This window comes from Monodelphis domestica, chromosome 1 (genome assembly GCF_027887165.1).
Source record: "Monodelphis domestica isolate mMonDom1 chromosome 1, mMonDom1.pri, whole genome shotgun sequence".
Lineage (NCBI taxonomy): Eukaryota > Metazoa > Chordata > Mammalia > Didelphimorphia > Didelphidae > Monodelphis > Monodelphis domestica.
The window spans coordinates 730,386,432-730,458,520 of NC_077227.1; positions in this window are offsets into that span (position 1 = coordinate 730,386,432).

A 72,089-nucleotide genomic window follows, 5' to 3' on the forward strand; every position below is an offset into this window, starting at 1 on the left:
ATCCCACTATGTCAAGATGAGTAGCCTTTTCAAGTATCAAAGTCCATAGGCCTCATTCAATATACAAACATCTCCCTTAACCCACAGGAGTACTTATCAGTGGAAAATCCTCCCATTCCCAAAGGCCTCCATCCCTTACCTGCCTTTGTAATCTTTTTCACCTCTTCCGTGGTAAGATCTTCTCTTTCTCAGATCACTGACATTTCCTTCTCCTCCTTTCTATTTCTTGATTTGAAACTATCATTTACTCTACTATATCTACTTGCTTGCCTTCACTAATTTCATATCCCAGATTGTAATATAATACAACCAAGGAAACATTTACTTGTATACCAGGTATTGCCAGTTTCTTTCCATAATGACCCTGTTTCCCTCTTCACTTTGACCTCTTACATATTTCCACCTTCAGGCCTGCCTCATTTTATATTAATTATAAAGGAAAGAAGTTCCTTACTTTTCTCTCCATTGACACCCAGTCAATGTTCCTGCTGTCAGCATTTATTTACTCCTTCTGTACCTCTATTGTTTGGGGGTGACAGAGAGGCAAATCACCTCCTCAGTTCTCATTTTCTTTCTAAGCATGTTTCATTTTTTAAAATCATTGAATGTTTTTGTCCATTTAAAGTTCTGATTGGCAGTATGTCACCCTGGGCTACATCTTGAACTCTTCAGGACACATTATTTGATTTCTTCCTCTGTCAAATAAGTAGTGTCTGGAGTGGGGTTCTGGAGGTTCTTAATGTGGCATGATGCACTGCCTTTAATTACTCAAATAGTCAGAGAAGTCAGAATAAAATGCAGACAGATGTGGCTTTATTGCTTATCCACAAAGGGCAGGGAAATTTTGCTTAAATCAGAAAACCCATGTCAATGTCCAAAGATAAACAAATGAATTTCCAATTTGTTGAAAATTAATACAATGCCTTCCACCAGTGCAAAAGAGTATGAATTAAAGATTTATATGAGAAATTGGCAGGGGGAAGAGGGAAGGGAAAGTGAATCAGTTTGCTAGAGAGAAAAGGGGGGTTTCAAAAAGGAGATGTTTTGACTTCTAATTACTAATTTGGCCCTTAAATTAGTAAACTACAGGTTTAAATATTTGATAGTACAAAATTACAAGGCATGTTCTAAAATATTATAGGAAAAACACAGACTATTTTTATCTCACTTATGGATAGGGATGGGGCAGACCTGTCTTTCAGAGGGATGCTATCCCTCACTGACTCTCACTGTAATCCTAAAATTATTGGGTTTACAAGCTAAATACCACTCTGAGAATTATATACTGATTTCATTCTACATAGTAGGGAATAATCTTACATTATTCCATTATTCTTCCCTTTGAATTTGAAGATTTTTCTATTGAATGCTTGCAGAAATTGCTTTTTTTTTAAATTGAATTGGTAAATGTAGGCAATTTGCATCTTGAAATTTAGAGTGGCTTTTTTTGTAGACCATCTGTGAATTATTTTGATTATATTTAAGTTTCTATGTTCAAAGGTTCTGAATAATTCTTTTTTTTATTTTCCTTCATTATAGTGTTATTTATTTATTTATTTATTGGTCTTGCAATGTTCTTATTGGAGGCCTATGACCTTTAAACTATTTTTGTATATACTACTGTCTTGAGTTTATTATGTTTTGATTGAAAAATGAGCACATTTTCCTTTGTTATTGTTTTTCCTTCTCTTTTTCCAAGTTTTCTATGACTATTTTTACATTTGTATTCACAATATTCTGTTCCCTTTTTTTGGTTTGTTTTTGTTTGTTCATATTGGTAAGGCTTGTCATTGTATATTCAAGCTGTTCTTTTTCTATTTTATTCATTATTTTACTGGAAAGATATTTTGGATTTATAACTTTCATTTCTTTTTTTAAAATACATAAGAGCAATGTGTTGTGTTTCCATGATCTCAAATTCCACAGAATCCTCTTTCTTATCAAGTTTTGGATTATTTCATTTTATTTTGTATCATTTATTTCTGAAATTGATTCCTGAAATAATTTACTAGAATATAGGCTATTTCTCTCCATATTACTATTTCCTCTGTTTCTGTTCAAGTTCCCTGATATTTCTTTTTTCCTGAAAACTTCCATGCTTTCTATCTTCTCCCTTATTTTCCTTATAAATCACTTCCCTTCACACAGACTTCTGATTCTGTTTTTCTTGGCAGCTACATATCAAAGGTTTAAGTTTCCTTTTACAGTGAGAGTATTCAGAGTTCGCCAATCTAGGTCTCTGCCATAAATAACTTTTGAATGTTCAGAACTAGCCCCACCTGGGTTCTATGTTCTTTCCCTTAATTTTGGTGGAGTTCTGCACAAACCATCACATGCAAAGTGTCTTGTCCTGTGACATATCTCACTCCCTCTATTCCTCCATTCTCTGGTCTAGCACTGGCAGTTCAGATTCTGATTTCCCAGTGGCAAGTAATTCTGGTTTGTGTTTTTAATTTTCTGTTGCTCCTAAAGGCCTCTGGCTAAGCTGGTTGTATAGCCATGAACAATTTTCTGTATCCTAATTTCAGAGTTTCTAAAGCACTAGGAAGAGAGAGGTGGAACTGGAGAGATACGTGCATTTTCAGGGAAGTCCATGTCATGTCTTTAGGGTTACTCATGCAGCTTCACTGTCCATGGAATGGTACACATGAGAGGAGAAGTCAGTAAGAACAAGTTCCTGAATTTTTTATCCTTATTTTGGAATTTGTGTGTCCTAAAACATGGAGAGCTAAAGTTGCTTTAACTTTAGTGGGTAATTTCTGTTTTGGAGACAGAGAAAAATTCTAGTTGGACATTTAAAATAACCTCCAGTTGGTTGACAGCATGTATGGACCAATTTACTGCTCCACAAACAATGTATTACTGGACCTGCCTTTTGTAACAGTCTAAACGTTTGTTGTCATCATTTCCAATTTTCATGTTTTTGTGTAAATTCCTAAAATGTTTTTTTTTCATGTATTTTGTCATTAGTGACAGTTTGCTATATCTAGGCATTCACAGACTCACCATAATGTCTACCAGATACATTGCTATTCAGTAGTACAGGAATGTCTGGCACTTTGTGATTCTGTGGATCCTTCTGTCCATGAGGTTTTCTTAGCAAAGATACTTGAATTGTTTGTTTGTTTTCTTTCTCCAGTGGATTAAGGAAGCAATCAGAGATGAAATGACTTTTCCAGAATCACCTACCTAGGGGAATTCTGAGGCTGGATTTGAACTCAGGAATTCCTTACTGCAAGGCCAATAATCCTTCCACTGAGGCATGTAACTGTTGGAAACATCTCTGATATGCAACTATTCTCTACTCTCTGTCATCAGTTGAACCCTCTAGTTCCCATATAGATACCCTGTGCTTCAGAACAATGAAAGTTTACTATATCTTGTTGCTACATCATGCTACATAATATAACCAATGAAGAGTTTAATTTGCATTTATTTCAGTTTATTTTTATATAATTTAATATGAAATCAATTCATCTCATATAATCCTTTAAGTAATATTATAACTAGAAAGTTAGACAGACTAGTCCTAGTTGCTATATTAATGTGATAGATAAGGAGAGAGTTAGCTTAAGTGCTCCTATTTTAAAACCTCTTGTGTTAAGTATACATCTTTACTATATCCTGATTCTGAATTTCTAAATAAAGATAAAAGAAGCAATCATAGAATCAGTCTTAAAAGTAGGACTAGCTTTTCTAGGCATGTATGTCAATAGTAAGGTCCTCCTATTTTATGACTCAAAGATATATATATATATATATATATTTATATATATATATATATATATGTGTGTGTGTGTGTGTGTGTGTGTGTGTGTGTGTGTGTACATATATAAAATCTTTAAGTTTCTTCTTGTGTGAGGGTTAAATCTAATGTTGGACATAAAATTATATGAAATAACATGGTATCCAAAATTATTATAACTCAAGTCAGAAGTTTATTTACCAAAATAGAGGGGAAAAATAAAGTCAAGAAAAGTGAAAAAGGTTGGAGAAAATACCTATACTAGTCCTCAGTCAAGAGGGCTGGTGGTAAGTAATCACCGCAGCTGCCCCCTCCAAGATGGAAACTAGTCTCTCTGGAAATTAGGAAAGGAGTCAGCCCTTTTCACTTATCCATGAAGCAGTCTAGGAGTTGAACCAGGACTACTAAGAGTGGTCAGGGAAGAAGTGTCATAATTGAGGAGAAAGGATGTAGTATGAAGCAGAAATTAGAAAGAGTGAAAGGAAAAAGAGGGTGGGAGTAAGATAACCTTTGAAGGAATGACTATAGAGTATCAGTGGCTGAAGAGTGGGCCATTGAATGAAGCAGTTTATTAGACTCTTCAAACCAATCCCTCAAGGATCAACTGTCTGGCAGTTAATTATACATTGTCCTGGGATGCCCAGGAGGCCAATTTCAAAACTAACAGTAGCAGATGTATATAAGGCATGGAGGATTCCAAAGAAATTATGACTCATTAATGTTATTCACACATAGTAGGTGTTTAATAAATGTTCATTGATAATTGATTCAACAATGGCCCGACACAGAATCAATATTTTAAAGCAATGCTATCAAACTTTCATAGAAACAAGAAGCTGGCCTTTGCAGGAACAAAATTACCATCATCTATATTATATTATATTGTTATTTATAAAAATATCCAATTATATTTTAATCTAGTTCTGGCAGCAAGTGTTGGGAGTTTGACACCTGCTTTTAAATATCAGCTTAATTCTCTCCACCCAGGAAGGGGAACAGGGCAAGAAATATCCTTTTTCCAAAGCCAGGAAATTCATTCCTGATTCATAACTCCAAATTGACAGGTTCCCAGTGATTTTCAAAACACTTGGCAAAGCCTCTCCTACAAACCCTACTGGAAGCCCAGACTGTGAATGCTCATCACCAGCACTCAGCTGACTTGCTGAGTTTAAAATGACAGGCTACATCTGAATCTTCTTCTCTCCACATGAATACACCTTCCTCTCCCTTCATACACTGCAACAAAGACTTGTATAATAAATGACTCTGTGATGTAGGGTAGCCACTGTGCATTAAATTATGCTTTTTATTTCTGAGCTTATCATTCATGGAACATATAATATTCATGATGTTCCTTCCAATGTGAGAGATTGCTCTATAGCACCGAACCAAATTTAAATCTCTCTAGACCAGCAATGAAATTGCTTGTTCACCTGATTGTTTTATTCTACTAATGATTTTGCAATATCACATTCAATTGAATAATTATGCCAGAAAAGATACAGAACGCCTATCTTCCCTGAAATAATTTATAAATTCATTTTTTCAATTCCATTAAGCAGTGCCACCTTTTTAATGAGCCCTAAGTGTAACAGGGAGTGTGCGTAATACACAGCAATGAGAGAAAAGAAATGGCATTTGGGTAGGTGGGGATTTGAGCACATTTATTAAAGCAGATGTGTATATAAGTTTAAATTTCTAGTCTTTGGCTGCTGTACTTGGAAAGGACCTAAGGGATCATCTGCTCTATATTTCTCCTTTTACAGATGAGAAAACTTGAGCCTAGAAACAGGAAGTAATTTGCCCCAGGTTACATGAAATGAAAACCCCTATCTAGAGTGTGGCAATTAGGGCTTTGTCCCATGGCACCATAATTTAGAAGCTAGCAAAACTTGTGGGCTTTCAGAAACACAGAAAAATGGACCTGAACACAAAGTTTTGAATACTAATAGCACTTCCTCTTTATGAAGAGCTATATGGTTTTCAATGTGCTTTGGGATATATTGCCTTCTTTGATCTTCACAACAATCTTTTTGAGGTAGGTGATATTCTTCTCTCCATGGAGGTAAGAAAATTAAGGATTATGTAGGTTAAAGGAATTTCTTGAACCCAGAGCAAATAAGTGTCTGGATCAGGATTCAAACTCATGTCTTCTTTACTGCATGTCCACTACTCATAACTAAACCACTTAGGTACCATAATACAGGAAGCATGAAGATCATTCTTTTTCTGGCTCATTTATTTTTTTTTCCAAATGAGATCCTTCAGAGCCAATTTGACTCCATTTCTATTTCAAACTCTGTGCCCCTTCTCCCATCATTTTCCTAGGCCTATAAGGTCTCTAAATCTCTACACATGAAGGATAGAGCTTAAGTGTTTCACCATTTGTTGCTCTTCTCTGAATTAAACTATGGGAAAACATACTATCATTAAAAAAAAAAAACAATACCTTCTGTCTTCGAATCAATATATGTATGGGTTCCAAAGGAGAAGAATGGGAAGGACTAAGCAGTAGGGGATAAATGACTTATGCAGAGTCACACAGATTAGAAAGGTCTGAGACCAGATTTAAGCATAGGATTTCTCATCTCTAGGACTGGCTCTTCATTGTACAGCTAACTTCAAAAGGCATTTTGTACTTTTTGCTTTTTATCCCACTCCTCCTTCTTTGGATACTGTTTCATGTTTGGCCTTGGGGGGGGGAGAGACAGAGAGAGAGACAGAGAGACAGAGAGAGAGAGAGAGAGAGAGAGAGAGAGAGAGAGAGAGAGAGAGAGAGAGAGAGAGAGAGAGAAAGGATAACTCTCATATCTAAGTGACAGCTAGATTTTGAATCTATCACCTTTAAACCTTAGACTAATGAATTTTCTATTATTGTACCACAATAATTATAACTACTTTCCAGAAATACAAACAAAATTAAGAAAGGCATTATTACTTAAAAATACATTAAAAATAAGGGAAGTTGGTGATAGATTTGAGAATTATTTTACATAATTTAAAGATGAGGAAAAGACCATAAAATAATTTAGTCAATTTAATACATTTCAATCCCAGTTAGGTTTCATTCCATTCTATTCCATTCTATACAACAATAGTATTTTTTATAAGTATTGTTATACATGCTATTATAATTGTCATTATAATAATAATACTATATACAAAGAAATCTGCTAGATATTTCAGTTCCAAAGGCAAAATGTAACATCCCTTCATGAAAGCTGGTGTATTTTACTAGGGACAAGTAAGAAATCTACAAATAAGGAAATAGAACATGAATATGATGTAAATGCAAAATATTGGGGTGGGCACCAACAAGTGGAGAGCACTCAGTTGAGAGATAAGAAAACTCTCTAACAAAAGAACTTGGATTTTTTTCAGGCTCATGAGTATAGTAAGCTGATTAGGTATTCAAATCTGCATCATTTGATTCCAAAATCATTTAAAAATTATGCAGATACATGAAAAAATGCAAAGGAAGGAAGACTTGCAATGCCAGATTTCAAACTATACTATAAAGTAGTGCTTATCAAAACAATTTGGTACTGGCTAAGAGGCAGAAAGGAGGATCAGTGGAATAGACTTGGAGTAAATTACCTCAGCAAGACAGTCTATGACAAACCCAAAGAGCCCAGTTTTTGGGACTAAAACTCATTATTGGATAAAAACTGCTTGGAAAATTGGAAGACAGTAAGGGAGAGATTAGGTTTGGATCAATACCTCACACCCTACACCAAGATAAACTCAGAATGGGTGAATGACATGAATATAAAGAAGGAAACTCTAAGCAGATTAGGTGAACACAAAATACTATACTTGTTATATCTATGGGAAAGGAAAGACTTTAAAACTAAGCAAGAGTTAGAAAAAAATTACAAAATGTAAAAATCAATAATTTTGATTACATCAAATTAAAACATTTTTGTTACAAACAAAATAAATGCATGCAAAATTAGAACAACAAGCAACAAATTGGGAAACAATCTTCATTACAAGAAAATCTGATAAAGGTCTAATTTCTCAAATCTATAAAGAGCTAAACCAATTGTACAAAAAATCAAGCCATTCTCCAATTGATAAATGGGCAAGGGACACGAATAGGCAATTTTCAGTTAAAGAAATCAAAACTATTACAAAGCACATGAAAAAGTGTTCTAAATCTTTTATAATCAGAGAAATGAAAATCAAAACACCAAGCAGATAGGCTAACATGACAGCAAAGAAAGTAATGAATGCCGGAGGGGATATGGCAAAATTGGGACATTAATGAATTGATGGTAGAGTTGTGAATTGATCCAACCATTCTGGAGGGCAATTTGAAACTATGCCCAAAGGGAGCTAAAACACTGTCTGCTCTTTGATCCAGCCATAGCACTGATTTGTTTGTACCCCAAAGGGATAATAAGGAAAACAATTTTTACAAGAATATTCATAGCTGTGCTCTTTGTGGTGGCAAAAAAATTGGAAAATGAGGGGATACCTTCAATTGGAGAATGGCTGAACAAATTGTGGTAAATGTTGGTGATGGAATACTATTGTGCTAAAAGGAATAATAAAGTGGAGGAATTCCATTGGACTGGAACAACCTCCAAGAATTGATGCAGAGTGAGAGGAGCAAAACCAGGAAAACATTATGCACAGGGACTGATACACTGTGGTACAATTCAATGTAATGGACTTCTCCATTAGTGGCAATGCAGTGATCCTGAACAACTTGGAGGGATCTATGAGAAAAACCACTATCAACATTCAGAGGAAACACTATGGGAGTAAAAACACCAAAGAAAAACAACTACTTGAATACATGGATCTAAGGGATATTGTTGGGGATATAGACTAAATGAACATCCTAGTACAAGCTTCAACAACATGGAAATAGGTTCTGATGAAGGACACAAGTAATACCCAATGAAATTGCGTGTGCATAGTGGGAAGGGTGGGTGGAGGGGAGGGAGGAAAATAATGTGATTATAGTAACCAAGGGATAATGTTCTAAATTGAATAAATAAACTAATTCAAATGGAAAAAGGAAGTACTCAATCAAAAAAAAATAAAAATTATGCAGATAACTATTTAATCATTATATTTATGTTGTATCATATTCTCTTAAGCATAAATCTACAGGTTTTCTTTTCCTTTTCCTGTATTCTGATCCTTAATAGTATCTCTCTCCCCTAGTTATACTCATACCCCTATTCTGTTTTTATAATGCTTAATTTTTAATTTTGATCACCCAGCTGCAGGACCTTCTCTTTCCTGAAGATCTGTTTAGATTACAGATGGCTGGACCATTAATCTCTAATGTAGGTTACTTTCTGTTGGCCGTGGGGTATTAGTTTCAGGTTGTTAGTTCAATTGTCAGATGAGAACAGGTTATGATGAGGGAATTCTGAGACAATAGTATCTAATTGCAATATGGCCTTATTAAGTATGATTATGTTTCATTAATTAGGACTTTTAAATGAGGGCATTTTGCAATGCTTGACATAAGGGTTTGCATTTCAATATCCCACCATATATTGTAAGGATTGAGTAAAACTAGACACATTTTCCTGCACTCAAATATTTTCTCCCCCATGTTTATTTTTTTCAATATTTTATGCATCTTGGAGTTCTTGAGTGTGAGTGATTCCTATGTTATTACTAATTAGTAGTAAACCATGAATGACTATGTAAACAAAGTTGTCTCTTAATGATCCTGTGATCCTCTATAATCATTATTTGTCAAGAAATATTCAACTCCTCACAGTTGTAGATGATATATCCTTCCCTTCTCATCACATATACTTAATTTTTTTCTAATTTAATCTCTATATCATTTAGGAATTTATATTAATATTAAGCATGAGATGCTAATATATACCAAATATCTGCCAGACTGCCTTCTAGATTTCACAGCTTTCCTTTCACAAAGTTCAAAAGGAAGCACACACATACACAAATAGGACAATTTGGGAATTAAAATACTGAATTAATAATATAAACATGAATAATATAAATAAAACTTTGTAGAGTAAAGTTTCCAAATTTCATATATAGTCTTATTTTTCAATTTTTCGTTTTGATATTCATAGATTTTAGATGAGAAAAAAGAATATTTTTGGAGGTCAATGGAGAAGCTTATATTTGATATAAATAGTCTATAATATATATCAACAAAGAATTATTTCTTATTTTTGAATCACTATATCCTATACACTTACTATCATAATTATAAGTAGCCATTTAGAGGCAGCTAGAGCAGATGTATCAGGAAGATTTTAGTTTAAATCTAGGTGAAAATTAATCAATGAAGGCTGAGAAATAACTGGAATTTTGGATGTTAACAGAGATATATAATATATAAGTGAAAAAATAAGGTGGACTTATCTTGTGGTGAGAATGTGAGGTGACAGGAAGACTGCCAGAAAGTTCACTTGATATGCTTGAAATTTTTGGAGAAATCAGTGAAGGACATGCTTTTATTTATGGCTTTAAAATTATGGCAGGAAATAGTCAAATGACAAACAGGATACTAAGCATGGATGGGTTGTCTTTGCATCCTTGATGCAACCATGTAAATAATTGAGATTACATAATGATTTTGAGATTTCATTATTGGATTAGAAATAAATTTCATGGACTTCATATATGACTTCTTGATATTTGGGTTATCAGATCTTCTCAATAGTAAATATTTTCTACCCATTATTGTTGGTGTTATTTTTCTAAATTCAATCATTTCCGTCAGTTCCAACTACTCCTGATTTCATTTGTGGTTTTCTGAGCCAAGGTGCTAGAGATATTTGCCATTTGTCCCTCTAGCTTCTTTTATAGATGAAGAAAGAGAGTCAAACAGGGTTAATTGAGTTGTTCAGGGCCAGATTTGAATGCAAGCATTCTTGATTCCAAGTCCAGCAATCTATCCACTTTACCACCTATCTTCCTAGTCTACACTTTAAGACTTCACAAGAACCCAACCTTAGCCTCTTATCTGTTATTATTCTTGTATATTTATCCACAGCATTCTGAAATCTTTTTTATATTATATATTTACTCTATGAACTGCTCTTTAATTTCTTTCTCTTTATTTTTCCCAGTATATTCTCAAGCATTTCCACTTGTTATCACTCACTGTCATTGAGAGAAGTGTACACTTTTTTAAGTTAAAACTTTATTGATATTGAGCTAGAAGGGATTTTAGAGTTCATGTAGCACCACTTATATGTACATATGAGGAAAGTGAAGACAAGTGGGGCAAGGCCATTAAGTGATAATGGGTGTGTTTGAATCCAGACACTTGCATGTCTTATATTTCAAATCAATTGCTTATTCCTTTGTACCATGTACATCTTACAACTCATTATTTTGCCTTATTAAATTTTTCATACATTCTTATATCTCATTATTTTGTCTTCTTAAAATTTTCTGTGATAGATTGTTCTGGTCAAGATGGCAGCTTAGAGAAAGCTAAAGTTCAGATCTCCAGAAACCCTTCCCTACCGAACTCAAACTATATTCTCCTAAGGCACCAAATTCAAAATGAACAACAGCATAGACCCTGGGAATCCTCCTCCTGGACTTGGACCTGGATCAAAAGGTACACCCCCCCCAAAAGCCAGAAACAGAGATCACTCAGACCTAATGGGTAGGCAGAAGGAAGGTCCCAGGACCCATCCCCCCAACCTCGAGTGCTAAATCCGAGGAAGCAGGAGGAAATTCAGAGCCTCAGGGACAGCTATCCTGAAGGCCAATTCCTGAAAACAACCTGACCCAGTCGAGGGGGCACCCAGACAGCAGGGAAACAGAGAGAGACAGGGGTAGCCTGTAGCCCCCTGGTTGGATCCTTCCATCTGAGTTTCACTGAAGGTCCCTGCATCAAAGCATACTCAGTTCAACCAAGAGAAAGTTAATCTTATCAGGAGCCCATGGAGCTCCTGGAAGACGCAGCCCCTCCTCCTTCAGCGTGCAGGCTCTCCTGGCCAGCTAAGGCACAGAAAAAAACATCCCGCGGAAAGGGGCAAGCCAGGCTCAGAGCATGGAAGTAAGGCAATGGAGAAGCATTGGGAGGGAACTGAGGAAGGCAGTAACATGGAAACACCAGCAATTCCTGGCTTCCCCGGGAAAACAGAACAACAACTGCATAGAACAGACAATCTGTCTAGGGCTAAAACCTCTGAACACCAGACAGAGATAAGAAAAGCTAGTCCTCCCAACTCAGATAGAGATGGCAAACTCCACAAAAGCACAAAAGCCCCAAAATTCCAAAAAAAAACAAGAAGAAGAGGGAGAACTTGAACACATTTTATGGAGCAAAAATACAAAATACAGAGGAGATAGAAGAGGAAACACAAGCAAATGGTCTGAAACCTTCCAAAGGAAATGGAAACACTCCACAAACCCATGAAGAATTTGAATTGGAAAAGACCAAAAATATGGAAGCCCTCTGGGAGGAAAAGTGGGAAATAATGCAAAAGAAATTCACACATCTCCAAAACCAGTTTGACCAAAGTGAAAAGGAAAACCAGGCTTTAAAAGTCAGAATCAGGCAACTCGAAGACAACAAGCAAGAATTAATAAAGCAAAGCCAAAAGACCAAGAAATTAGAAGAAAACATAAAATATCTCACTGACAAGGTGACAGACTTGGAAAATTGAGGATGAAGAGATAATTTAAGAATAATTGGACTTCCAGAAAAGCCAGAAATAGACAGCAAATTTGACATCGTAATAGAAGATATAATCAAAGCAAATTTCCCAGAGATTCTAGAACAAGGGGGCAATACAGCCACTGACAGAGCTCACAGCACATCCTCTACACTAAATCCCCAAAAGAGAACTCCCAGGAATGTAATTGCCAAATTCCAAAGCTTTCAAACAAAAGAAAAAAATCCTATAAGAAGCCAGAAAAAGACAATTTAGATATAAAGGAATGCCAATCAGGGTCACTCAAGGCCTTGCAAGTTCCACTCTGAATGATCTTAAGGCATGGAACATGATTTTCAGAAAGGCAAGAGAGCTGGGTCTTCAACCAAGAATCAGCTATCCAGCAAAACTGACTATATACTTCCAAGAGAAAGTATGGTCATTCAACAAAAAAGAAGATTTCCAAGTTTTTGCAAAGAAAAGACCAGAGCTCTGTGGAAAGTTTGATATTGAAAAACAAAGAGCATGGAATACCTGAAAAGGTAAATATGAAGGAAAGGGAAATGGAGAAAAATGTTATCTTTTTCTTTTACACAAACTCTCCTCTATAAGGACTACATTTATATCAATCTATGTATAATAACATGTGGGGAAAATGTAATGTGTAAATAGGGGGAAAAAAAAGACCAAATAGAATAATCTTTCTCTCACAAAGATTCACACGGGAAGGGGAGGAGAAGAAAACTCCTATAAGAAGGAGAGGAAGAGAATTTTTACTTAAACCTTACTCTCAGGGAAATCAACTCTGAGAGGGAAGAACATCCAGATCCATTAGGATCTTGAATTCTATCTTACCCACCAAGGGAAGGGAGAAGGGAAAATGAAAGGGGTTAGGGGGGAGGGAACACAAAAAAGGGAGGGAAGAAGAGGGGGAGAAAGAGGGAACAAAAAGGGATGGACTAGAAAAGGAAACATATCAAGGGAGGGGACAAGGGGGAATGATTTAAAGTAAATCACTGGACTAAAACATAGAGCTGATAAAGAAAGGTTAGAATTAGGGAAGAATATCAAAATGCCAGGGAGTCCACAAGTGACAGTCATAACTTTGAACATGAATGGGATGAACTGACCCATAAATCAGATGAATATCAGAATGGATTAGAATCCAAAACCCTACCATATGTTGTCTTCAAGAAACACACATGAGGCCGGGAACACCCACAAGGTCAGAATTAAAGGATGGAGTAAGACCTTCTGGGCCTCAACTGACAGAAATAAGGCAGGAGTGGTAATCATGATATCTGATAAAGCCAATGCAAAAATAGATCTGATCAAAAGGGATAGGGAAGGTAATTATATTTTGTTAAAAGGGACTTAAGATAATGAGGAAATATCACTAATCAACATGTATGCACCAAATAATAGAGCACCCAAATTTCTAATGGAGAAACTAGGAGAATTGAAGGAAGAAATAGACAGTAAAAGCATATTAGTGGGAGACTTAAACAAACCATTATCAAATTTAGATAAATCAAATCAAAAAATAAATAAATAAGAAAGAGGTAAAAGTAGTGAATGAAATATTAGAAAAATTAGAATTAATAGACATTTGGAAAAAATAATTAGGGTTAAAAGGAATACACCTTCTTCTCAGCACCACATGGCACATTCACAAAGATTGACCATACATTAGTTCACAGAAACATGTCACACAAATGCAGAAAAGCAGAAATATTAAATACAGCCTTTTCAGATCACAAGGCAAAATAAATAATGATCAGTAATGGTACATGGAAAACCAAATCAAAAACTAATTGGAAATTAAACAATATGATACTCCAAAATCATTTAGTTAGAGAGGAAATCATAGAAACAATTAATAATTTCACTGAGGAAAATGACAATGGTGAGACATACTTTCAAACCTTTTGGGATGTAGCCAAAGCAGTAATCAGAGGTAAATTCATATCCCTGAGTGCATATATTAACAAACAAGGGAGAGCAGAGATCAATCAATTGGAAATGCAAATAAAAAACTCAAAAGTGATCAAATTAAAAATACCCAGTAGAAAACCAAACTAGAAATCCTAAAAATTAAGTGAGAAATTAATAAAATCGAAAGTGATAGAACTATTGATTTAATAAATAAGACAAGAAGCTGGTACTTTGAAAAAACAAACAAAATAGACAAAGAACTGATCAATCTAATTTAAAAAAAAAGAAAGGAGAAAAGCAAATTAACAGCATCAAAGAGGAAAAGGAGGACATTATCTTCAATGAAGAGGTAATTAAGACAATGATTAAAAATTACTTTGCCCAATTATATGGCAATAAAAACACCAATTTAGGTGATATGGATGATTATATAAAAAATACAAACTGCCTAGACTAACAGAAAAAGAAATAGAATTCTTAAATAATCCCATATCAGAAAATGAAATACAACAAGCCATCAAAGGACTTCCTAAGAAAAAATCCCCACAGCCTGATGGATTGACCAGTGAATTCTATCAAACATTCAGAGAACAGTTAACACCAATACTATACAAACTATTTCACATAATAAGCAAAGAGGGAGTTCTACCAAACTCCTTTTATGACACAAACATGGTACTGATTCCAAAACCAGGCAGGTCAAAAACAGAGAAAGAAAACTATAGACCTATCTCCCTAATGAATATAGATGCAAAAATCTGAAATAGGATACTAGCAAAAAGACTCCAGCAAGTGATCAGAAGCATCATTCACCATTATCAAGTAGGATTTATACCAGGCATGCAGGGCTGGTTCCATATTAGGAAAACCATCCACATAATTGACCACATCAACAAGCAAACCAACAAGAACCACATGATTATCTCAATAGATGCAGAAAAAGCCTTTGATAAAATATAATACCCATTCCTTTTAAAAACACTAGAAAGCATAGGAATAGAAGGATCATTCCTAAAAATAATAAACAGTATATATCTAAAACCATCAGCTAATATCATCTGCAATGGGGATAAACTAGATGCATTCCCAATAAGATCAGGAGTGAAACAAGGATGCCCATTATCACCTCTACTATTTGACATTGTACTAGAAACACTAGTAGTAGCAATTAGAGTAGAAAAAGAAATTGAAGGCATCTAAATAGGCAAGGAGGAGACCAAGTTATCACTCTTTGCAGATGACATGATGTTCTACTTAAAGAATCCTAGAGTTTCAACCAAAAAGCTAATTGAAATAATCAACAACTTTAACAAAGTTGCAGGTTACAAATAAACCCACATAATTCATCAGCATTTCTATATATCTCCAACACAGCTCAGCAGCAAAAACTAGAAAGAGAAATCCCATTCATAATCACCTTAGACAAAATAAAATACCTAGGAATCTATCTCCCGTGACAAATACAGGAACTATATGAACACAACTACAAAACACTTTCCACACAACTAAAACTAGACTTGAGCAATTGGAAAAACATTAATTGATCATGAATAGGAGAAGTCAATATAATATAAATGACCATAATACCCAAACTTATTTATCTGTTTAGTGCCATACCCATTGGACTCCCAAAAAATTTCTTTAATGATTTAGAAAAAACCATAACAAAGTTTATTTGGAATAACAAATGATCAAGGATATCCAGGGAAATAATGAAATTAAAAACACAAATGATGGTGGTCTTGCAGTCCCAGACCTTAAACTATATTACCAAGCAGCAGTCATCAAAACAATTTTGTACTGGCTAAGAGACAGAAAGGAGGATCAGTGAAATAGACTGGGGGCAAAAGACCTCAGCCAGACAGTATACAATAAACACAAAGATCCCAGGTTTTGGGACAAAAATTCACTATTTGATAAAAATTGCTGGGAAAATTGGAAGACAGTGTGGGAGAGATTAGGAATAGATCAATACCTCACACCCAAAACCAAGATAAATTCAAAATGGGTGAGTGACTTAAACATAAAGAAGGAAAACATAAGTAAATTGGGTAAACACAGAATAGTATACATGTCAGACCTTTGGGAGGGGAAAGACTTTAAAACCAAGCAAGACATAGAAAGAGTCACAAAATGTAAAATAAATAATTTCGACTACATCAAATTAAAAAGGTTTTGTACAAAAAAACCAATGTAACTAAAATCAGAAGGGAAACAACAAATTGGGAAAAAATCTTCATAGAAACCTATGACAAAGGTTTAATTACTCATATTTATAAAGAGCTAAATCAATTGTACAAAAAATAAAGCCATTCTCCAATTGATAAATGGGCAAGGGACATGGATAGGCAGTTTTCAGATAAAGAAATCAAAACTATTAATAAGCACATGAAAAGTGTTCTAAATCTCTTATAATCAGAGAGATGCAAATCAAAAGAACTCTGAGGTATTACCTCACACCTAGCAGATTGGCTAACATGATAGCAAAGGAAAGCAATGAATTCTGGAGGGGATGTGGCAAAGTAGGAATATTAATTCATTTTTGGTGGAGTTGTGAACTGATCCAACCATTCTGGAGGGCAATTTGGAACTATGCCCAAAGGGCGATAAAAGAATGTCTACCCTTTGACCCAGCCACAGCACTTCTGGGTCTGTACCCCAGAGAGAGAATGGAGAAAAAGACATGTACAAGAATATTCATAGCTGCCCTCTTTGTGATGGCCAAAAATTGGAATATGAGGGGATGCCCATCAATTGGGGAATGGCTGAACAAACTGTGGTATATGTTGGTGATGGAATACTATTGTGCAAAAAGGAATAATAGTGGAGGAATTCCAGGGAGACAGGAACAACCTCCAGGAAGTGATGCAGAGTGAGAGGAGTAGAACCAGGAGAACATTGTACACATAGACTAATATACTGTGGTATAATCGAACGTAATGGACTTCTCCATTCGTAGCGGTGTAATGACCCTGAACAATCAATCTGCAGGGATCTAGGAGAAAAAACACTATTCATGCGCAGAGGACAAACTGTGGGAATAGAAACACCGAGGAAAAGCAAGGGCCTGACTAAAGTGGTTGAGGGGACATGACAGAGGAGAGACATTAAATGAACACTCTAATGCAAATACTAACAACATGACAATGGGTTCGAATCAAGAACACATGTGATACCAAGTGGAATTATGCGTTGGCTATGGGAGTGGGAGCGAGGAAAAGAAAATGATATTTGTCTTTAATGAATAATGCTTGGAAATGATCAAATAAAATATTATTTAAAAAAATTTTCTGTGATACCTGATCCTAGCTGAAGTGGATATAGCATAAAAGTTCACTTCAAAAAGTCAAGTAAGATCTTGCTAAGATTTTAATTCCTCCCCCCAAAAAATATCAATTTTTCAAGTGCAGAGAGTATTTAATTTCCTTTTTTGTATTCACAATAGCTAGCCCCGTGTATTTTGTGGAACTGAAGCATGAGTGCTTCTAAAATTCAAGGCTGTAGCTTTCTTCTAGTCTACTGTAACTTCTTTCAAGGGTGCAGAATGTCCTTTTTCAGCCCTGCCTGTTGTTTCCCTTGGCTTCCTTTAAGACTTTTAAAAATTGTGTTTTCTATTAAAAGTCTTTTCCAGATACCTCAACATGTTCACAGATATACACATATACATGCATGAAAATGATCAAATAAAATATTATAAAATTAAAAAAAAAAGAAGAGAAAAAAAAGACTTACAAAGTCCTTCACAGATAATTATCCAATTTTATCCTTACAACCTTGAAGGTGTGAATCTTAAAAATTCTCAGACCCTACTTCAGAATATTTGGTTAAAACCATTCCCAGTTTTAAATCATGAAAGTACTTGATCAGGAATATGAGAACTTTACTCCACCCATACTTAAGCATACTTTAGGGGAAGATAAAGTTGTAAACTCTTTACGGAACAATGAAAAGTACTTAACCCATACTTAAAGTAAAGCTAAAAAACCTTAAGCTGGGTCTATTTTTAGATCTAATAGAAAAGGGTGCTAAGTACCTATGAAGGTCAAATTAATCACTAAAAGGTGAGGCAACTTGCAAACTTGCAAGGGGAAAAGAGGTGTGAGCTTACTCAGAAGTTTTAGTCTACCCAGAGAAGTTGGGAACTAAAGAAGGTGTGAATTAAGAATGGTCAGTTCTGTGAAAATGTCTACTGTGATTGGTAGATGTGAGAACTTAGGGGAGGTGACATAGGAGAAAATTATTTTTAAAAGGAGGTCAGAAAAGGCCTCTGGGAAGGCAGTTTGCCAAAGCTGTATTGGAGCTCAGACTAGTTGGAGTAACTGGGTCTCTCTGAACACTAGAATCTTGCTTGGGACAAATCTTGTGGTGAGTTGATGAAAGACTGACTGATGTCTCTCTTAGGGCTTGGGCCTAGGCTAGCCTAGGCTGGCCTGGGCTGGCCTAGCCCTTTTCTCATTGTTTCCTCTTACTTTCTCTCTTTCATTAATTCCTTATTTGTATTAATTAAAATCTCCATAAAAACCAAGCTGACTTGGGTATATTTCATATTTGGGAATTTTTCCCCGGAGTCCACTTTATTTTTTATTTAACTCAAGAAAATGTTTTGAAACCATATTTCTGTGGTCACAGTTTAAGGCAACCACTCTTTTATCTGTAACAGTTTATGCCAAACACTCCTTTAAATGTTACAATGGGTGGGTACCTACTATTACTGTTTATAATCAAGGAACATAAATTAAATGAAGGTTATGATTTGCTCACACTCATATCTAGGAAATGTCTGAAGCAGTGCTTAAAGAGGGTTTTCCTTACTATTGGTTCAGTGCTCTATCCACATAACAAGTTGCCTCAACACTGAGGAGTCTACTGGAAAGAAAAGAAAATAAGATATATCAAGTACTATTAAGGCCTAAATTAGATGACCAGTGAGAGACTGTTTCCTGAATACCCCATTTATATTTTATAGAATTTAATCAAAATGTTTGTTGGATCTACATAAACTCTTGCAGATATTCCATTAAAACCATGGTGGTGAACCTATGGCACATGTACCACAGATGGCTCACAGAGCCCTCTCTATGAGCATATGCTTCATCACTCACCAGAATTTGTTATTCTAAAGACAGAGTAACTTGGCTGAGCTGTTCCATTCCCCCTCTCTACCATGCCTGAGGACATCCATCACTTCATCCACCCTTCTGACCAGCAGCCCAGTGGAAGCACTTCCTTCCTCCCCTGTCTGGTGTAAGGAGGTGGGATGTGGGAGTGCAGCATACCACACAGTCTCTCGTGGGACAGGACACAGCAAAAAAGGTTTGGCATTGCTAAACTAAGGCATATTCAGATTGGAATGTGCTTTGGGAGAATAAAAACTCACAATGATATAAATGTACATTTTGAAGACATTTATATGTTTTTTGGAGGGGATTGTTACCATTGCTACTGTTGTTATCCTTGTTCTTTTTCTCCCAGTTCTTCCTCTTCCTATTTCTTTGTCCTATAATTCCTGCTTCCCCACTTCCTCCTCCATCTCTTTTTTCTTCTAATTCTTCTTTTTATAGAACCTGCATTAATCTGAGTTACCTTTGTTATACTTCTATTATTTACTTCCTTTTATACATAGAATTCAATTGACTTCAAGTTCTATTGATCAGAGGCCACCATGTTTTTCCATTTTCCCCCAAATGGAGTCAAGATAAGTCACATAAAAACAATAAATAATAAAGGAAAATGATATATATTTAAAATACAATGGAAATTATTCCTAAATTGTCACTTTTGTAGCCCATGTCAATGATTTTTCAGAATTTTCTTTCTTTTACTTATCTTATTTTGCTATTAAATTAATAATAATAATAATAATAATAACCTTTATGCCACATTAAAGTGTGAAAAATGCATTAAATATATTTTCTAATATCATTACCATAGTTACTAGATTATCTCTTTTCTAAATGGAAACCAAGGAAAAGATAAGGTAATGTTTCACCAATGATCACACAGTTAGGAATTTTAAGAAGCAGAATTTGATCTCTGCTTCCATGTCCAGCATCATACTAACCAATCTATGAATAAAGTCTCCTTGAGTTATTTCCCAAAATAAGCATGAAAAACTGGTTAAATATTTTCAGCTTCACTTGTATGGATATTCTAAAACCAAAATTTTAATGATAACCTTGGAATTCTTTGAAGTCCAAATTGGGTGAAGGGAAAAAAATCTGCTCTCTAGTATCCAAAATGTTAAAAGCCAGCTCTTTTAATAAATGTCTGCAGTATTCATTTTTATACGAGGAACTTAGGAAATATTTGAATATTTCACATTTATTTCAAGAACTGAACCACCCAGGTGCTAGATTTGTGTAGTCACATTAAAAATGTCACAATGGGGACCTTTTCTCCCACAAATTAACTTTTCTTTTTTGATGGAAAGTGATAAAAAGGGGAAAGCAAAACAATAGACACGAAGCCTTCTTCTTAATGCTTTCTACTAGAGCATCCCACAGGCATCTGTTATCTATGTGTCAGGATGTTAAACGTGAGTGGCATTTTCCTTTTTTTATTTGAGAAAGAATTTATGAAAATGCTGAGCAAAGTTAATATAATAACATATGGTGGTATTAATGAAACACCTTTTTCAATACTAAACCCTCATTTTTTTTGCATTTATTGGCTCAGATTAGCTCTTTAGTTTTATACCTGGGACTTAAAATGAGCCACATTGCTCAAAGCTGATGAAAATTCTAGCTGTGTCTATATAGACAAGACTCAATAGGAACTCAAATAGCTTTTGCTGAATAATACAGATGAATGGAATATTTCCTCCTGATTCATAACATGAAGGATCCCAAGCTATAAATGACCTTGAAGGTCAATTAATTTAATATGTTCATTTGACAGATAAGGAAATTGAGGTCTACAAATGTTGAGGTCATGTAACGTACAAAATAAAGATTTGAACTAAGATCTTCTGGTGCTAAATCATTTCTTTTTCTATTATGAAAAATTAATTCAAATACATTAAATAATTTCACTTGTCCTCTCAATATAGCTCTCTAATTTCACCAGTTTTGTACTTTCAATTTTATTTCTGACAGAAGTACAGGAAAGATTAGGGGGCTCATAATCATAATAGATTTCAACACATCAGGATAGTGGATATAGGAGACATAAGGAATCAGGGAATCAAGCAAGACAAGGGAATATTGATGAGGGAGAGGAGCCAAGTACCTTTGTATGCATCATAGGTTGGACTGAGGATGAGCTAGAATTCCATATCCTAATGTCAAAGCCCAGATTTGGCTTAGTTGCTCCCTAGCTCAAGATGCTTCTTACTGACTCTAGGATAAAATACAAATACATAAGTTTGGAGTGAAAAGCTCTTCATGAAGTAACCCCAACCTCTATTTCAGACTTTTGCCCATTATTTTTCCCTCATTTAGACTTGTGAGATTTAAAATAGTGAAGCCCATAAACTGTAGTGAGTTAAAATGGTAGAAGATATAAATTGTGATAGATAACAGAGAGTGAGTAAATTTGACCACAGAAAATATGTTTCCCTACAGTGTCTTGGTTTTTAAATCAAATATAAGGTGGTTGCCAGAGAAATATTCCCAATTATTCAAATACCCAAGTCAACTGGGTTTTATAGAGATTTTAATTAATAGTATAATGAGGAATTAGAGAAAGAGAGAAAGAGTAGGAAAGGAATAATTATGAAGGGCCTCAAGCCAATAAGGCCTAGACCTGAGTCTTAAGAGAGAGAATCAGTCAGTCAGTCTTTTAACACTCACAAGGTCTGCCTAAACAAGGATTCTAGTGACACCAGGCCAGCTCCATCTCAGCTGACTTCACCAGAGAGCCTTCCAGCCAGAGACTGTTCCAAAAGGCCTCTCTCCAGAGCCTCCAGAGGGACAGAGTCCCCTTAGAGGAGCTCCAGCTAGACCTCCTTAGAGATTGTCCTCCAAGAGCTTCCCTTCTCCAGAGCCTCTCTCAAGAGATTCTTCCCAAGTGATCCTCATCAGAGATCCTCCAAAAGGAATTCCTCCAAAAGGGTATATCTCCTCAAGAGATTCTGCTTTTTCTTATATAGGGGTTTTTCTCCCATGTCACCTCCCCTAAGTCCCTACATCTACCAATCACTGTAGATGCTAGATGTAGATGTAGATCCATCTAAATTCCTGCTAAATTGACCAATCTCCTCAGTAAGTCTGAATCAGAAAAAATGCTGCTGTGTTTACCAAATCTCCTCAGTAAGTCTGAAGGAGAGAAAACACAGCTGAGTCAACTAATCTCATCAAGAGAAAACTTGCCCTACCCTTTTAGATACCTAGCATCCCATTGTATCAATTCTAAAAACAGGTTTGGCTCAAAGAACTCCTTGCTTTATTATAAGCATGGGTCCAAGTACTTTCAGTGTTTAGCAAGGAGTTTTCTCTCCTAAAGCAGTCTTAAGTACAGGTGGAGTAGGGGTCCTCCCATAGCAAGGAGTTTTCTCCTCTAAAGCAGTCTTAAGTACAGGTGAAGTGGACGTCCTCCCATTTCTGATCCTGGCGAGTTCTCACATCAAAACGGGGAATGTTTCTCAGTAGGGAATTTGTTCCAATTAAGAATTCCCCGATGGGGAAATTTTTAACATTCACAAGTCTGAGAGATTTCAAGATTTACAGACTAAGTTACAGTGAAAATATATTTGTCATATCATTTTGTATGCATATATTTGTAGGCATGTGTGAATTTTTTTGTGGATTTTTCAATCCAAAATAAGGTGTTTATTTTATAAATTCACAATATATGTATGTCCATGCATAGATATGTACATATATTTATATACATATGTTCATATATAAATTCTACTCCCACCCCTCTGCCTTTGTACATCCTGTATGCCATGCCTAGTATGATTTCCTAAAAGAAGCCTTTAATAATTTCTCCATCAAATTATCTAGTATCCACTTTTCCTATATTTTGTGTTTATTCTTCTTTGTGTTTGTGATATTCTTCACTCATCCAATTAAAATTGAAACACTTTGTTAGGCCTTTTCAATTTGTATTTTGAGTGTTAAACATATTTCCTGGCACAAGTCTGCTTCTTGTACTGTTCATCATGAATAAGAGAAGTTTAGTCTCATGTCAACCAAGATGGCGATTATGTAGCTTCTAAAACTGTTGAGTTAAACATTTTAAAAATTTGACTCCATTCCTTTCAAAATCAAGAACCTCAGCCATAGACAGAGTAAGTGACTGTTCATAATATGTAAATTCATGGATTGAGAAATCTCTTGAGGACAATATTCATGTTTTCTAAACACTCTTATCTATTCCCCAATTCCTCAGATTTCTCCAAAGGCTTCAGTGTACTTCTCAAAAATCCAACTAATAGGGAACAGCTGGGTATCTCAGTGGATTGAGAGCCATGCCTAGAGATGGGAGGTCCAAGGTTCAAATCTGGCCTCAGACACTTCCCAGCTATGTGACCCTGGGCAAGTCACTTTATCCCCTTTGCGTAGCCCTTCCCACTCTTGCCTTGGAACCAATACACAGTATTTAGAGTTAGACAAATATTTGTTCCAAGAAGGAAGGTAAAGGTTTAAAAAAAATAATGAGAAAATTATAATGCCCAATCAGAGAATGAACCCAGTGACACAAGTCCACACTTACATATGCATTGCTTATGTCTAGCCAATCCTTTCCTAAGGGCAAAGTTTCAGAAGATTTAAGGAGAGAAAGATCATAATATTAGATTTAGAGTTAGAATACATCAATAAAAAGGTAATTTACTTATTACCTCTATTTTTTACAGATATAGAAAAAGAGACTCAATATGTGCTGAAAGTGAAACAGGTAATAAACCAGAGAACCTAAATCCAAATGCAGGATCTATGGATGTTAACCAGCCTTATTTCAATATATCATCATCCTCCTTTGACCATGAGGTTGCTAAATGTCAAAATTTATTGTAGATAGAAGAAAAGGGTATTGATTTTTAACTTTGCTCTCATTCCACAGTTTTGTGTGTGGAAAAGAGGAGGTGATTTTGTTTTGTGTGCCCCATCTATAATAGCTATTGAATCTTTTCTGAAAATAATCATGTCCCCTATATATAGATGTGTAGTTTATGAGTCATCTGATAGGATTTTGACCTTCTGGGACCACCATTTCCAATAAATAAATGCATATCATCTTTACATGTGGTCATTAAGAGGTAGCTAGATTGCCTAGTATAAAGTTCTAGGCCTGTAGTAAGGAAGATATGAGTGAACATCTGGCCAAAGACACCTTCTAGATTTGTGACTCTGGACAAGTCATTTAACCCAGGGTTTGTTTCAGTTTCCTAAAATATAAAATGGAGATTATATCACCTACTTCCCAGGGTTGTTGAGAAGATTAAATGAGGTAATTTTAAAAAAAGCATTTCTCACAATGTGTGCCAAATAAGTACTGCATAAAGGCATGTTCCATGCCCTAGACATCTTTACATGATTTCCACAAATCATTCTGGTTTGATGTCACCAAGTAGCAAAGTTAGATGGCAAACATTGAAAACTATTATGTTTTTGGAATATCAGTGTTTGGAAAACATGTTTGAAAACAATGTCAAAATCTTTGTAATGTTTCTATATCCTTTATACTACATTGTGAAATTTTAATAGAACAAAAGTTATTCTCTAGTGACTTACTTTTGCTCTCACAACATGACTAGCCCATATTGAATTTTACTTAATTTATTTCCTCCATAACATATATTATTCTCAATCTTTCCAGACTTCCTAGTTGGCAATATATTAAAATACTTACTCATAATCTTCCCATCCCTCTCCATTGTGCTAGGTAGGGATGATGCTATTTCAAACTAGTGAATATCTATAGAAGATGTAAAATATTGTGTTTGATATAACTAACTGATTTCTTTTATTTGTTATTTGTTATTTTATATTTTCAATAAGGAAATAGGAAAATGTTTCATATGTCTAAGGGATGCTTTTGTTTCCTTTTGTCATAATTTCTCTTGATCAAAAAGTGATCACCAAAAGATTATCTAACTTTCAATGGAATTTTAAAGCCTGTGACATTTTAGCGAAAAAAAAACAACCTTTCTTTATCACATCCTTACCTAACCCCCTATTAGAAATTTGGTCCCCTATTAGGATTTAAGTTCCTTTGGGGGAAAGGCTGTATTTCACTCTCTCTTTTTGAAGCTTCTGCATTAATATTGATAGTAAGCATTGATTCCAAGGCAGAAGAATGATAAGGGCTAGGCCATTGGGGTTAAGTGATTTACCCAGAGTGATACAGATAAGAAGTATCTGAGGACAGATTTGAACGCAGGATTCCCCATCTTTAGGATTGGCTCTTCAGCTATTGAGTCACCTAGTTCTCCCATATGTTTCTTTGATATGTATATCCCCATAACTAAACATAAGACCTGAAATACATTTATTCAGACAAGCAAAAACATATTTCTTATATCATTAAAAAATGACGATGGATAGAAATAGATCTCATTTTTTAAAAATTTAGAGGTGTGCTCTTAGAATTCTGTTATATTAATGAAATAAGAAGCAATACTTGTGCTTGGTGTCTTAATACACTGACTAGCTGACATTCTCCACATGAAGCAATTACATGAACATATGTACCTTTCTTTAGTGAGAGGTAACATAATTAGAAAGCTGCTGTTAAATCTCTTACAAGTGATTTTAGCACTTATTGAAATAAGAGGCCAGATTACCTCATGCCCCACCCTGGAGGATTATGTTGAATAGTCATTTATTCTCCTTGGGGCCTGTGGGGAAAGTCAGAGCATCTAAAAATACTGGTTTTCACATGAGCTCTGATTAGGTTTCCATCTTCCTGTCAAACATATGATCCTTTACAAGGAACTGTGCAGGTGAAATTCACTACAGTAAGTACAATTTCCAAGAAGGAGGGGCCTGAATAACAAACCTCTCTCCATATTCTGACAGATGGTGCAAAGAACCAATGCTAGGAATTACAACAAATTCCAAAGAATGACAGATATCACATAATCACCTTCTCTCCCTTTCCTTAAGAGTCTTTCAAAATGAACTGTGAATTTAAGAATACTGACAATCCACCATGAAACCCTGAGTTGTATACCTATACTTTCTTTTTATTTTTACAAAAATCAAATGATTCTAATGATTGATGACTCATTCATTCATTCATTGAATAAACATTTAATCTTCACCTACTATGTGGCAAGCCCTGTGTTAGATATTGGATTTTTAAAAGAATTAAATTTTTAAAAATATATTAAATCACTTATATTGTTATCCATATAGATTAATCAAAATGTCTGAAATTTAGTTATAAAGTACTGTGGATTAAATACTTGATTTAGAGACAAAAGATTTGAGCTCAAAGTCCTTTCTCTGCTACTTATGAACTAGGTCACTTTGGACAAACCACTTTCCCTCTTTAAGCCTCAGTTTCCTCATGAGTAAAATGAGTAAATTGTACTTGATGATCTTTAACCCTTTGATTTCTCTATCTACCAGAACCTCTGTGTTGAGGACTTGCTGAATTCTGTTCAGAACTGCTCAACTATCTTGGGTATTCATTTTTCATCTAACTCTTACCTATTGAAAACCAAGTAAGTAGATGGACTAAAGCACATCGAGATTAACAAATAGGCTGCAAACTCATCAAAGAGTTAGAGAGATTCATACCTCAGATAGGAGAAGATTTCCCCCAGTGAAATAGGAAAATGTGAACCATTTCTTCAAATGGTTATGAAGGCAGCTGAAGCAGACACTGTAGAGTAATTGAAATTTGGCCACTCATCAAAGTGGATTCTTGCAAACATTCAAAGAACAACTAATTCCAATACAACTAAAAGTATTTGAAGAGATAGAGGAAGAGTGAATCTTTACAAACTCTTTGTATTACACAAATATAATATTAATATCTAAATAAGGAAGAGCTAAAATAGGTAAAGAAAAGCTATATACTAATCTGTCTAAGGAAAACTGATGCAAAATTGTTAAATAAAACAAATGTAAAGAGATTACAGTGTTGTATCAAAAGAATCATATGTCATAATAAAGTAGCTTTTAGAGCAGGAATGGAGGGACATTTCAATATTAGGAGAACTGTCAGCCTAATTAACCATATCAATAAAAAAAGTAGAAAATACATGATTATTTCAATAGGACCAGAAAAAAAAAACGTTTGACAAACACACAACACCCATTCATTCCTTATTAAAAAAAGACAATATTTTAATAAATTAAATGGTCCATAAAGTAATAAATGGCTTCTGTCTAAGCCTATCAGCAAGCATTATCTAAAAAGAGAAAAAAATCTAGAACCATTCAAATTAGATTGGTGGTAAACCAAGGGTGACACTTATCATCACTATTATTTAATATTATACTAGAAATGTTAGCTATAGTGATAAGAGCAGAAAAAGAATTTGAAAGAATTAAAATATACATAAAAGAAACAAAGTAATCACACTTTGCATATGATATCATTATATAGCTAGAGAATCCCAAAGGATCAACCAAAAAACTAAGAGGAAAAATGAACAACTTTAGTAAAATGACAAGATATAAAATAAACCCATATAAATTATTAGCATTTCTATTTTTCACCAACAAGTGCAACTGTAAGAGCTAGAAAAGTAAACTCCATTCAAAATAATATATCAGGCAGTACATCTAGCAAAACAAACTCAGCAACAATATGAACACAATTACAAAACCTTCTTTACACAAATAAAATAAGAACTAAACAATTGGAAAAACATTAATTGCTCATGGATAGGCCAAGTTAATATGGGGTAAATATCAATCCTACTTAAATTAATTTAACTGTTCAATGCCATAACAAATTACCCCAAAATCATTTCAAATAATTAGAAAACACATCAAAATTCATCCAGAAGAACAAAAGGCCATAACTATTATAGGAATTAACATAGAATATGAAAGGAGTCCTAAGCATACTATATCTTAATTTGTATCATAAGTCATTAATTATAAAAGCAATCTGTTAGTGGGTTAAGAAATAGAGTAGTGGATCGATGGAATGGGTTTTATATTCAACACATCATAGTAATATTCACAGAAACTTATTGTGTGATAAACCCAAAGACACAACTTTTTGGCCCCAAAACTCTATTTGACAGTAAATTCTGGGGAAACTTGAAACCAGTATGGAAGAAACTAGGCAACATTTAAAGCTCACCAGGATAAACTCAAAATCAATATCTAATCTAGAAACAACGAGTGACACCACAAACAATTTGGGGAAATATGGGAGAAATTACCTGCCAAACTGATGGAATAGGGAAAAAATGTATGACCTAATAAGACATAGAAAAGATTACAAAAATGGAGATAATTTTGATTATACTAAATTACAGATTTTTCTGAACTAACAAAACAAATGCAATCAAGATTAGAGGGGAAACAACAAATTCTGAAGGAAAAATTCATAGCTAATGTCTCCAACATGAGCCTCATTTTTCAGTTGCATAGAGAACTGTGTCAAATTTGTAAGAATACAAAGCATTCCACAATTGAGAAATGGTCATTGGATATGAATAGGCAGTTTTCAGATGAAGAAATTAAAACTATTCATGGTCTTATGAAAAAATGCTCCAAATCTTTAATGGTTATGGTAATGCTAATTAAAACAAGTCTGAGATACAATCTCACATCTATGAGATTGATTAACATGACCATAAATGAAAATGATAACAATTGTAAGGGATGTGGGAAAATAAGGACACTAATACACTGGTAAATGATATAACCATTCTGGAAAGCAATATTGAACCAGGTTCAAAGGGTCACAAAAGTAGGTATACCCTTTGACCCAACAATACCACTATAGGGTCTGTATCCCAAAGAGATCAGAAATAAGAGGAATAAATCTATCTTACCACAGTATTCATAGTATTTCTTTTTTTTTTTGAGTGGCAAAAACTTGTAACTTGAGAGGTTGTGTATAACTTGGGGAATGGATAAAGAAATTTTGGCATGGAATACTATTGGGCCATAAAAAATAGAAAAAGGATGAGTTAAGAAAAAAAGTGAAAAGACATATGAACGGGCATTGTGTGAGGTGGAGTCAAGATGGCAGCCTAGAAGGAGCAGAAGTTCAGACCTCTGAATACCCTTCCTTACCGATCACAAACTGAAAGCTCCTAGGGGACTTAAAATCATACCTAACAACAAGACAGAGCCAAGGAACCCTGCTGCTGGACTCAATTCAAAAGGTAGTCCCCACCCCCCAAAAGCCAGAATCTGGGAACAATTGAGTTTAAGGGGAAGGCAGAAGGAAGTTGCCAGGACCCCTCCCCCCAGCCACCTAGAATACTGAGAATCTAGCGGCAGCGGGAAATTCTGGAAAGGCAAAGGTGCTAGTCTGGAGGGTGTACCTTGCAGGTAGGTCTGTGCCAAACTCAGAGTGTTGAACACAGATGGCAGGGAAGGAGCTAGAGAAGGAGCATAGACATGGCAGCCTGGCCAGAGCTGTAGAGCTTCCATATTTGCTCCAACCTTATAGGTGTTGGCCTCAGAGCACACCCAACCCAACCAAGCTAAACTTAACCTCATCAAAAGTCTTCAGAACTCAGGGAAGTCCAGGCTCCACACCCCTCCCTCTTTGACTGCTGGACTTTAATCCAATCAAAAGCATTCATAGGCCAGGGAAGCTCAACCCCCCAACAAGTCTGCCCCAGAGACTGAACTGAGAGATCTTCTGTCAAAGCTCCAAGAGGGGAGACAGACAGAAGCCCCCAAAGCCAAAAACATGAGAGGAATAAGAGCACAGACAAATACAGAGAGCAAAGAAGGGGTGGATATGAGGAAACAACAGAAAAAGAAGAAAGATATTACAATAGATAGCTTCTATACAGTGAGAGGACCAGAGGGGGAGGGATCAGCAAACGATAAATCAGAAATCCCAGCAAATTGGATACAGGCTTTGGAAGAACTCAAAATGCAATTCAAAACAAACTTAAGAGAGTCTGAAGACAACTTTAACAGCAAGTTAAGTCATCTGGAAAAAGAAACCAGTGTCTTGAAAGCCAAAATTAATCAGTTGGAAAATGAGCAAAGGAGAAGAAAGATGAGGCAAAGAAGATGAAAGATGAGGTAAAGAGAATGAAAGATGACCTCCATAGAAAATCATACCAGAAAAAGAAGAAAGACCAAAAAGCCAGGGATGAAATCCAGTTTGTAAGAACCAGAATACAACAACTAGAATTAAGTGACCTCACAAGGCATCAGGACACTATAAAACAAAACCAAAAAGAATGAAAAAAATTGAGGAAAATATGAAGTATGTCATTCACAAAACAGAGGAATTAGAAAATCACTCGAGGAGAGACAATTTAAGAATCATTGGTCTACCAGAAGACCATGACAAAAGCAAAATCCTAGACATAATACTACAGGAAATTATTGAAGAAAACTGCCTCGATATTCTAGAACAAGGGGGAAAAGTGGAGATTATAAGAATCCACAGATAACCTCCTGTACTTAATCCCCAAGCAACAGCATCCAGGAAAGTTAGAGCCAAATTCAACTATCAGACTAAAGAAAAGATATTACAAGTTGCCAAGAAGAAGTCATTCAGATCCCATGGAAGCATAGTGAGGATAATTCAGGATCTGGCTGCATCCACACTGAAGGACTGAAAGGCATGGAATATGATATTCTGAAAAACAAGAGAACTAGGTCTACAACCAAGAATCAAATACCCAGAAAAAGTAACTAAATTCTTACAGGGGAAAGTATGGTCATTCAACAAAATGGGAGAATTCGAAGAATTTGCAAAGAAAAGAACAGAACTGAACAGAAAATTTGATGTCCAAGCACAGAAATCAAGAGAATCATCAAAAGGTAATTAAAAAAGAGGGAAAAAAGAAAAACAAAATAAATCAAAACAAAATTTGTAAGAGACTCAATAAGTTAAAATTATATATATCCCTATGAGAAAAGAGGTCATTGATAACTTTTAAAAACTGTTGTTATCATATGGTCAGCTAGAAGAATTACTCTTAGAGGGAACAGTGACAAACTGTATAGGATGAAAGGACAAGATATAAATAGGTATATAGATATATGTATACATAAATACATATATATATATGTGTGTGTGTGTATGTATATATATATATATATATATATACATATATATATATATATTCACAAATAGAGTTAAAAAATAGAGGTTAATACTGAAAGGAATGGGAAAAGAAATAAAAGGGAGTAAATTCATATGTCCCAAAGAAGCTCATGGTGGGAGGGGGGAGAACATCAATACACAAGAAGGGTAAAGAGGTTGGAGATAGGAAATACTCAACTCTTGCATGCTCTGAAATTGACCCAAAGAGGGAAGAACAATTGAATCCATTGGGGCAGAGTTTAGATTTGCGCCTTATAGGGGAGTAGAAGGGTAACAAATGGACTGGAGGGGAGGGAAGCAGTACAAGGGAGGGAGAGGGTGGGGGGTAATTTTAGAAAGACTACAGGGAGAAAAGGGGGGAAATAAGAAGGGAGGGGGTAGAAAGGGAAGTAAAATAAAGGTGGGAACTAGGGGAATTGATTAAAAACAAACATTGCTGTTGAAGGAAATAGTGAAAGAAGAAAAGGCAGGATCAGGAGTAGAAATCAAAATGCTGGGAAATACACAGCTAGTAATCATAACTCTGAATATTAATGGAATGAACTCACCCATAAAATGCAACCAAATAGCAGAGTGTATTAGAACCCCAAACCCTACCATATGCTATCTACAGGAAACACACATGCAGAAGGTAGAAAAGCATAGGGTGAAAGTGATAGGATGTAGCCAAATCTATTGGGCATCAACTGATATAAAGAAGGCGGGAGTCGCAATCATGATATCTGACAAAGCCAAAGTAAAAATAAATCTAGATAAAAGAGATAGGGAAGGTAATTACATCCTGAAAAAGGCAGCATAGACAATGAGGAAATATCCATATTCAACATGTATGCACCAAATGGCATAGCATCTAAATTTCTAAAAGAGAAACTCATGGAGCTCAAGGATGATATAGATAGAAAAACTATACTAGTGGAGACATGAACCTTCCTTTATCTGAACTAGATAAATCAAACCAAAAATTAAATAAGAAAGAGGTAAGAGAAGTGAATGCAATCTTAGAAAAAATAGAGTTAGTAGACATGTGGAGAAAAATAAATAGGGACAAAAAGGAATATACCTTCTATTCAGCAGCAAATGGTACATTCACAACACTTGGCCATGTATTAGGGCATAAAAACATTGCAAACAAGTACAAAAGAGCAGAAATAATAAATGCAACCTTCTTAGATCACAATGCAATGAAAATAATAATTAGTAAGGGTACATGGATAGATATATCAAAAACAATTGGAAATTAAACAATAAGATTCTCCAATTACTGTTAGTTAAAGAACAAATTGTAGAAACAATTAATAACTTCATGGAAGAAAATGACAATGATGTGACATCCTTTCAAAACCTTTGGGATGCAGCCAAATCGGTATAGAGGAGGAAATTTATATCCTTGAATTCATGTATTAAAATTAAGAAGGACAGAGGTCAATGAATTGGGCATGCAAATTAAAAAACTAGAAAGTGAACAAATTAAAAATCCTCAGATGAAGACTAAATTAGAGGTCCAAAAATCAAAGGAGAAATTAATAAAATTGAAAGTCAAATAACTATTGATTTAATAAATAAGACTAGAAGCTGGTACTTTGAAAAAGACAAATAAAATGGACAAAGTACTAGTCAGTCTAATTTTAAAAAAAAGGAAAGAAATAAGCCAAATTAGCAGTTTCCAAGATGAAAAGTGAGACCTCACCTCAAATGAAGAGGAAATTAAGGCAATAATTAAAAACTACTATGCCCAATTATATTGCAAAAATATGCAATCTAGGTGATATGGATGAATACTTAAAAAAATTAAAATTGCCTAGACTAACAGAGGAAGAAATAAATTACCTAAACAACCCCATATCAGAAAAATAAACTGAACAAGCCATCAAAGAATTCACTAAGAAAAAATCCCCAGGCCCAGATGGATTCAAAAATGAATTCTATCAAACATTCAAAGAAAAACTAATCACAATATTATACAAACTATTTGACAGAAGAATCAAAGAAGGAGTTGTACCATATTCTTTTCATGACACAAACATGGTTCTGATTCCAAAGTCTGGCAGGTCAAGAACAGAGAGAGAAAACTATAGGCCAATCTACCTAATGAATATAGATGCAAAAAATCTGAAATAGGATACTAGCAAAAAGACTCCAGCAAGTCATCACAAGTGTTATTCACTAGGACCAGGTAGGATGCATACCAGGAATGCAAGGATGGTTCAACATTAGGAAAACCATCCACATAATTGACCATATTAACAAGCAAACCAACAAAAATCATGATTATCTCAATAGGTGCAGAAAAAGCCTTAGATAAAACACAACACACATTCCTATTGAAAACACTAGAAAGTATAGGAATAGAAGGGCCTTTCCTAAAAATAAAAAAAAAGTATATATCTAAAACCATCAGCAAAGATCATCTGCAATGGGGATAAACTAGAAGCCTTCCCAATAAGATCAGGAGTAAAACAAGGATGCCCATTATAACCCCAATTATTTAACATTGTACTAGAAACACTAGTTGTAGCAATTAGAGAAGAAAAAGAAATTGAAGGTATTAGAATTGGCAATGAGGAGACCTAGCTATCATTCTTTGAGGATGATATGATGGTTTACTTAAAGAATCCTAGAGAATCAACCAAAAAGCTACTTGAAACAATCAACAATTTTAGCAAAGTAGCAGGATACAAAATAAACCCACAGAAGTCATCAGCCTTTCTATATATCTTCAACCCATTTCAGCAGAAAGAATTAAAAAGAGAAATTCCATTTAAAATCACCTTAGACAAAATAAAATATTTAGGAATCTATCTCTGAGACAAGCACAGGAACTATACGAACAAAACTACAAAACATTCTCCACACAATTAAAACTAGATCTAAACAATTTTAAAAACATTGATTGCAGGGCTTCTGGTCAAGATGGCAGCTTAGAGAAAGCTAAAGTTCAGATCTCCAGAAACTCTTCCCTACCACACTCAAACTATATGTTCTTAGGTAACCAAAATTCAAAACGAACAACACCATAGACCCCGGGAATCCTCCTCCTGGACCTGGATCAAAAGGTACGCCCCCCTCCAAGCCAGAACCCGAGATCACTCAGACCTAAGGGGTAGGCAGAAGGAAGGTCCCAGGACCCATCCCCCCAACCCAGAGCACTGAGTCGGAGGCAGCAGAGGGAACCTTAGAGCTCAGGGCCGGCTATTCTGAAGGCCGATTCCTGAAAACAACTTGACTCAGTTGAGGGGGCACCCAACCCAGACAGCAGAGAAACAGAGAGAAATGGGGGGAGCCTGTAACCCCCTGGCTGGATCCTTCCATCCGAGTCTCACGGAAGGTCCCTGCCACAGGGCATACTAAGTTCCACCCAGAGAAAGCTAATCTTATCAGGAGCCCTTGGAGCTCCAGGAAACCGCGGCACCTACCCCCCCCCTCAGAGTGTAGGCATTTCCGGCGCATTAAGGCACTGAAAAACCTCGTGGAGTGTGACAAGGCAGGCTCAGAGCATTGAAGTAAGGCAACGGAGAAGCATCGGGAGGGAACTGAGGAGGGCAGTAACACAGAAACACCAGCAATTCCTGGCCTCCCCAGGAAGACAGAACAGCTGAGGAGAACCAGACAATTTGCCTAGGGCAAAAACCTCTGAAAACCAGACAGAGATAAGAAAAGCTAGTCCTCCCCACTCAGATAGAGATGGCAAACTCCACAGAAGCACAAAAGCGTCAAAATTCTAAGAAAAACAAGAAGAAGGGGGCGACTTTGGACACATTTTATGGAGCAAAAATATAAAATACAGAGAAGATAGAAGAGGAAACACAAGCAAATGCTCCAAATCCTTCCAAAGGAAAAGGAAACTCTCCACAAAACCATGAAGAATTGGAATCAGAAAGGATCAAAAAGATGGAAGCCTTCCGGGAGGAAAAGTGGGGAATAATGCAAAAGAAATTCATGCATCTACAAAACCAGTTTGACCAAAGTGAAAAGGAAAACCAAGATCTAAAGGTCAGAATTAGGCAACTCAAAGACAACGAGCAAGAATTAATAAAGCAAAGCCAAAAGACCAAAAAATTAGAAGAGAACATAAAATATCTCACAGACAAGGTCATAGACTTGGAAAATAGAGGGAGAAGAGACAATTTAAGATTAATTGGACTACAAGAAAAGCCAGAAATAAACAGCAAACTCAACATCGTAATAGAAGATATAATCAAAGAAAATTGCCCAGAGATCCTAGAACAAGAGGGCAATACAGGCACTGAAAGAGTTCACAGAACACCCTCTACACTAAATCCCAAAAAGACAACTCCCAGGAATGTAATTGCCAAATTCCAAAGCTTTCAAGCAAAAGAAAAAATATTACAAGAAGCCAGAAAAACACAATTTAGATATAAAGGAATGCCAATCAGGGTGACAAAAGACCTTGCAAGTTCCACTCTGAATGATCGTAAGGCATAGAACGTGATTTTCAGAAAGGGAAGAGAGCTGGGCCTTCAACCAAGAATCAGCTACCCATCAAAACTGACTATATAATTCCACAGGAAAGTATGGTCATTCAACAAAATAGAAGATATCCAAGTTTTTGCAAAGAAAAGACCAGAGCTCTGTGGAACGTTCGATATCGAAAAACAAAGAGCATGGAATACCTGAAAAGGTAAATATGAAGGAAAGGGAAAATGAGAAAAATGTTATCTTTTTCTTTAACTCAAACTCTCTTCTATAATGACTACATTTATATCAATCTATGTATATTAACATGTGGGGAAAATGTAATGTATAAGTAGGGGGAAAAGAAAGATCAAATAGAATAATCTTTCTCACACAAAGATTCACACGGGAAGGGAAGGGGAAGAAAAATCCTATGAGAAGGAGAGGAAGAGAGTTTTTACTTAATCCTTACTCTCAGGGAAATCAACTCTGAGAGGGAAGAACATCCAGATCCATTGGGATCTTGAATTCTATCTTACCTAACAAGGGAAGGGAGAAGGGAAAATGAAGGGGTTTAGGGAGGAGGGAACACAAAAGAGTGAGGGAAGAAGAGGGGGAGAAAGAGGGAACAAAAAGGGAGGGACTAGAAAGTGAAACATATCAAGGGAGAGGTCAATGGGGACTGATTTAAAGCAAATCACTGGACTAAAAGGTAGAGCTGAAGAAGAACGGTTAGAATTAGGGAAGAATATCAAAATGCCAGGGAGTCCACAAGTGACAGTCATAACTTTGAACATGAATTGGATGAACTGACCCATAAAACAGACAAATATCAGAATGGATTAGAATCCAAAACCCTACCATATGTTGTCTTCAAGAAACACACATGAGGCCAGTAACACCCACAAGGTCAGAATTAAAGGATGGAGTAAGATCTTCTGGGCCTCAACTGACAGAAAGAAGGCAGGAGTGGCAATCATGATATCTGATAAAGCCAAAGCAAAAATAGACCTGATCAAAAGGGATAGGGAAGGTAATTATATTTTGTTAAAAGGGACTTTAGATAATGAGGAAATATCACTAATCAACATATATGCACCAAATAATATTGCACCCAAATTTCTAATGGAGAAACAAGGAGAATAAAGGAAGAAATAGACATTAAAACCATATAAGTGGGAGACTTAAACAAACCATTATCAAATTTAGATAAATCAAATCAAAAAATAAGTAAGAAAGACGTAAAAGAAGTGAATGAAATCTTAGAAAAATTAGAATTAATAGACATATGGAGAAAAAATAAATAGGGATAAAAAGGAATACACCTTCCTCTCAGCACCACATGGCACATTCACAAAGATTGACCATACAGGAGGTCACAGAAACATGGCACATAAATGCAGAATAGCAGAAATAATAAATGCAGCCTTTTCAGATCACAAGGCAATAAAAATAATGATCAGTAATGGTACATGGAAAAACTAATCAAAAACTGATTGGAAATTAAACAATATGATACTCCAAAGTCATTCAGTTAGAGAAGAAACCATAGAAACAATTAATAATTTCATCAAGGAAAATGACAATGGCTTGACATTATTTCAAACCTTTTAGGATGCAGCTGAAGCAGTAATCAGAGGTAAATTCATATCCCTGAGTGCATATATTAACAAGCAAGGGAGAGCAGAGATCAATCAATTGGAAATGCAAATAAAAAACTAGAAAGCGATCAAATTAAAAACCCCCAGCAGAAAACCAAACGAAATCCTAAAAATTAAGGGAGAAATTAATAAAATTGAAAGTGATAGAACTATTGATTTAATAAATAAGACAAGAAGCTGGTACTTTGAAAAAACAAACAAAATAGACAAAGTACTGGTCAATCTAATTAAAAAAAGGAAAGAAGAAAAGCAAATTAACAGCATCAAAGATGCAAAGTGGGACATCACCTCCGATGAAGAGGAAATTAAGGCAATCATTAAAAATTACTTTGACAAATTATATGGCAATAAATACACCAATTTAGGTGATATGGATGAATATATACAAAAATACAAACTGCCTAGACTAACAGAAGAGGAAATAGAATTCTTAAATAACCCCATATCAGAAAATGAAATCCAACAAGCCATCAAAGAACTTCCTAAGAAAAAATCCCCAGGGTCTGATGGATTCAACAGTGAAATCTATCAAACATTCAGAGAACAGTTAACACCAATACTATACAAACTATTTGACATATTAAGCAAAGAGGGAGTTCTACCAAACTCTTTTTATGACACAAACATGGTACTGATTCCAAAACCAGGCAGGTCAAAAACAGAGAAAGAAAACTATAGCCCAATCTCCCTAATGAATATAGATGCAAAAATCTTAAATAGGATACTAGCAAAAAGACTCCAGCAAGTGATCAGAAGGGTCATCCACCATGATCATGTAGGATTTATACCAGGGATGCAGGGCTGGTTCAATATTAGGAAAACCATCCACATAATTGACCACATCAACAAACAAACCAACAAGAACCAAATGATTATCTCAATAGACACAGAAAAAGCCTTTGATAAAATACAACACCCATTCCTACTAAAAACACTAGAAAGCATAGGAATAGAAGGGTTGTTCCTAAAAATAATAAACAGTAAATATCTAAAACTATCAGCTAATATCATCTGCAATGGGGATAAACTAGATGCATTCCCAATAAGATCAGGAGTGAAACAAGGATGCCCATTATCACCTCTACTATTTGACATTGTACTAGAAACACTAGCAGTAGCAATTAGAGAAGAAAAAGAAATTGAAGGCATCAAAATAGGCAAGTAGGAGACCAAGTTATCACTCTTTGAAGATGACATGATGGTCTACTTAAAGAATCCTAGAGATTCAACCAAAAAGCTAATTGAAATAATCAACAACTTTAGCAAAGTTGCAGGATACAAAATAAACCCACATAAATCATCAGCTTTTCTATATATCTCCAACACAGCTCAGCAGCAAAAACTAGAAAGAGAAATCCCATTCAAAATTACCTTAGACAAAATAAAATAACTAGGAATCTATCTGCCGAGACAAACACAGGAACTATATGAACACAACTACCAAACAGTCTCCACACAACTAAAACTATACTTGAGCAATTGGAAAAACATTAACTGCTCATGGATAGGAAGAGCCAATATAATAAAAATGACCATCTTACCCAAACTTACTTATCTATTTAGTGCCATTCCCATTGAATGCCCAAAAAATTTCTTTACTGATTTAGAAAGAAACCATTACAAATTTCATTTGGAATAACAAAATATTAAGGATATCCAGGGAAACAATGAAAAAAAACACAAATGAGGGGGGACTTGTAGTCCCAGACCTCAAACTATATTACAAAGCAGCAGTCATCAAAACAAATTTGGACTGGCTAAGAGACAGAAAGGAGGATCAGTGGAATAGACTGGGGGCAAGTGACCTCAGCAAGACAGTATATGATCAATCCAAAGGTCCCAGCTTTTGGGACAAAAATGCACTATTCGATAAAAACTGCTGGGAAAATTGGAAGACAGTGTGAGAGAGATTAGGAATTGATCAACACCTCACACCTTACACCAAGATAAATTCAAAATGGGTGATTGACTTAAACATAAAGAAGTAAACCATAAGTAAATTGGGTAAACACAGAATAGTATACATGTCAGACATTGGGGGGGGGAAGACTTTAAAACCAAGCAAGACATAGAAAGAATCACAAAATGTAAAATAAATGATTTTGACTACATCAAATTAAAATGTTTTTATACAAACAAAACCAATGTAACTAAAACAGAAGGGAAACAACAAATTGGGAAACAATCTTCATTACGAAAACCTCTGACAAAGGTCTAAATACTCAAATTTATAAAGAGCTAAACCAGTTGTACAAAAAATCAAGCCCTTCTCCAATTGAAAAATGGGCAAGGGACATGAATAGGCAGTTTTCAGCCAAAGATATCAAAACTATTAATAAGCACATGAAAAAGTGTTCTAAATCTTTTATAATCCAAGAAATGCAAATCAAAACAACTTTGAGGTATCACCTCACACCTAGCAGATTGGCTCACTTGACAGCAAAGGAACGTAATGAATGTTAGAGGGCATGTGGCATAGTTGGGACATTAATGCACTGCTGGTGGAGTTGTGAATTGATCCAACCATTCTGGAGAGTAATTTGGAACTGTGCCCAAATGGTGCTAAAAGACCGCTTGCCCATCCATACCACTGCTGGTTTTGTTCCCCAAAGAGATAATAAGGAAAGTCATATACAAAACTATTCATAGCTGTACCCTTTGTGGTGGCAAAAAGTTTGAAAATGAGGGGATGCCCATCAATTGGGGAATGGCTGAACAAACTGTGGTATATGTTAGTGATGGAATACTATTGTGCTCAAAGGACTAATAAAGTAGAGGAATTCCATGGAGACTGGAAGGACCTCCAGGAATGGATGCAGAGTGAAAGGAGCAGAACCAGGAGAATATTATACACAGAGATGGATACACTGTGGCACAATCAAATGTAATAGACTTCTCCACTAGGGCAATGCAGTGAGCCCGAACAACTTGGAGGAACCTACAAGAAATACCACTATCCACATTCAGAGTAAACACTGCGGTAGTAAAAACACAGAAGGAAAACAAATGCTTGAATACATGGGTTGAAGGGATATAGTTGGGGATGTAGACTATAACTGAACTCCTAGTGTAAACAAAAACATGGAAATAGGTTCTTCTCAAGGACACAAGTAATACCCAATAAAATTGCATATTGACTGGGGGAAGAGTGGGTGGAGGGCAGGGAGGGAAATAATGTGATTATTGTTAACCAAGGAATAATGTTCTAAATTGACTAAATAAGTTTATTTAAATGGAAAAAAGATATATGAACTCATGCAAAGTGAAGTGAGTACAATCAGAAGAACAATGTATACAATAACAGAAAATTATACAATGATAAATTGTGAAAGATTTAACCATTATCAGAAAAGCAAGTTTCCAAAATAATCACATGGGACTCATGATGAAAATGCTATCAATAGCCAAAAAAAGAACTGTTGGAGTCCGAGTGCACTTTGAAGCTTCCACTTTATTTCCTTTCTGAAAATTTTTATTACATGTGCAATATGTATATTCTATCACAATGTGAGCAATATGGAAAAATATATCGCATTAAAGTACTGGTATAAGTTATATCAGGCAATTTACTGCCACAGGGAGGGTAAGAAGTAAAGGAGGGAGAGAAACTCTGAATCATAAGACAGAAAATAAGTATTAAATTTGCTTCCACATGCAATTAAAATTATCAGTTATAATTTAGGATGTTACTTGAAATGTTATAATAACCAATATCTTAAAAATAGATTGAGATTAATTGTATGTTGGTATTTACTTGGTGTTGTTTTGCTCCAAATAAATACTTCTTAAGGTCAATAAAGATTTAAAAAAAAGAAAGGAAAGGAAAAGAAAGAATAGAAGAAAAAAAGTAAAAGAAAAAAATAATACATGGGTAACCCTAAAGAAATCATCTTAATCTTAAGGTTGCCAATGTTATTCTAGTTTGAACTACAGATAAACTTGCTCTACTTCAGTACATTGGTAAGATCAATTATTAGCAAGAAGTAGCTTTTGACTAAATTTTAGCAAAAGATTAATTCAGATGGCAGCAATATAGAAGAATCAAATGGTGCTGCAAAGATTCAAAATTAATAGGTAAATTCCCAGCTTCATTTCAGGTTTCATTTTGCGTTGTGAATAGTGAATCATATAAGCATGAGTTTGGAATCTGGATTATACTTAATTTGAAGGTCTTGCCCCTTCAGAGCCAATTTTCTTCCAAATATCTTAATTACTTTTTAGGGAACCACTATTTTTTCACTGTCTTATCATCTCACCACTTTAAAGTCACCTATGAATCCATACATTCTTTCATGTCATCTGCAGTAAGTAATATGAATCCAGGAAAACTAGTTAACCTTGCAGGCTCAGTTTCCTCACATGTAAAATGGTAATAATGAGAAAATATATTTTATAGGGTTTTAAAAGAATAAATGAAGCAAGATATGTAAAACATTTTGAAATAATTAAAGAATTACATAAATTTTAGATTTTAATGTTGAGATCTTTATCATAATCCACATACCCAATCAAATGGCAAAATTTATTGTTTCTCCTTTCACTGTTTCTCTTATATATAATTCTTTCCTTCCACTCACATAGACATTATTTTAAATCAGGATCTTATCACCTTCTGTTTCAATTTTTAAGAAGAACCTCCTAGTTTTTCTCCTCCCTCAAGTTTCTCCCATCTTTTACACCTCCTCAGTTGAGCTGCTAATATGATTTTCCTAAATAACAGTTTTTACAGTTTTATGATGGGCCTATTCAACAAATTCCAATTCATTTCTATTGATTATAGGATAAAATAATTTTTACGTTTTTACCTTATTCTTTAAAAATATTTGATTAAATGATATCAATTCTATTGTTGTAGTTCCTTTTTATAATTTATATATAATTCTATAGAGATTGTTGGTGTGGCTCAGTTTTTTATAATAAGATTGGTAGGGCCCATATAGATCACTATTATGAATGACATTAGGTCTTTTGCACTTTTGCATTCATCTGATATTTATATCCACAACGATACATACAAGGAAACCCATGGATGCTTGTATTCTACCTCTTAAAATTATTAATAGCATTATTATGGAAAATTTACTTACTTCACTATTCATCAATATTTTAATATGAAAAGATGAAAGTCTAGAATAATTCAGGACCCTGATATTCCTTCACATACTAATTCTATGATAACATTCTGGGAAATTAAGAAGTGAATTCCTATTCATATTACCCCAAATTTCATGGACAGGAAATGCAAAAACATCACTAATAGAATTAATTATGTTTATCCTTATGCCTTCTCCCTTCCTATCAGGAATTACCAGGATATCTTGTAAATATTATAGATTTGGGTCCAGAGCACCTCACTTAAGTGAGTATCTCAATTAAATGAGTCACACATTTTTTTTTGTTTTCGCAGTGCATCTAAAAGATTTATTTATATATGACTATAGTCTATTAAGTATACAATAGTGTCATAAATAAATGTATATATGTGTTTTTAAAATATTACTTAAAATGCTACCAATCCTATAAGTCTTCAGCAAATTATATATATATATACATATATATATATATATATATATATTGCTGGTGTAGGATTGTTTTTATATGGATGGCTTCCAATTGATTAGGATAGTGATCCCAGAAGATAAATATTGCTGGGGAAACTTCTTTAAAAAAAGACAACAATGATATTTGCTCCATAAATTAATCATTTTTTTCTTGAACAATTAGAGGCCATTTTAAGGCTATATAATAGCCTAATTTCAATATTATATCTCATAGAGTAGGGTGGCCCATGGAGATGGAGAGAGATGGGGAAATGATCAGAACATACACACAATATTTATTGTTTTCCAGCTTATAAGGGTTCTGTTTTGATTCCTCAAAGCAATTACAGGAGTAAAATCAAAGATAACTGATCACAAATCACCAAAACAGTTATAAGAATAATTTAAAAAGCTTGAAATTTTGCAATAACCAAAATGTGACACAGAGATACTATGTGAGCATAGGCTGTTAGAAATTTTTTATATGTTTACTCAAAACACAGTTGCCACAAACCTTCAAATTTATTTTAAAAAGTATCTATGAAGTGAAATGAAATGAACCACCATAATATGATTTATTCCTGTAATACCTTTCCTAGTACCATAGAGATTAACATCATTCTTCAAGTCCCTCAGACAGGTAACCTAGGAATTATCCTTGACTTCTCATGATCTCTCATCCCCCATATCTGAGCTATTGTGAAGGTCAATTTCAACTGTGTAATAGCTCTTGAGTATGCCCCCTTCTCTCTTCTGACATTGCTATACTCTAGGTGCACTCATAATCTCTAATTTTAGCACTTTAATTATTGCAATAGTCTGCTCACAGCTCTACTGGAGTCAAGTCTGTCTCTACTCTAATTCATTCTCCATTTAGTCACTGAAGTAAATTTCCTAAAACAAAAATCCAATCATGTCATTTCTCTACTCAATAAGCTCAAATGGATTACTACTGTCTTGAAGAGCAAATGGAAGATGCTCTGTTTGGTATTGTGACAAGGAAATCACTTTAAAAGACTGATATATATTAATTTAGGTCGCCAAGGAATTCAGCTATGTAATTCCTAAATGAAAACTCAAGTCAGCAGTCAAACTTTTATGGAGTTTTTAATTTTTTTAATTACAAACAGGAGGAAGAAAGGTATTATATATATATATATATATATATACATATATAAGAGAGAGAGAGAGAGAGAGAGAGAGAGAGAGAGAGAGAGAGAGAGAGAGAGAGAGAGAGAAATAAAGGGGAGAGAAGGGAATGGGGCTTAAGTACCCCCTCTGTTTAGGCTGGGCCAAAAGGCCCAAGCCCTTAGATAGCTGAGGGAAAGAAAGAGATCAGTCCCTATCACTCACATGACCAAAATGGAGAAACAGTCTCAGGGGCCTCCACCTCCAGCCTCCTTCAGAGCAAGCCTTTTCAGAGCACAACCTCTCAGAGCAAAACCTCTCCCGAGCCAAAACCTCCTCCTTCTCCTCCTCAGACCTCGCTCTCTTTAAGGAAAACATCTAAGTTCCCTCCCCTCTGTTCTCACATCTACCAATCACTGTCGATGTCTCCCCTGTGTCAATGGTGGCTCTAGCTTAACCCAGGACCGCCCAGAGGTCTGCCCCTTTGCACATGTCTGTTGAAGGTCATATTCTCAAATAATTAAATTTTGATCTATGCTGCAGCCCTTCCTAAATCCTGTTAGGACTGAGTAGGGTGGAGATTGTAAGTTCCAAGACCTGGTTCTGTCTTTCCAAGTATCTCTATTGTATCAATTCTAAAAACAATCATGACTCAAAGAACTTCCTGTTCTATGCTTAAGCCTAGGTCAAAGCCCTTTCCATTGTTCAACAAAAGGTTTCTGTCCTAAAGTAATCTTAAGTAGGGAGGAGAAGGACCCTCCCATACCAAGGGGGTTCACATTCCAATAGACTATCAGTAGGAAATTTTTCAAGTATGAAATTTCCCAATGGTGAAATTTCCAACATTTATAAGTCTAAGAAATTTTAAGGTTTACAGTATAAAAATTACTTCATTATCTACCTTCTCCACCTACCTTTCCATTTTTAAAGCTTTTAAAAAAGATGTTCTTCTGTCTCATGAGACTTACTTCCTGGCTGTTCCATGAACAACAATTCCATCTATTGTGTCTGGTAACTGATTATTCATTATGTCTGGAATGTCAAGCCCCCTTCAACACAATTGTTGAATTTTCTGACTTCCTTTTCATCCCAACTAAAATCCTACATCCTCCTATAAGAAGCCTTTTCCAACCCTTTTTCATTCCATTGCCTTCTCTCTGTTAACTATTTACTATTTGTCCTGTATATAGATTTTTGTCATTGTCCAATCACTTTAGTCATGTCCTACTCTTCAAGATCCCTTTGGAGATTTTCTTGGTAAACAAAATGGAGTGGTTCACTATTTCCTTCTGCAGCATACTTTACAGATGAAGAAATTTAGGCAGAATTAAGTATACACCCAGACTCAAAAAAAACTAATAAGAGTTTGAGGTCAAATTTGTATTCAGAACTTCCTGACCCTGGTGCTCTGTCCACTAACTTTGCATATATTTATTTTTATATTGTTTCCCCTATTATACTGTAAGGTCTTTGAGATTAAAGACTTTTTTGTCATCTATCTATGTGAAAAGATATTTTCTTTTTTTTAACCCTCATCTCCTGCCTTAGAATCAATACCATGCATTGATTATGTTAAAGAAGATTTCTTAATCTCTCCCTGTTCCTTTAAGATGCAGAAGAGAATAAACATTAGTCAGTAAGAGTCAACTAACTGACAGCCCTTGTAAAAGGAAGCAGAAGGTTCAGTTGCCTAGGAGATTAAAGAGGAATAGAAGTAAAAGTGTCAGTTGATAGTTAAGACTTTTGTCTCTGGGATCCCTAGAGAACACGAGTCTGTCTCTCAATCTCTGAGATGAACTGTTAAGACTAACTGACACTTGGGGATAGAGAAAATGGATTTAAGGCCTTAATAGCCTATAAGGAGATTGTAGGGTGATTAATGCATATTGATTAGTTTAGATAGGTAGAAAAATAGTGATTAAATTCTTAGATAGTCAGTTTAGGCAGAGTAGGTGGGGCCTGGCCATGGCAGAATAAACTGCCCTTGAAGGCCAACATATTTAGGGTTTTTTAGAAATTTTAGTTAGGATTGGGATTTGAGGTCTAATTATTATAAGATTACTCTCAGTTTCCTCCTATCTGAATTTTCCTCAAAATAAACTAATTGTTTTGAGTTTTATCAAACTGCTCTCTTGACCTTTGTCAAACTCTAACCCAATTTTTTTACCTTTCACAGCCGATAAGCCAGCTAGCAGTTTGATTAACTCAGTGATCGTCTGTTCTTTTTAATATTAGGAAAAATGATAGAGTGTAACCATGACACTAGATATCATGGTAAAGTTAATGAAGGAAGAGGCACTGCTTTATTTAAAAAACAAAAAACAAAAAACTCCTACTACTGGGGACCTTCACAGAGATTTTACATCTCACAGTTTGGGATTGTCTCAGATTAGTACTGCTCATGGGAGCATTTCTGCTGTCCAGATTATTTCAAGGGTATCAATTGTATCAACTATTTAGTTTAATTTTTACCAAGAAAAGGAAACAACTGAAAGAGAGATTGATGGAGACTATAATTGCATATCTTGAGGATTGCATCTCTCAATTGACTAAAACTATTCCCTAACAAAGTGAAACTATCTCTAAAGCTGTTCAACTTGAAGATAATATCTCTCAAATGACTAAAACTATTACACAACAAAATGAAACTATCTCTCGCTGGACCCAAGCTGCCTTTCCTACTGTTTCTAACTCTCCCACCAAGGCAACTAAAACCAAAAAAACAAAAGAAAGATGATACAAACCCTAGCCAACTCCCTTTAAGAGTTGTATCAACTTTTCATTCTAAGAAAGATTTGGTAACTATTAGGCATCAAAGATCATTTTCCCCTCAGGATATAGCAGGATTTGCACCCCTTCTCATGAGGAGGAACCCACAGAAATTATAAAAAAAAGATTAAAACAATATGTAGAAAATTTGATCCAACATGGATTGATTTTAAATATCTATTAGATAAATTGATAATCAAAAGGAAAAAGGACAAAGTGAACAGCCTTACAAATGAGGCTAATTGGACAGTTTACTGGCTGGAAATTGACCCTCAATGGAATTTTAATGACATCACCAGATTATGCTAGATTGTGCCAAGTTAGGGAGTCAGTCCTAAATGCAATGAGAGTGTATTCTGATAGACCAGGTACCTGGACAAATTCAAAAACCTAAGGGTAGAGATAGGAGGAAATCCTTCACAGTTCACAGACCAACTTATAGAACTGGAAGGAAGATATATAGACATAGATTTCACTAGAAAAAGAGATATTAGACAATTGGGAAGGCAGTTTATAAAAAAATTGTTGCAATATTGTCAAGGACAATTTCAAAACCAGTTTTCCTAACTGGATGGATATGGACCTTGATGAATTAAATAAAGTGGCACTAAATGTTTATAATGTATATGAAATGAAAGATTCCAATGATAGTATTTTAATGGATTAATTAAGGAAAAAAATAAAAGTATTAAAGGGAAAAAATGATAAAATTGAAAAGGGAGATCCAAGTTTGGGTTAGCTATTGCTTCAGTGTGAGAATATGCAAAACAAAGACCAACTTGTTACATAGCAAAAAATAAAATTAAAAAAAGAGGACACCTAATTATAAACTGCAGATGCTAGAATAAACTATTCAATAATTTTAGAAATAATGGTGGTAATTTTAGGAGTAACTATTCTAAGAATAACAACTATTTTAGAAATTATAATAACAATAGGAACAATTTCATAAATAACAATTAAGGAAATTATGGGAATGATAGAAGCAGTAATCAAAATGAAGCAAATGACTTATCACAATATATATGTACTGAGGCACATCCCCATAGTAGCCAAAATGTAAATCCTCCTCAGTGAGAGGAATCTCAGAGAGATGAACATGGATCTTTATGAAGGCTTGACAGGTGATGAGGGGCTCTGGAATTAATGATTGAAACATATGAATTTTACAGAAACAGATATAATTATGCCAATCATCTCAGTCCTTTCTCCTAGATAGCAATGAACCACATGTAACACTGAAAGTAGGGAATATGTTATATGATTGCCTTTTAGATACTGGGGAATAAAGTTCTATGCTAATGAGTACACCTGATCCTAATTTTAATTCTAGGTGTCTGGAATATCTTTGGAAGTCCAAAAGCTTTCACTAAGAATGGTATTTGTAGGAACTTTATCCATCCAACATTCATTCCTTCTAATGCATAACTCCCCTATTAATTTATTGGAGAGAGATCTGTTGTGTAAATTAAGATCCATGATAATATGTACTCAAGATGGTGATATTACATTAGAACTACCTTAAAAATCTCTAAATTTGTTCCCAGTACTCTTTTTAGATGATTAGGAAGTGAATAAAATCCCAAACTTTAAAATACAAACACATATACCCAAATCTCTCTGGGCTACATCTTCTAACTATGTAGGGTTTCTTCAATCAACTGTTCCAGTTCAAATTAGAATGAGAAGTGGTTCACCTCCATCAATTCCACAATATCCATTAACAAAAGAAGCAATTGAGGGAATTAACCCAATGATAACTTTTTTAATCAAAGAGAAAACAATGATCCCCTCTAAATCTGAATACAATACACCTATCTTGCCTATTTAAAAAAAAAAAACAAAAGACAAAATTAGATGAAAAAGGAAAACCTGTTTGGAGATTTGTCCAAGATTTAAGGGCTATTAATAATCAGGACATCAAAAGACAACCTATTGTTCTAAGTCCATCAATTATTACATTCTCTATTCCTAGCAGAGCTAAATATTTCCCAGTAATAGATTTGTGTTCTGTCTTTTTTATTACTCATCCATAAAGATTTCTGAAACATATTTGCATTCACAAGAAAGGGTATAACAACATGGTGCCATCTATCTCAGGGTTATGTAGAAAGTCCAACTTTATTTTCCCAAATTTTGACCCAAGATTTGGCAAATACTGAGTTTATGGAGAGGTCTTCAATACATCTTTTTGATTCTATGCTCTTGCTCTTGCCAAATTCTGAAGCATGCCAAGAACATAGAAAACATCTCCAGTTCGAATTATATAACAGAGGACACAAAAATTCAAAATCAAAAGTTTAGTGGTTTCTCCCAAAAGTGAAGTATTTAGGATTTGTTTTATCTGAAGGTTCATATTTCATTTCTCCTCAACATATTGAAGGTATCCAAAAGTTGAGCACCCCCTCCACTAAAAGACAATTAAGAGCAATTTGAGGAACTACAGATTTTTGTAAGGAATGGATTCCTTGCTGTGGGGAAATCACCAAACCCCTTACAGCACTAACAAAAGATGCAGTCACTAAACTACTTAAAGTTGGATGCAAATCACCTAGCAATGCTTACTAAAATAAAACAAGCTATTTTGTTTTCCCCTGCTCTAAGCATCCTAGATTACAAGAAACCATTCATTCTGCATGTACATGAATGAAGAGGAGTAACCTCAGGCATTTTAACACAAGTTTTAGGACCTATTCAACATCCATTTGCATAGTATTTGGCTCAATTAGACCCAATAGTTACTGGAGCACCATTATGCCTCAGAAGAGTAGCTGCAATAATTTTGCTAAAGACAAAAATCTGCAGATGTGGAATTGGGATGCCCACTAATGATAATGTGTCCTCATTAAGTAGAAGCATTATTGCTAAGACAGAACACAGGCATTCTCATACCAAAAACTTATAAGATATGAAATAAATTTATCACACAATGAAAACATCACTTTAAAATGCTACACAATGCTCAGTCATGCTACATTGCTTCCAGATTTACCAATCACAGGTGAAACATTGCATAATTATGAATCATTAATGTCTAAGGCAGAAAAACCTCATGAAAATCTTCTGGACACTCCTTTAGAAAATATAGATCTAGTTTTGTTTATAGATGGTTCTTCCTTAATGAAAAATTATTTCCATTATTCTGGAGCAGCTATAGTCACAGAATTTGCAACTCTGTCGTCAGATTCACTTCTATCAAATCTAAGGGCACAAGATGCAAAATAATAGCATTAAAATAAGTCTGTGTAATTACAAGGAAAAAAAAGCTACAATATATACTGATCTAAATATGCCTTTGGAATATGTAATGCTGTGAGTACCATTTGGCTTCAAAGAGGTTTCTTAACATCAGTAGGAAAAATGATCATGAATGCAAAAATTAACAATGAGGTTTATTTCAGCTCTCCAACTATCTGAAACCCTGGCTACTGTATATTGCTCTGCTCATCTGTTCATACAGCTGGAACTGACTTTCTTTCAAGAGAAAACCATTGAGCAGATATTGCTGTAAAATTCTCTGCTATAGAAGACCCTGAATTGATTTAAATTTGGCATTCATTAAGGAATCAGATTTATCCCTGGCATCTAATGAAAAAGAGGTTAAAGATGGAAACAAATTTTTAAGGCTAAATAAAGGAATGGTGTATGGGTGGCATCCGAAGGAAAATTAATGCTTCCTAGAACTTTTTATCAACAAATTTGTCAATCTATTCATAAAAATGGTCATTTGGGAACACAGGACATTAGAGAATCAGTAAATAAAGTATGGATAGCCTCTGGCATAATGAACATTGCCTCTAAAGTCTATGTAGCTTGTGCAACTTGCTTTGCATATAAGTAGCATATATTTCATGGAAAGGCATCTGGGGGATGTCCTTTAGTCTACATGCCATTTGAACATCTCCAAATTGACTTCAGAGCAATGCTAAAAGCTGGTCATTAATTTTTTTTTATTTATAGTAGATCAGCTAATAATATGACTGGAGGCATTTCCAACTCCAAGAGTCACAGCAGCATTTGTATCCAAAATATTATAAAAAGAAATAAAACTATGATTTTGTTTACCAGCAAGAATTGATTCAGACAAGGAAACACATTTTACAGATTTAGTTTTAGCATAAATATGTCCATGCCTAGGTATAACAGCAAATTTTAATGTGCCATACCAACCACAGAGCTCAGACAAGTGAAACTAATGAATAGAAAATTAAAAACCATGACTGCCAAATTATGTACTGAGACTCATTTGAAATGGCTTGATGCTTTACCATTAGTATTATTCTACCTCTGAAATAGGCCAAATGGATATTTACACATCTCATCTTTTGAGATGCTCTTTGGTTGTCCACCTACTTGCATGCAAAACCATTTTATTCTGTATATATGTTGTTGTTAGGAGGAAGATGTAACTATTGCCACACATATAAGAAATCTACAAATCAAGATAAAAGAACTTCATGATTCAGGAGCTATAGTACAAGCTGGACTGTAAACCTTAAAATTTATTTGACTTATCAATGTTGGAAATTTCCCCATTGGGAAATTTCATACTTGAAAAAATTTCCTACTGATAGTAAGAAATCTATTGGAATATGAAACTTCTTGACATGGGAGGATCCTTCTCCCTACTTAAGACTACATTAGGACAGAAACTTTTTGCTAAACAATGGAAAGGGCTTTGACCTATGCTTAAGCATAGAACAGGAAGTTCTTTGAGTCATGATTGATTTTAGAATTGATACAATAGAGATACTTGGAATGACAGAACCAGGTCTTGGAACTTACAATCGCCACCCTACTCAGTCCTAACAGGATTTAGGAAGGGCTGCAGCAAAGATCAAGATTTAATTATTTGAGAATATGACCTTCAACAGACATGTGCAAAGGGGCAGACCTCTGGGCGGTCCTGGGTTAAGCTAGAGCCACCATTGGCACAGGGGAGACATCGACAGTGATTGGTAGATGTGAGAACTGAGGGGAGGGAACTTAGATGTTTTCCTTAAAGAGAGTGAGGTCTGAGGAGGAGAAGGAGGAGGTTTTGGCTCTGGAGAGGTTTTGCTCTAAGGAGGAGGTTTTGCTCTGAGCAAGGTCAGGCTCTGAAGGAGGACTGAGAGGAGGAGGATGCTTGGAAGAGGCTGGCTCTGAAGGAAGTCTGAAGGGAGGTTTTTCTGAAGGAGGTTTTTTTGGCTTGGAGGTGGCTGGCTCTGAAGGAGGTCTGAAGGGAGGTTGTTGCTCTGAAGGAGGTGAGAGGAGAGAGCTCCTGGAGGGAGAGCTCCTGGAGAAGTCTTGAAGGAGGCTGTGGAAGGAGAACTCAGGAGGAGTCAGGAGAATTCTCTGGAAACATTTCTTGAAAGGAGGCTCTCTTGAAGGTGAAGCCTGAGGTTGACATGAGAAGCCTTACCTAGAGAGATCTTGGGTGAGTGATAAAACCAACTGACTGATTCATTCATTCTTATTCCTTTCTTACTTTCTCTCTTTTTCTATTGATTAATCAGTGTATTATAAATAAAATTTCTCTATAAAACCCAGTTGGCTTGGGCATATTCATAAATTGGGAATATATTCCCTGGCGACCATCTTATATTTATATAAAACCAAGACACAGTAGAAAACACATTTCAGCGGTCATAATTGTTATATATTTCCCTTGCTCCCAAAACATTTTAATTATCACAGTTTATGGCTCCCACTCTCTTATCTACAACAATTTAAACCTCAAACTTATTTTAAATCTAACAGGACATATAGATATTTCTCTTCATGACTTAAATCCCAGAGATACAGTTTACATGAAGAACTTTCAGTGAAAAGGAGAAACTCAATTGACCTGGGAAGGTCCATTCCAAGTACTTTTTAATAATCCCTATAGCAATCAAGATGAAAGAAAAGACATTGTGGATCCATTGTTCTCATGTAAAAAGAGTACCTGCCCTTGAAAAAGAGTAACTACATGCATATAGAAGAAGACTACAAAGACAATTAGACATTATTTTCAAAGACATTGAACTCCTGAACTTTTATTTTTCTTTGCAATAAATAGGTTTTATTTTCTTGTATATAAAGGTTTAATTTTAAAATAGAATGATTAATATCCAATATCCAATATAATTTATGTTATAGGATTTAGAATTTCTATGTAGAAATAATTATTATTAATATATTTTCATAGGATTATAGAAAAAGTAAACATGACTAAATGATATGTAAATAGTAAAGTGTTATGAAGTGTTATAAGTGTTGATAAACACTTACCTGAAGGGGGATATTAGATCTACCTCAGGGGGGAAATTAGATTTATATAATGTGTATATAAAGTTCTTATTTATTTTTTGTACATAGTAACTATAGGGTGAATTTAGATTAATATCTATAGGTTTTTATTTCTGTAGAGTATAATTAGAATAGATTCTTATTTCTGCAAATTTAGTAAGTAAAAATTAGTAAGAATTGTGATATTCTGTAACTGTAAATATTTGTAATTATATATAAGTTAAGACTTGCATGTTGCAAGATTTGCTTTGCTTTTTCTCTCTTCACTTCTCCCTGCATATTTACATTAACTGACAATATTTGTAATTAATTTTGATAATAGAGTACATTTACTTTTAAACTCAATCATGCAATTATGACATGTAATAAAATTCATTTATTAAACCTCTATCTTCTAAAATATTAACATTATATTTTTAATTCCATTCATTAAAAATTCATGGAAATGATTCTCTCATGTAATTCCTACATAATATCTTCAATTTTCCTTTTTGGTCTACAAAACCTAAATTATTTACCACTGGGTTCTTTATAGAAAAAAAAATGCTGACCTCTCCATTAAATTGTTTTTTTTTTTGAAAATCTAACTTTTATTTTTAAATAATATTATATGCTTTGAATAGGAGAGAATCAAAAAGTTAGTTCAGAGATCAGCTAAATAAGGGATTGTGTTCCAATAAAGTTTTAGAATAATTTTATGAAATAGAAGAATGCTTATGAATAACAACAGCTTCATAAAGTCAGCATCTTGGTAGTAACTCTTATAGACTAAAAATACTTTGTCCTAGAGCCTTATCAGAATTTTTTGGGGGGGTTAGCTGAAAAGATTATGGAAGACTGGGATTCAAACCACAACTTGACATTTGTTATTGTGTAACTGTGAAAAAATATTTAAATGTTTTCAGCTTCCTCATATACATAGTGAGGTTGGATAAGAAGGCTTTTAAGAACCCCCATAGGGAACATAACTATCATGCCAGCTTTATATATAAGAAATTGAGGGAAGCTAGGTGTCTTGGTGGATTGAGAACCAGACTGAGAGATGGGAGGTCCTGGGTTCAAATGTGCCCTCAGTCACTTCCTAGTTGTGTGACACTGGGAAAGTCAATTAGCCCCCATTGCCTAGATCTTAACACTCTTCTGCCTTAGAACCAATACACAATATTGATTCTGTGAAGATTGGATTTAGCTATCTGCTGATTGTAACAATGAAGATATTTAGCTCTTCCTTTATTGGGAAGATTGAATTGTAACCCACAATCTATTTTTTTTTAATTTTAATCCCCCAAAACAGAAGATGAAAAAATAAGGAAGACTTTTAATATGCATAAATAGGCTAATTCTTTATGTAGCCATAGAAAAGATGCCAGCCTTCCCATTTAAATCTACAAAAAAGTGTAATCTCAGTATTTGAAGTAGATCTACCCATTTTAAATACAAAAAGGTGGAAACTAACTACTAAAGGTGTGAACTAACTACTAAAGGCATAATATAACCAAAAAAAGGTATAATCTAACCAAAGAAGGTGTGAACTAAAGAGTGGGCAGTCCTGGAGAGGAGCATCTGCTGTGATTGGTAGACATGAAATTTAGAGGGAGTGACACAAGAGAAAAAGATCTTTAAAAAGAGAACCACAGAGGCAGGAAGAATCATTCAAAGAGATTTGTTATTCAAGCACTCAATATTCATGTTAGAGGGAAGAAGAGTCACTCAGAGGAGAGACTGGAAGATGAATACTCGGACTTCTCTATGGAACTAGACCCCTGGAGGAGTTCATGCAGAAGACTGCTTTCCTTTTAGGTGGCCACAGTTGGTGAGTAAAAAGGCTGACTTAGTGACCCTGCCTTTTTGGAGGTGTAAATCTCTGAAAAAGGCCTATTGTCTTGAGACTCTTTTCCCTGATTAGGGCCTTAGAATTTCTATCTGCTTTATAGGAAGCCAGAGTTTTCTCTCTCTCTCTTTCATTCCTTAATATCTTAGACTCAATTGTATATAAAGTCCATAAATTCCATTTTACTTTAGTAATTCATTTTGGGATTTAGAAATTAAATCCCTGGTGACCATCAATTTAATATATTAAGTCCAAAACCATAAAAAAATAACAATTTTAAGACAGAAGGTAAGGGCTTATAAAAATAAAAATAGAAATAAATATAAGAAATTAACAATGAAAAGACAGAATAATAGATGGATTTATAGTCCTGCCAAATGCTTTCCTGGTGAAGAAGTTATGTGGTATGATGGACAGAATACTAGCTCAGGAACAAGAAAGACAAGTTGATATGTACCTTTTGATACTAGCTTTATGGTAATAGGCAAGTAATTTGACTTTTGTCTACCTCAGTTTCCTCAAATGTACCTACTATATAAACCATTATTCACTTTATTTAATTCATGAATTTTTCTCTAGTGTAAGCAATTTTTGTTTTACAACATGATTAACAATGAAATATATATTCTATGATAATATATGTACAGTCTATATCATATTACTCACCTTCTTAGGGAGGGGTGGAAGGGAGTGGAAAAAGAATGAGACTTAGATTTTTGGATATACATAATGTTATCATTTGTTTCTCTTGAATAAGCATATTTATTATAAATTATTACACATTTATAACAAAAAGAAGCAATAATAGTATATAAATTTTCATTATCAGAATAAAATGAGATAATAATTTTAAGGAATTCCGCACTCTTCCTAACACAGAGTAAGTATGTAAAAAAAATAACTGTTTCCTTCCTTTTGGCTTGGTTCTACATAGCAAGAGTTGATGAGTTTTCTAGTTACTGTTGAATCAGAATGTGGTTTATGGAAAGATGTTCATTATACTAAAAACTCATGGCAAAGAAATTGTGGTAAGTGGTCTCTAAATGGATTTTTTTTCCTTATTGGATCCTTGTAAGAAAATGATTGAAAAAGAAAACAAGAAATTGGAATGAGTATGAATAATTTTTCTTTTGTCTTTAATATGTTTTTAAAAATCTTAATGTCCCTTCATTCATTCATGCTTGTCGCTGTAATGAATTACAATGGTAGCATAGATTAATGGGGAATTTAAATACCCTTTAACGTAAACTGACTTATTATGATGTATTTGAATTTTTTTTTCAAGTGGGTGTTTGCCATTTGCATTCTCTACTTAGTTGTTGAGAATGACACTTTGTAATTTATGCCAGTATTTGGAAGTGTTTCTGTAATGGAAACAACTTAAATTATGTGACTGAAATAATTAATACAAAATTAATGCCATACAGCTTCATGTAGTGTGCTCTGCGGCTTGATTCCACAGGAGAATACTATGTGATTAATATATGCAGTTCAGAATGATTTATTCTCATCTATGATCTTTGAGTTTTTAATTCCCTTTTCAAAGAAGAAACCAAAAAGGGAAGATGAACAAATAAGGAAGACATTTAATATGCATAAATAGGCTAACTCTTTAAGTGGCCATAGAAAAGATGTCAGCCTTCCCAGGGCCTCTTTTTCTTAACCAGTAACAAATAGAATGAAGTGATACCTAAGCAATTTTAATTATTTGAAGTGACGAGTTTTAAGAAAATGAAGAAGGTTTTCAACAGGGAGGGGTACAAAAGGATGGTTGATTTTTATTAGTAATATCTAACTAAGGTGGACTTCCAGGAAGGGAGAGTCTATTGGAAAGATTCCTAAGGAGATGGCTTCAAGTCTCACCTTCAAGATTTGCTACTATGTCACATTGGGTAAGTCACTTGAATTTCATGAGGTTTCTTATGTGTAAAATGAAGAGGCTGGACAAGATGTCTTTAGAAGTCTCTTATATAATGCCAGTTTTAAATATAAAAAACATTAAAAATGAATGAGATGTTCATATGGGTAAACATTCTTTACTTGGCTTCTTTTTGCCATCCATTATGAAAAGCACTGATCATGGAAATCAAAGAAGGGATACAGTCATTTATCTCAAATAGATTATATTCTAACTGGAGCAGCTACTGTATAAAAGCAAGCTTATCTACAAGGCAGTTAGAAAGGGGAGAGTTAAGGGGTAGATGATAAGACTCAAATGTTCTTTGGCTATATGATGAAGTCAGATGATACTGCCAAGAAATGTAGGATTTAGAAGCAAGATGGATGATAGACCTTGATGACCTTAGGAGTCATTGACAAGAAAAGCATTACTCTGTTGATCTTCCAAATCATTTGAAGGATTAGAGTTCTTCCTTCTTATATGATCTAAGTCTTATAAATAATCAAGCAGCTCAAATAGAGGGAAAAGATGAAGGAGAGAGGATCTGCCAGTGGTGTTAGTGCTGATGAGCATTCTTACAACCTAGTTATTGCTGATAGGTGTAAAGGCAGTGTAAGTTGGGGGAGGTGATGAGAGAACTTAATGAAGGAAGGAAAAATATCCCCAATATAATCAAGTCTAGAGATGACACTTTGAATTATACTTTAGTAGTATTCCAAGCTAAATAATTAATTAATATTTAAAATAATCATCCATACCTGCTCTAATTCTCTCTAACTTTAAATTAATTCATTCCTGTATCTTCAATTATGATACCCTATCCAACATTTACTCCCTCTTTCTCCTCTTAAGCAAATTCTTCATGCCCATCATGATCTCTAGACCCTGAATTCCTTCCTTTTCTCCCCGTGGTCACCTTTGTGACAGTTTTCCTTTCTGAATTTGACACTTGATTGGAGTACTTCAAATAAACGCTTGTCTCAGTTCCATTAATTGAAGAATGGATGAATAAGTTGTGACATACTAATGCAATAGAGTGCAGTTGTGTTCTAAGAACTTAGAAAGAGACAATTTAAAAACTGGAAAATCTTATATGAACAAATTCAGAGTGAAATAAGGAGAATAAGTTATGATAAAGAATCAATTTTAAGAGCAATTTAATTTAATTTTTAAATGGAAGAATAAATTATTGTTCATAACCCCTATAATGTACTATTAAATTTGAATTTTATAAGTTATTAATATAAGGACCATTCATGATTCAACAGGAAAGATGATGAACCATTCTGTCAATTTCAGAGATGTGATGAATTTAGGATGCAGAATATCTGTATCTAGCCAGCTATTAAGGAAATTATTTTAAATTTACTGCATTTGTGTTACAAGAATTTCTTTCTCTTCTTCTATTCATCAATGGGATGGGGTATGTGAAGAAGAAAAATAGGTTTCAACTTTTTTAAACAGGAAATTGGGGAGCTATTGACATAAAATGCTGGATATACTGGCAAATGAATTCACTATATTATTGTTTTTCTGTTGGTATTTAATACATCTCTCAAAAATTACAGTCTGTAAATGCTTATAATGTGACAAAATACAACTTAATATTATTAAAGCACTCTCCTTTTCTCTATTTATCCTTGCATTTTTTCCTTATTCCTTAATAATGTGCCAATTACCAAACCTGGTTCAAACAGTCCATTGCTTTCACCTCTCCTATACCTGAGACCCTGAATGCTGTTGAAAAAAGCAGTTGCACTAATATACCTATGCCAGGAACAAATATATCTTCTATAATGCCTGTCATTGTCATTGATGCTGTCATTGAGCTGTAATTATTTTATTTATTCCAAAAGAGCTCTCTAATATACTCATTGTTTCAAATTAAAAAAAATAATTTGTGAAGCTTCCCATGAAAACTATCCCTGATCCCTGAATATGAATTTTTCTTTTTTGCTTTGTTCATAACTGTCACTTCATTATTATGGGGAGCTGATTTTGGTGGGACATCTAACAATACAAATTCTTTACTTATTTGTTACTTATGATCTCATAAATTTTCCTTGGACACTGATAATAACTTGCTAGTGGTCAAATAGTCAATACATTTTAAACGTAGGACTGCAACCTGAATACAAGATTGATGTTTTAGAGATTTTAATTTCACACTATTCTACTCAATGGGGAATCATCTAGAAGTTGCTCTCACTAGTTTATGTGAGAAGTGATGAAAGATTGAACTATGTATGTTTCTGAGTGAGTGGATAAAAGGGCCAACATTGAGAGATATGAATGTGTATTGCACAAACATGACAATGATTAAATTCAAGAGGAGTATTCAGAAAGAAACTAAAGGGGAAGGGATTACAATGATCACAACTTTGCAGACTTAAATGTCTAGGAGGTATCCTCTAAGCTTTTGTCATAATGTTTTCCAGTTTTTGCAGCAGATTTTGTCAAAAAAGGTTTTTTTTTTTGCTTTGCTTCCAAAGTTTGAATATTTCAGTTTTTCAAACACTAATTTACTGAGGTCATTTATTACTGTATGTTCAGTGTCTACTCCATTTCATTGATCCACTATTTTATTTCTTAGCCTCTACCATCTTGTTTAAGTGGTTGTTGCTTTATAACACAATTTGAGGATCCAGTAAATCTATGACACTTTTCTTCATTTTTTAAAAATTAATTCCCTTCATATTAATGACCTTTTATTCTATCAAATGAATTTTCTAATTTTTTTCATTTGGAATAATTTGAGGTATTTTGATTAGTATGGCATTTAACAAGGAAATTAATATAGGCTGAATTGTGATTTTAAAAATATCAACTTGACCTATCCATATTCAATTTATATTTTTCTCAACTATTATTTGTGTGCTTTGAAGTTGTAATGGATTAACAAATTATATTTTAAAAGTAATATATAAACAAATTTAAAACCAAAATCACATTTAATATTGTAATAATTAATGGTCTTTCAGGTATGATTAGGGATAAGGCAACAATGTTCATCATCTTCACCCCTTCTTAGACTAATTCCACAAATTTTATATATAGCAATAAAACAAATTCAAATTGATGAAATAAGAAAAGGAGAGCAATAAATAAAATGAATTTGTTTTTATGGATTTGATTTATTTAGAAATCTCTTGAAAATAATTTACATAATAAATAAATATAGTAGTAGTCTCTCAGTAACCAAGGATGATGATTGTCTTTGTGCGTTTTCATCTATGATAGATGAGTGGAAAAGCCGATGCACAGAGACAGTCCCACTCTCTCGACGTTGGAAGCCTGGGTCCAGTGGCATGAAAAGTTGTTACACCTGGAGACTTCCTCAGCTGCATTGGATGGATGTGTTGTCTTTTGTGCTCCAGCACACCCTAAGCACTCCACAGTGCTTTGCTGCATTGCCATCTCAGCCGTTGAACCTTCTTATTGGTTTCTTCCGTCTGTTCAGCCACAGCAGTCTTCACATGCTGGGTGAGCAAATCCCTAGTTCACCAGGTGGCTACAACCCAATGGCTACTCTCACAAGGTTTAGCCTTCCTGTAGAAGCCATTGCCCGGGGTGTGGCCGCTGCCGCATGCTAGCAGCCACAAGTGAGAGCTGGGTGTCAGGTGGGGGTCAGAGGCTGGAGAGCTGCCCTAGAAGGGCACAACCAGCCCTCCATACCAGAGATACTACCCCTCCCTGAACACCCCATACACCCCAATAAATAAATATAGTAAAGTAATAAAAATAATTCATATAGATACATAGTATTATATATATTTATATTTTTCAATAAGAATAATAGCTAGAAGAGATTAAAAGAAAAAATATAAAAATGGAAATTCCAAACACTTAAAATATTTTGGTATATCTACTCAGACTCACATAGAAACTATGCAAATTCACTTATAAATACTTTGCAGAAAGGAGAGATCTAAATATTGACAAAATATTCTTTGTCCTCAGACAGGTTGAGAAAATATAAAACTTTTTAAAACAATATTAACCTGAATTAGGTTACTTATTCAACTCCACATGTATCAAAATGCCAAAATTATTTTTTTAAATCACAGCAATAAAAATAATCATTTTGATGTTCAGGGGAAAATGTATAGGAAAGACTAATAAAAGATAAAAAGAATAACAAATAATTATCAAAAAAGTGTGCTGATCAGTAAGAGATATCAATTTATATTAAAATGCTATAATAATCAAATTATTTCATTACTGGTTACAAAAAAAATTGGATAACCATTGAAACAAATCACAGACACATATAAACAAATGAATAGAATTGCATGTTATTCAATACTAATGATAAGTAATAAGTGCAAATAATGCTGTGGAAAGTGGAAAACACTCAAGCAGAACTTATGTATATACTCATGTCGCATTGTATACCAATTTAAACTCCAAATGAATATATGAGAAATGTAAATGTGGTATCATCATCAAATTAAAAGGGTAAGGAAAATTACCTCTCTGATTTATGGATAGAAGAAGAGCTCATAACTAAATGAGAAATAAAGATGGTGGCAGAAAATAGATAACAGTTCTCTCTTCCCCAGCTCCTACTCTCATTTTAAGGAGCTTAAACATATGTACTAATTCTCCCTCCAATATCAGTTCCTCAACATATTCACCTTCTATAAGTTACTTCTCCATCTATCTTCAGACATATTAATATAGTGACACCCTTTCAATCATTCACAAATATATAATCATTGAATTCAGTAACTTTGAAATCCCTTTATCTGATCATAAACTATTGACTTTTTACCTCTTTTGCCTCTTCTTAAATAACCATATTCTTCATTTTCACTATGACCTCCAATCCCTTAATGCTTCAGGTCCATTACAAGCCACCTTTGGTGAACTAGCCACTCTCTCCTCTTCTTCCTATCTTAGCTCCATCATAAAACAATTCATATCTATATTGCCTTCCTCCCTTGAATATCTAGCTCCCTTATATGTCACTGGTTATGCACAGCCATGTCATATCCATTCAAAATTGATGCATTTATTGCCTTTGCTCCTACACATGAACTGATGAACAGATATGGGGAGTATCACACAAACATTCTGACTAGATACTCTACAAATTTATGTTACATACTGTCAACGGGGCCCTCATGGCTTCTAGGCTCTACCACACACCTTCCTTATCAACTCATTATCCCACTGTTCACAAGGGTTCTTCCAAATGTCTCTATCTCTACTCAAATATTCAATTAATCTCCTCCTCCACTCTCTATGCTGAGAAAACTGATACATATTTTATAGAAAAGCAAGGTCATTAGCATTGTAACTCTTCCTCTTTTTCCTCATCTATCATCCAGTCATTTTCTATTCTTTTCCTCCATTCATTCTCTCTCACATGAAGTGGCTCCCCTGCTTACCAAGACTACCACCTCTGCAGATCTTTTCAGTCATTCCCATTTTTTAATTATTTTTACATAGTAAAATTCCTCCAGATGCATCCATTATACACTTAATGTTATTTCTATTAGATGAACATTTTATTAATATTTATTAATTCTAATTAATATTTATCTTGCTTTATCTTACCATTAATGCCCCTCCTTTGTTATATCTTGTATCAAAAAAATTAAGGTAATATGATTTAAAATAATAGTCATATGTTTATTACAAGTGGAATCAGAAATAAATGAAGAACTAAAGGTTTAAGCTTCCCAAAATATTACTTTATTAAACAATAAGTGCCAATTGCATAACAAATCAGGACAGGCTTCCTTATCTTGACATTAGACTTGAAATATAGGGGAAGACAGATTTTATGAATCAAAAGCAAACAATTAATGGATATAAACATGTATAAAATATTAAGCAATCTAATAATTGTAAGAAATAGTAGGGTCTTTCTAATGTGGAAGGAGGGGAGTGAGAAGATATAATTTCCAGGAATCAGAAGAACAGATGTGCTCCAAGTTGTCTATATTAATTTGTTTACATTGAACGAAAAAGGGCCAGTTTAAAAAATAAGTTATATTGTCTGATCAAAAAACAAAATTGAGAAATCCATCACCTTGGTCTTGTATCTGATTAGGTTCTTGTCAGCATAACTAGAGCCTTAGTTAAGGACATCAAAGCAAAAGGTAGAGGTGATCTGGCTTCCCAGCCACATGGGCCTAGGCTCAAAAATGAAATAAAGTCCTATTGCAATTTTCATAATAGAATAAAGTTTTCTCACAAGATATAAATTGGGCTAATTGAATAGAAATGGAAATGAACTAAATCCACCTTCACATGAGACAAAGCATATTTCATTAAACATTTATAATAAACCCTCTCTTTGCCAAAAGACGGTCAGTATGATGTAATGATTAAAGTTCTCTGGATGCTCTGTTTTTCAGTTTTTAAATATGGGTGTCTTAATGACCATTCAGGATTTCTAACTATGTAATGGACTCATTCTACAATCCAAAAAGATGAGAAAAACTTGAGTGTAATCCAAGAAGAGAAACATGAGTGTGAACAGCCAGGCTTCTATACTGGGCCAGAGAGAGTAAAGACTTAAGCTCAAACAACTAAACAGTTAGTTTGGGCAAGGAAAGATAAAAAGCATGGCCAGAATATAGAGACAAAAGATGCTGACTTCCTCCTCTACATGACCTATGTATCCCTTGTGACATCATTATTCAATCTCTCTCCCCAAGACATGCTGAGAGGTCTCTAATTGAACAATAGGCACCCAGGAAGTAGAATAAGAGATTAGAATTCTTTCATCATAGAAATGGCTGCCCAGTACACACTTCCCAACATGAGATCTGCCTAGAGGATTTCAATGCCTAAGAGAGTTCCCACCTACAGAAAATGAGAAGCAGATCTCCACCGTAACAACAATAAAAGTTAACCCAATGATATTCATTTAACTCTATGTCTATTATTTATGAGCTGGATTATATCAGCTATGCAGGCAAGACTGGGAATCTATGTTATTAAGGCTTTGCCAAAGCCTTTTCAAGTTCAAGATTAATATAAATAAGGAGTACATACTAGGGGGAAATCTGAATGTGCTCTAAGGAGTATTCTCTAAATTTTCCATCAGTTTTCTCAATACATTAGAATTCATTCATCAGCTAACCTTTCTTGTGCAGATACTCTTTCCAACTTTTTTATAATCACAAATGGCACTGTTAGGAACACTTTTGTGTGTGTGTATATATATATATATATATATATATATATATATATATATATATATATATATATATATATATATACATATATATATATATATATACTCTTTGATCTTTGCAAATAAACTGCATGGAAAAATCTTATGGCAATTGGATCTCTCATACAGGAATTTTGTACTAGAATTAATCTACTAAATCTCTTGGTCAAGTCACTATACTAATTTAGAGGCTTAGTAACTCCTTGTAGCCCTAAGGAAATATACTAGCCTTATCATCAAGAACAAATTCACTTCTGACTTTCAACAAACTAATTATGTACACATCAATGTGATTTAAGAAGATATACTCAATTAAAGTAGGGTTGTTGATTAAAAGGGGGAAATAACATCTAAGAGGAAAGGTGATCTTCATTGTATTTGGAAAAAATAAGTGGTCTATGTAAAGAACAGAAACTTTCTGAATCCAAATGAGGTTGGAACAATTAAATGATAATTACATGCCAATTAGGAACAGTAAAAATTATGTCAGTGAGCTCCTCAAATAACGATTAGTTTTTGTTTCCAACATGTATTTCAAATCATTTCATTATCTTCTTTTCTTCATTATTTTCTTTTTATCTAAAATTATACCTCATATTCGAATACCTAATAAGAACCATACAACTTTGAAAAAAATGTGACATTTCTTTTTCAATAACCTTCCCATTGGACAATATAGCCCATTAATTGAGAGGGGAATCTTCTGTTTCAGTTTTTGACCATTTCTTTGGTCAAATCCTGAGTTCATTTACAGGAGAAGACATATTATATAGTTAAAATTCTACTTAGCATAGAATTACATACTTTTCCTAGCAACTGTATAACTTCACTGTATAATATGAGTTATGGAGAAAGGTTTGTTTATCCCAAATATCTCTGCCCATGATTTGTAATAAAAATTGGACTCTATCTGTCAGATACCAATGTTCTAAACATTAGTCTGCCAGACTAATGTTTTAAAGTCCTTCGAAGACTTGTACATTATAATTTGATTGAGACATTGTTAGTGGAAGATAGGGGGATAACGTTTTGTTGAGTAATATAACAAATTGTTTTCTCCTATTTAAATGCAAAAATATTAAGAGGGACACTCAAACAAGACTCTTTATTCAGAGAGACAATTGTCAATGTTTGTCCATAAATTTTCTGGAGAAGAACCATACAACATACTATGGAACTTCTTCAAATTTTACTCACTTTTCCCACTCTTTTACACATTACTCTATTTCCTACACTCCAGAATCAAATCAAATTAACTTCTCTCCGGTCTCAATGTCCCAAATACATACCTTTTCAGATTTCAATGAATGCATCACTTTCCACCCAAAATAATTCCTTATTTCCTTCAAAATACTCTTCAAATCCTCCTTGAAATCTGGGTCTTTATCAGATCTTCCAGTTGGTATCACCCTCTATATGTAATTATTTTCAAAATTTTGCCTGCCTTATGCACATCATATCTTCTCTGAAAATAGTCAAGCTTCTTAAGGGCATTGACTTCTCCTTTCTATCTCCATATCCCTATTTATTATCATATAATAAGCATTAATCATCTATTGATAAATTCATTGATTAATTGACAAAGTTAAAGGATTTCAGATGAACATTCTGAATAACTCTCTTTTAATGTTTTTGTCAATGGTCATGCTGCTATTTTCTTATGATGCTCATTGAAACCATCAAAGATTTTTAATAAGTGGATGGTAAATATTTTATTTTAAGGTAGCATTTACCTGTAACAAAGCAAATATTTGTGGGTTGTTTGTTTCATTTTTAATAGTAAATCAGCAATAACTCCAGTGTATATTTGGATTTTCTATATCTTTTAGTCATTTGGCATATAGTAAACATTTGGTCTATTATAGAACTTTGCATATAGAATGACAGTTTTTGATTAATATCTTTATAAAGAATGTCCTTATTAATGTATATATAACTTTCATAGAGATTTTGTATATTTGACCAAGTAGGTATGTTGTTTGGGAGTTTTTTTTTTCTTTCATTGACTTTATAGTTATGTCACCATAACTAAAATATATTATATTCTTTCATGATCTTGTTTAATTTCTCCATTTTGTACCATTTACTACAATTTCTATCCTTTTGTAAAAGTGTATTCATTATGTTATTACAGGATTTTGCAAATTATTTTCCAAGGGACAGATGTACTATTTTAACATAGGTAATGAACAATAATGCTCTTTAGTTTCAATATTGTTATATTTTTATTGTTGTATTTTCATTGTATATTATATATATATTTTTGTACCTAAAATGATATCTTATTGAAATTTAAGAATCATTCTTAGCTCATGAACCATGAAGACTTAGGCAATGTGTCAGAGTTTGTTAGTTTTCTTTTGTGGCACTCTATATTTGAATATATGAGGTTAGTTATTTTTGTCTTTGAGCATTTAAAAATATTTTGTAAATATTTTGCATTTTGTTGTTTACTTCCACTTTTCCAATTTTATAAATGCTTATTCCTTCTCAATTACTTCTTATTTATCTTATATAGAACTTGTTTCTAGGTACAGATTGATTTGATTGTTCCATTATCCATTAGATTGTAAAATACATGAGGATAGGAATCAGATAACTTGAAGACATTAAGAATGTTGATGGGGATAAAATGGAAGCAGTTTGAAAGATGAAATAATTTCACATGAACACATAGTTGGAATTGGAATTGACTTTAGAAATAATAAAATTCATCCTTTACCTAAAAAAAGAATAATTTCTGCAAAAGTCATGACAAGTGGTTATTTATTATATACATTATGACCTGTAGGACCTTGCTCCTCTTTTTAAAAGTGGTCAGCAGTTTTCCTACAGGAAAAATACACATATTTTCCTTACGAACTATTGTGCATTATAACCTATCCTTCCACTGCTGTGATAAGACATTCAGGATGTTACATCTTTATTAAAAATGACCCTTCCCAAACATATTGTCTCCCTCAATAAGGTTATAAACTGCTTAAAATAGGAATGTTTCTAGTTTTCTACTTGTATCCCCCCAATACATAGTGGAGAGTAAACTTTTAGTAAATTACCTTCCTTTCTTCCTTCCTTCTTTCCTTCCTTCCTTCCTTCCTTCATTTGTTCATTCATTCATTCATTCATTTCATCCTTTTTTACTCTTTTCCTCACTCTCATGCTCCTTCTTTTGCTTTATAATATCCTTTCCTCCTCTCTTCCTCTCAAATACCCTTTTCGATTCTATCTTCTTTCCACATTCCTTCTTCCCATGCTTTCTCATTTTCTTCTTCTTCCCTCTTTTCCTCCCTGTCTTTATCATGTTTTTTTTCTCCTTTTCCCTTTCTCCTTCCTTTCTTTTCTTCCCTACTTTCTTGGAAAGTCTACTTCAACTTTTGTATGTGCATGTTTGTCAAATCACACCAATTCAGGAATTTAAGACATACCAAATGTAAACAATGTTACTTTCATAGTTTTATTAAGATACAGGTTTATTTTTTTAGATACCTGAAAATGCTTCTTTCATACCCAAAATATGAGGGATAATGTAAAATATGCAGTTGCTTCTCTATGGACTGAGAGTTAGCATGGGAGCAGAAAAGATCCTTTTGACAGTGTTTATATGCATTTTATTTTGCACAAGTCATGAATCATATACAGAAATAGACAAGTTGTGCCAGAGTGCTAGGTTTATTGCTCCTTTCTGGAGCTCTCTTCCATCCCTGCATTTTTTCTAGCAGTCACCAAGGAGTCATGGAAGACATGCTAAGTATATGAGATGGGAAATGCAGAAATATACATGTAATGCATCCATGTATTTCCTGCACATAAGGCAAAGTAGAAAAGGAAGGAATAGAGAGTGTTTAAAGAAGTTCTGTGTAACAGGATTGGAAGAATAGGGGTACAATGGATAGAATGATTGAGCTGAAATCTGGAAGATCTGGGCTGAAATCTGGCCTCACTATTTTTGTGACCCTACATATATCACATAGCCTTATTTATTTTATATACTCATCTGAAAATGAACTGGAGAAGGAAATCACAAGTGTTCTAGTCTCTTTGCCAAGAAAAAAAAAAGATTGAAATGAGCGATCAACAAATGCATTTAAAGGTTAATTCACACAATGAACCTTTATTCTAATGTGTTTTTCTCATATTCTTTTCCACAGATTGTGAAGAAAACCTAATCTAATGAGATTATAAAACACATAACATTAAGAGCAATAAAATCATAGCTATTACCTTATTAACTCCTTTAGATTTACCTGTGTTCCCCCTAAAATAAAGTTAATTTTTCAGTGGATTTGTGAATTTATTAATATGATTATTCCTCACAATCTATGCATGGTGAATGACTGATTATCATCATATTCTCTGATTCTTCTTTGAAACTTCCCTATTTCGATTTTCTTAAATGAGATACTATGAAAAAATTTTTATTCTTGGAAATGTCTTTTGACTAATTCACTGCTGACTACACTTGCTCCTACCTATCCTAATTTCAGATTATGTTCATGGTTATGAATTCAGTATTCTAAAAAATCATAGGTTTTCCAGTCAAGGAACCAAAATGTACATCCTGATTTGCTTACCTTATTTCAACAAATTATATAAAATTATATAAAACTTTTTTGTTTAAAAATCCTGTAATTTATAAAATAAAAACAGTAGACAAAAATAATCTAATTTGTTCAGTTCTCAAGCTAAAATTTTCAATATCCTTTCTCCCATTTAATTTAAAATGATCGTATAAATACACATAGGTTACCTGAAGTAATATAATCCTTTATTTATTTCATTGAAATTCAAATATGATAACAGTCAGTCCTTGAGTAACAATAGATAATATTGACCAAAGGAACACCAATATATTATTAAAATTATTTGAACCTTAAGAAGGAAAATAATGAATTTTTAATTAATGAATTTTAACTTTATTTTTACATTTTGAATGACAAATTTTCTTCCTTCATCCTGCACCTCCTACAACTATTAAGGCCCATAATATTATATTAATTACACATGTGAAATCATTCAAATAGCTCCATGTTAACTATGCTGTTGTGTTATCAAATAAGTGAAAAAATACTTCCATGCGCACTGAGTATGGGCATGTATTCTTGCCTCTTTGAACTAGTTCTAAGGAGAGAGAGGTTCAAAAATTATCCAATAACCCCAGTTCTTTATCTTCCCATTCAATATAAAAGTTATCTCTTTGCCTCTTTTATATGAAATAATTTTCCATTTATCCTCTCCCTTACCCCTTCTCCCAGTATATTCTTCTTTTCATTATCTCCATTTTTCTGAGATCATTCTAATGTAATTGACCCACATTTATACCTTCAGTTTATGCAAACTTTTTTACTACTCCAATAATAACAAAATTCTTAAGTTTCATATAGAATGAGGAGTTTAACTTTATTGAGTCTTCCATTCCTTATCTTTCTTGTTTGTGTTTTTGTTTCTTTTGAATCTTGTACTTAAAAGTCAAAGCTGCTTCTCAACTTTGAAATTTTAAACCATAATACTCAAATGTCCTCTATTTCACTAAATATCCATTTACCTAAAATAGATAATGCTTTTTATAATGAAGATATTTTGTTTAAACAACTGCATGTAATACCAAATTTCAACATAAGTTTTCTGAAGTGATATGATCCAAATTTTCTCCCTCCTTTTCTTCCCTCCCACCTCCTAGAGCTAGCAAGCAATTCAATCTGGGTATCATACAAAATATATTTCCATAGTGATCATTTTTTAAACAGAACAATCATATAAAAGAAAAATTCCCAAATAAAAAACTAAAATTAATATATAAGTATGTATATGTATACATACACACACACATCTTTGATCTTCATTCTGACTACAGGCCTCCAGTAGTTGGCTCTCTGGAGGTGGATGTATGTTCAGGTTTGGTTTAAATTATTCTTGTTTTTAATCATAGTTTTTTTTGCCTTCCCTAATATTCTAAGCCCTCTGCTCTTTTAATGGTGCAGCTGCTCAATCCTATGTGATTCTGACTGTGACTTTATGGTACTTAAATCCTTGTTTTGATTTTTTCTGGGCATGCTCATTACTTTTTGTATGATTCAACAGCTCTGATATTTGTCCATAATTTTCCAGAGAGCTTTCATTTTTAAATATCCTTCCAGAAGTGATTGTTGAATTCTTCCAATTCATCTTTCACCCTCTGCTCCTATATTATTGGCATGATTTTCCTTTATAATTTCTTGAGATATGACATATAGGCTTTTTTAAATTTTTTTGATCATCTATTTCTTTAGACCAATACATCTTAAATTCTCTCTATTTTCCAGTTCAGTTTTTTTATGCAATATCCCCCCCTTCTTTTGACTTTGTCTCATGGAGTCATTAGCATCCATCTGGCTAGTTCAAATTTTTACAGAATTATTTTATATAGTGAAATCATGTGAATGAGCAATTATGTCTCTTTTTAATTTTGCACATTGTTTTTAAAGTGTTATTTTCTTTCATATTTTGTGGTGCCTCTTTGACCAACCTCTTCATTGTCTTTTCATTGAATTCCTGCAATTTATTTTTGTATTTTTACTCTACAATTTTTCTTTAATTTTCAAAACCATTTCCCACCACGTTTTTTACAATTTTCCTCAGGATTATGTTTCAATTTTCTTTTTTTATACCTTGAATCTTTGATTATACCCATTTAGTCATAGTCTACTTTTGAGTTTTCATCATGATCTTCCCTGTTACCATATTTTTTTTTGCTGAGTTCCTTCTGTTGTTTGATCATTTTTTCTAGTTTATTTCTTGAGTTCAAAATTTATATTAAACTTTGGCAATGCTCATGTGTATGTTGCAGTGAGGTACAGAAACAAGCTTAAGGTTTTATTGTACTTCTCTTTTCAGAGCTAGTTTTTAGGGACTGAAAATTTTATGTGCATCCAAAGTGATGTGGTCAATAAAGAGTTAAGGTCACTGATCTCCTGATTCACACTATGATTCTTATTCAGGAAGTGCCTCTGACTCCTAGCAGTCACAAGGGCCATTACTCAAGAGTCCCTGTCCCCTTGTGGCCACAGTTGCATCTCTGCTCTTATAACCTCAATCTCAAAATTTCTATGGATAATGGAGTTGTCAGGTGGAGCCTGGTTTTGTATCCAGTGGTGGCAATAGAGCCCCCTGAAAATTTCTTCTGATAATATGCTCTGTCCACATTTCATATCTGAACTGAGAGTTCACAAAGATGTTACTCTTGATGCTCTGCTTCCAAGGCCCAAAGCTGATGTTGCTGCAACTGTCCTCTGAGAGAGCCTCCACTTCACTGTCACAATTCTCTCCTTCCAATACTCTAAGTTTCCTTGAACTGAAAAAAAAAAATATCTCATCCCATATTTTGTTGGCTCTGCTGATCTAGAATTATACTTGAGGCATTATTTTACAGTTGTTTGGATAGGAATATTGGGAGAGCTGAGTTATAATGCTTCTTTTACTTGTGTCATCTTCATTCTACTCCTGAGAATGAAACTTAAAGGAAGGTTTTTTGTTTGTTTTTGTTTGTTTGTTTTTTCTTCACATCAAATTAATAGTGGAAGGAATTTGAAGTAAGAAGTTGGCAATGAGAAGTATATTAAATAATGTCATTGTCAATAAGTTTGGAGTGTCTTATCTTGCATGATGAACTAAAGAAAATGGAACATGACCTCTCTGCAACACTTCATGTGTTGTTTACGTTAATGATCAAGATCATCTCATTTATAAATTCTCACTTTTATTATGATGCAAATGAAGAAATCTAATTGGATTACCAGTTTCATCATGTGATGAAAAACTGCTGTAAGTGTTTATTTTTTGTATATTGATCTTTTTTAAACTAGGGCAAAAAAAGTGTTTTATCATATCTATTACATCATGGAGATTTTGCTAAGAAAAACATATAATTAGCATTATCAAGAAG